General features: G+C 42.1%; 5 protein-coding genes across 6 annotated transcripts in view; 2 read left to right on the top strand and 3 right to left on the bottom strand.

Annotated features, from left to right (window-relative positions):
- Positions 1–10,536: 10,536 nt before the first annotated feature.
- LOC144704564 (thylakoid ADP,ATP carrier protein, chloroplastic-like) lies at positions 10,537–11,492 on the bottom strand. The gene is made up of 5 exons (XM_078577026.1): positions 11,441–11,492; positions 11,292–11,354; positions 11,114–11,181; positions 10,906–10,984; positions 10,537–10,789 (listed from the first exon to the last, which is right to left on the bottom strand). The coding sequence occupies exons 3-5, from the start codon at positions 11,160–11,162 to the stop codon at positions 10,687–10,689; spliced, it is 231 nt and encodes a 76-aa protein (XP_078433152.1). The 5' UTR covers positions 11,163–11,181; positions 11,292–11,354; positions 11,441–11,492; the 3' UTR covers positions 10,537–10,686.
- Positions 11,493–14,478: 2,986 nt separating this feature from the next.
- Positions 14,479–15,428, bottom strand: LOC144704408 (protein TIFY 3-like). The gene is made up of 5 exons (XM_078576825.1): positions 15,367–15,428; positions 15,173–15,272; positions 14,886–15,099; positions 14,733–14,790; positions 14,479–14,581 (listed from the first exon to the last, which is right to left on the bottom strand). Exons 1-5 carry the CDS (start codon positions 15,426–15,428, stop codon positions 14,479–14,481), a joined length of 537 nt encoding a protein of 178 aa, XP_078432951.1.
- A 167-nt stretch (positions 15,429–15,595) lies between these two features.
- LOC144704073 (LIMR family protein Os06g0128200-like) lies at positions 15,596–28,231 on the bottom strand. Its single transcript, XM_078576306.1, has 15 exons — positions 28,076–28,231; positions 27,612–27,983; positions 27,434–27,519; positions 26,501–26,616; positions 19,974–20,093; positions 19,700–19,798; positions 19,470–19,592; positions 18,310–18,372; positions 18,157–18,221; positions 17,126–17,235; positions 16,892–17,006; positions 16,726–16,791; positions 16,529–16,639; positions 16,361–16,427; positions 15,596–15,805 (listed from the first exon to the last, which is right to left on the bottom strand). The coding sequence occupies exons 2-15, from the start codon at positions 27,959–27,961 to the stop codon at positions 15,758–15,760; spliced, it is 1,539 nt and encodes a 512-aa protein (XP_078432432.1). The 5' UTR covers positions 27,962–27,983; positions 28,076–28,231; the 3' UTR covers positions 15,596–15,757.
- Positions 28,232–37,936: 9,705 nt separating this feature from the next.
- Positions 37,937–41,623, top strand: LOC144704348 (vacuolar cation/proton exchanger 2-like). The gene is made up of 12 exons (XM_078576751.1): positions 37,937–38,277; positions 38,693–38,922; positions 39,041–39,108; positions 39,219–39,247; positions 39,327–39,523; positions 39,606–39,818; positions 40,022–40,153; positions 40,467–40,583; positions 40,664–40,717; positions 40,844–40,960; positions 41,037–41,127; positions 41,208–41,623. The coding sequence occupies exons 2-12, from the start codon at positions 38,707–38,709 to the stop codon at positions 41,219–41,221; spliced, it is 1,248 nt and encodes a 415-aa protein (XP_078432877.1). The 5' UTR covers positions 37,937–38,277; positions 38,693–38,706; the 3' UTR covers positions 41,222–41,623.
- A 27,335-nt stretch (positions 41,624–68,958) lies between these two features.
- PUM23 (pumilio 23) overlaps positions 68,959–70,904 on the top strand; it is a 5,671-nt gene continuing 3,725 nt past the window's right edge. The window contains exons 1-4 of one of the 2 annotated variants that reach the window (XM_078576623.1): positions 68,959–69,171; positions 69,753–70,059; positions 70,136–70,499; positions 70,587–70,892. In XM_078576623.1, the coding sequence (XP_078432749.1) occupies positions 69,785–70,059; positions 70,136–70,499; positions 70,587–70,892 (945 nt within the window). In that variant the 5' untranslated portion in view covers positions 68,959–69,171; positions 69,753–69,784. Of the gene's footprint in view, positions 69,184–69,752; positions 70,060–70,135; positions 70,500–70,586; positions 70,893–70,904 lie in introns of both variants that reach the window. The other variant, XM_078576622.1, reaches the window with a different exon arrangement.

The raw sequence follows: 70,904 nt of genomic DNA, 5'->3' as shown, positions 1-70,904 counted from the left end.
TCTCTATCAAACTTCCTCTCCCTCGTATCTCTCTCTCATAATTCCTCTCTCTCGTATGCTCTCTCCCTCAAACTTCCTCTCTCTCGGATCTCTCTCTCTCTCAAACTTCCTCTCTCTCTTATGCTCTCTCTCTTCCTGTCTCGGATCTTTCTCTCTCTCAAACTTCCTCTCTCTCGGAGCTCTCTCTCACAAACTTCCTGTCTCGGATCTTTCTCTCTCTAAAACTTCCTCTCTCTCGGAGCTCTCTCTCTCTCAAACTTCCTCTCTCTCGTATGCTATCTCTCTCAAACTTCCTCTCTCTCGTATCTCTCTCTCACTCAAACTTCCTCTCTCGGATCTCTTCCTCTCTCAAACTTCCTCTCTTGTATGCTCTCTCTCAAACTTCCTCTATCTCAGATCTCTCTCTCTCTCAAACTTCCTCTCTCTCGTGAGCTCTCTCTCTAAAATTTCCTCTCTCTCAGATCGCTCTCTCTCTCTCAAACTTCCTCTCTCTCTCGTATGCGCTCTCTCTTAGGCTTTGACATTTTGGACTGGGCGCTAGTCGGACCGGACCGAATCGGGACCGCTGGTCCACCATTTTAGGGTGGGCCGATTTGTCGGGCCGGATCCGGTCCGATGGTCAAACCGGACCAGGACCAGATTAAAATATAAATAAATTGTAAACGAGTCATCCAATTCGGTGTATCTATCAGTCATCAATCCCAACAAATCAGCTTCAACTTAACTCTCAACCAATCCAAACTCAACACGTACCCTCCTGGATTATAACATCTTCCCGTCCATACTGGCTCTCATACGGGAAACCCTCAACAGCCAGGATTACTCTCTTAATCTAGCTGTTGTAACGGCTAGATATTTCTACGAATGTCATGATTGATAAATAGCTGTGATCACTGTAAACACCGTAGGTGAAAATACAATACAAATCCTCTTTTCTCTTTTCTCCTCTTCTTCTCCTCTTCTCTTCTTCTACTCCATTCTTGAGCTGGATCAACTTCTCTACATGGTATCAGAGCCATGACGGGAGCAACGTTCTCTGCTGCAACATCCTCTTCTACTATAACAGCGCCTCCCTCCAGTCTCAACACCAAAGTCTGCATGGCAAGTGTGGGACAAGTCCCAGCTGTGATTCCTACGAGATCTATGGTGTATACGAAGCTCACCAGTGAGAACTATCAAACATGAAAGAGTACAATGCTGCCTCTCCTCAACCGGTATGATTTAATGTCCTTCATAGAAGAATTTCCTCCCCCGATTTCTATTTCAGATAATCAAGGCAACACAAGTGCCAATCCGGAGTACAAGAAATGGTGGAAGACCAATCAGCAGATATTGGGATTTCTTCACCAAACTATCTCTAAATCTGTCATTACTCATATCAGTAAAACAAGATCCACATGTGAAGCGTGGGAAAAACTGGAGGGTGTTTTTGCTGGCTGGAATCAAATTTGCTTAATGGAGCTTTAAAAAATCACAATATGAAGAAAGGTTTCATGAGCGTTGAAGACTATGTGAAGCACTTCAAATAAATTACTAAAGGTTTGGCGCTCGTTGGACAACCCACAAACGAATCTTCTGATGCATTCACTTTCTTGCGCGGACTTGGCCTTGCCTACACTCAGTTCTCTGTAAGCCTCCATGCAAATTTTGGTCACATAACCTTCGACAAAATCGTCACCAATCTCAAAGCCCACGAAGCCTTTCTTACGTTTATACAAGAGGAAGAGACTCTCCCATTTCCTCTTGCTGCACATAATTTCCACGCCCCTCTGATGCTAGCACCATCTCGCCAGACACCGCTGCTCCATCAACTGCCCTCGACTCAATTTCCACGATAAGATTTCAGATATACTCGAGGTAGCCCTTTCCAATCTCAAGGACGAGGACGAGGAGGGGATCGAAATCAACGGTTCCAACCCCAATGCCAATTATGCTCGCAATTTGGGCATCGTGCACGAGAATGATCTGAACTACAGCAAGAGTATCCTGATTGGAGATCTCAACATCAAGATTCATCGTCTGCCCAATCGTACATTGCTGCCTCCTCCAAAAATGCGGCCTGGTGTCCTGATAGCGGTGCCACCCATCGCATTACTGCTGATCATTAGAATCCAGCACACGTGCATGAATATCACAGCAATGATCAACTTCACATCGGCAATGGTGCAGGTCTGAAAATGCTCTCGATAGGCTCCTCCACAATCTCCACCTCCAGTAAAACTCCTTATTTACAAGATATTCTTCATGTGTCACACATTACCAAAAATTTATTATCTATTTCCAAGTTTACTAATGACAACAATGTTTATGTCGAGTTTCACAATTCTTATTGTCTTGTGAAGGACAAGTTCACCCACCACATTGTTCTTCGAGGAACCATTGAGAATGGTTTATATCATTTGAAGTCACCATTCTTGGCCAAAGCTACGTTCCTCGGCGAGAAGACAACAACTAACATTTGGCACACCTGGCTTGGGCATCCTCAATTCCACACTTTGAAGTTTAGCCTGCTACTCATCTTCAACGCAAAACTTTATGTGATTCATGCAATATTTCAAAATCTCATAAGCTACCTTTCTCTCCCACGAGTCATCACTCTACCAAAATCCTAGAGATTGTTCACTCTGATCTTTGGGGCCCTTCACCAATTTTGTCCAATTCCGGTTTCTCCTATTATGTTATCTTCATTGATGATTTTATTAAATTTACTTGGCTTTATCCCTTTAAGCGAAAAAAGTGATCTGCTCACTACCTTCACCGCCTTCCAACATCAAGTTGAAAAACAATTTGATACTCGCATCAAATATTTTCAGTCCGATTGGGGTGAAGAGTATCAAGCTCTCCATGCCTATCTTAAGACGAACAACATTGTTCATCAAGTGTCTTGTCCTCATACTCCTGAACAAAATGGGACTGCCAAAGGCAAACATCGTCATTTAATTGAAACTGCTCTTTCTCTCCTTCACACTGCTCATATGCCTAAAAAGTTTTGTGATGGCACCTTTGCCATCGCTGCTTTTCTCAATAATCATCTGAGCATCTCCGTTCTTAATAATAAATCTCCTTTTGAATATTTATTCACTACCCCATCTGACTATTCCTTCTTACGAATGTTTGGATCCCTATGTTATCCCTACTTACGTTCTTATTCGCATCACAAACTGGATCCTCGGTCTGAGAAGTGCGTCCTTCTGGGCTACAGTTCTCTTCACCTTGGTTATCGATGCCTCTCACTTGTCTCAGGTAAGATTTTTATTTCTCGCCATGTTATTTTTTATGAATTTGTATTTCCTTTTTCCACCATGTATTCATCAGCTCCTGCTCCTTGTCTTCTTGGTTCGTCCCCCCACTCCTTTGTTTTCGTCTCTCTACCCATCACCTCTAATCCTTCTCCCTTCTCTCGACCTCCCTGTTTGAAGTCCGAGTTCCCCCTCCCTGACATCTCTCCTTCCTCACTCAGTTCACCTTCTTCCCCTTCCCCTCCCATCTCTGTTCTGCCATGTTCCACGCCCCTTCCCTCTTCACATTCTGATATTTTACCCACCCTTGAACACACTCCCATACCTAGCATTCCTCTTAAAATTAGATCTCTTCAAAGTCTCTACCATTCGCCTCCGCTCCCTTCTGAATCCAGTCCTAGCCCCTCCCTCCCTTTGGTCTCTCAACGCGTGGACTTCTCCTCTGTCAAACACTCTCTTCCTCATGCTTTTCTAGCTCAACTCCCTCATTCCCTTGAGCCCCCCTCTTTCGCAATTGCATCTAAAAATCCTCATTGGCTTGCTGCTATGTCCGCTGAGTATCATGCCTTGATGCTTAACAAAACATGGTCCCTTGTCCCTAGGAATCCCAATTTCCATGTAATTGGTTGAAAATGGGTGTATTGGCTGAAATATAATGCTACTGGTTCAATTGAAAAGTACAAAGCCCGCTTAGTTGCCAAAGGATACAGTCAGCAAGAGGGTTTCGACTTCACTAACACATTCAGTCCTGTCATCAAGCACACCACTACATGCCTGCTCCTCTCTATCGCCAATGTCCGTCCCTGGTGGAGTCACCAATTAAATGTTTCTAACGCCTTCATACACGGTGACTTACACGAAACCATTTTCATGGATCAACCTCAAGGTTTCCACAGTTCGAGTCATTCAACTCATGTATGTAAACTTCAAAATTCCCTCTACGGCCTTAAACAATCTCCCCGTGCTTGGTTTCAGAAACTCACCTCTTCGCTCTTGCACCTCGGCTTTCTCGATTCCAAGACGGATACTTCCTTGTTCCTTCTGCTTGAGCATGTGCCTATTTTCATTTTTATTTACGTCGATGATACCTTCTCTCTCCCAGCACATCTCCCATTGCCAAATCGGTCAATCAGCTCCACTTGCGTTCAGCACATCTCCCATTGCCAAATATATCTTCCGACGTCCAAAAGACCATTTGCGTGTGACCCTCTAGGCCCATGTATCAGTCTAGTTAACGACTCCAGCGGCCCAATAACCTTTATTGGTCTTCCAAATTAATTAACTATATCATCATATAGATTAATTAATGCCGGATTGATTTAACCCAATCGATAGGTCGAGTTTCCGACACGTGGGGTGCCAAGCTACACCTCGTGTCCTAGAAGATACAAAGGAGTGTGTATCAACTCACTCATGGAACATGTTCGTCATCAGTTACTGTGTATGTATCATCCCTCATCCACTTCACGCTCCTTGGATGACTTAGGGTTATGGTCAACTGTCAAACCCTAATCAATCATCCGAGTTAGTATTGATGCATTTCGGAAATCATCGAAGAACTCTTCTCTGATATTTCACTACCTTAGCCAAGGACTTTATCGCATCGTCTTCCTTGAGCTGTCACCTCTTATACCCAAGTGGATGATCCCATCTTGACCACTCAATCGCCTTTGTGAGCTTCTTGATGCACCCGAACTAAGACCGTTTAGAATCCCATGATTAGAGACTTGTTGGCCATAGCCAAAGTACAACCGTCCGTCCACAAGACGTCTTTGGTGTCTCAGGTCTAAGGACCACTTACACAAATGTGACGTGAATCAACCTGATTGACAGTTCGGTATAATAACATTCAAGGATTCGTACGGATCAATTCAATGAACTCTTTCTGCTAAAGAGCACCCATTTTCTATCCTTAGTTCCTCCACACTAATGGCTACGAGAACGGCCATACTCATCATATGAGTGAGGCTAGATAGTGCTATTCTATCCGGATACTTTGATGTCCTTCTCGCGTATCCTTCAAATAGGAATGTATAGAACACATGCTTCGAGACTAGTGATCTCCGCACGATCTCATCATAATTCACGAAGTCCGATCATGCATTCATAGACTTCATTATAAGCATCACACATGCACTATAATGAATATGTTCTATTAATTAACATGGAACGAGATGTGGAATGTGTGATTGGCTTGCTGGCCACATATATTTCCATCAAAGGGAAGCATCTCCTCCGGGTTAGTCCTTCACCAAAATTCTGATTTAACTATTAATGCCTTCAGCGATGCAGATTGGGCCGGTAACTCAGTTGACCATCATTCCACCGGTGCTTTCCTTGTCTATCTTGGGAACAATCTCATATGTTGGAGCTCTAAGAAGCAGCCTATATTAGCACGCTCTAGTAAAGAAGCTAAGTATAAAGCCATGGCGCATTGCACTGCCAAAGCGCTCTGGATCCAATGACTACTCAAGGAACTTCATCTTCTTCCACCGTCACAACCCATCCTTTGGTGTGACAATCTTGGAGCAACTTACATAGCAGCAAATCTATTTTTTATGCTCGCAGCAAGCATATTGAAATCGATTATCATTTTGTTTGTGAGCAAGTCTCCAGCAAGAATCTCTCCATTAAATTTGTGCCCAGTGATGATCAGCTGGTTGATGCACACACCAAGCCTCTTCTTAGAGCTCTCTTCACTTCACTGCTAACCAAGCTTAACGTCTCTGCTATGCCCCCACCGCTGCGCTTGCCGAGAGGTGTAAACGAATCATCCAACTCTGCATTTCCAACAGTCATCAATCCCGACCAATCAGCTTCAACTTAACTCTTAACCAGTTCGGACTCAACACATACCCTGCCGGATTATAACATCTTCCCGTTTAGACTGGCTCTCGTACGCGAAACCCTCAACGGCCAGGATTACTCTCTTAATCTATCAGTTGCAACGGCTAGATATTTCTACAAATTTCACGATTGATAAATAGTTGTGATCACTGTAAACACTGTAAGTGAAAATACAATACAAATCCTGTTTTTTCTTTTCTCCTCTTCTTCTCTTCTTCTCATCTTCTATTCTTCTACTCCATTCTTGAGCTGGATCAACTTTTCCACATAAATAATATAATATTTTTTATCCCCAGCTCCCCCTTCTCACTGACCGCATCGCCCCCCTTGCTCTCCCTTTGGCTCCCTTGCTTTCTCTCCTTGCCTCTCCTGCTTTCTCTCTCTAACTCTCTTTCTTGTTCTCTCTCTTGCACGCTCTCTTCTCTCTCTCTCTCTCTCTCTCTCTCTCTCTCTCTCTCTCTCTCTCTCTCTCTCTCTCTCTCTCTCTCTCTCTCTCTCTCGCGCGCGCGCACGCTTTCTTCTCTATCTCCAGTTCTCTCTCTATCTCGCATGCTTTCTTCTCTATCTCCCGTTCTCTCACTCTCAAATGCTCTCTCTTGTTGTGCGCTCTCTTCTCTCTCTCCCGTTCTTTCTCTCTCGCGTGCTCCCTCACTCCCGTTCTCGCTCTCTCGCATGCTCTCTGCTCTCTCTCCCGTTCTTTCTCTCTCGCGTGCTCCCTCACTCCTGTTCTCGCTCTCTCGCACACTCTCTTCTCTCTCTCACATTCTCTCACTTGCACGTTCCTTCTCTCTCTCCCGTTCTCTCTCTCTCTCTCACGTTCTCCTTCTCGCACGTTCCTTCTCTTTCTCTCACGTTCTCTCTCTCTCTCTCATTCTCTCTCTCTCTCTCGCACACTCCTCTCTCTCTCCCGTTCTCTCTCTCGCACGTTGCTTCTCTCTCTCCCGTTCTCTCTCTCTCGCACGTTCTCTCTCTCTCTCTCCTGTTCTTTGTCTCCCACTCTGTGAGTCTTCTCCTTTTCTTGTCTTCTTTAACCTTTTCTTCTTCGTTGCCTTTTTCCTACTATTTTCCTTCTTCCTGTTGAAGAATGAGGAAGAGAATAGATGATGATGAATATTGAAAACAGGAAGATACTAAAGAAACAGAAGCAATGGAAATATATTGATCTTCCGTGTGTTAAACAGGTTGTACACCACAATATTTATAGTGGTGCAAGTGTCTCAGTTTATACACTAGAGAAAATAAATTTGAATGAAGTCTGCCATCGTGATACGACGGTGGTTATCATGGCGGGAGATGGCGGTGATGCTTGATGGCAGGTGATGATGACAACTGCCTTGGCAGCTTAGGACCAGGTGACAACTACTGCTATGCTGGAGGTAGGTAACGCGAGTGTGGCGGTTGGTCTTGTTGGACTACATTGGAACTTGTATCATTAACACTCCCCCGCAAGCTCAAGCGTGGGTGAAGATTGAGCTTGGACCTGAGAAAGGAAAATTGCATCTCTGAAAGAGGTTTAGTGAGGAAGTCTGCAAGTTGGTCTCGTGTAGACAGAAAAGAAACCTGCATTAACCCTCGTGAGACATAATCACGAACAAAATGGAAATCGATTTCAATATGCTTCGTTCGAGCATGAAAAACTGGATTTTTGCTGAGATAGGTGGTGCCAATATTATCGCACAAGAGGATTGGAAGAGACGGAGTAGAAATGTGAAGTTCTTGAAGAAGAGATTTAATCAGATGAGTTCTGTCGTGGCATTGGCAACAGGTTTATACTCAGCTTCAGTACTGGAGCGAGCGATGGTAGTCTACTTTTTAGAGGCCCAGTTGATGAGATTTTACCTAAATAGATTAAGAAACCACTGGTGGACTTTCAATCCAGAGGATCGCCAGCCCAATCGGCATCATTGAGAACATGCAATGTATAGGGAGTGTTAGCATAAAACTGAAGAGAAAAATTGAAAGTACCCTTAAGGTATTTGAGTAGGTGTTTGAGAGAGACCCAATTACTGGGTTGAGGTTCATGCATCGATTATCATGCCTTATTGACCGCAAAGGCAATATCTGGGCGCGTAAAAGTTAAGTACTGAAGGCTGCCTACTATTTTTTGATATAATGTATCATCTTCTTTGAGATGTGATGAGCTACCCGATTGGGTTGAAATAGTGGTGGAGCAGGGGCGGTGACCGGTTTACAATCGGTCATGTTTGCTAGTTGCAAAATTTTGATTGCATATTGTTCTTGTGAAAGAGACAAACCTGCATTACTGCGAGTTAAGTGAATGCCAAGGAAGCTTTGGGCTTGGCTGAGGTCGCGAATGGTGAATGGGGTGTTTAAGCTATTGATAGTTTGAGAGATCAGTTATTGATTGGGACTAAGAAGTAGCATATCATCTAAATAAATGAGTGTATACAATGGTATTTTATTTGAAAATTTGAAAAATAGTGAAGGATCAATACGAGATCCAGTAAATTTGTGGTCAAGGAAGAAGGAACTTAGCTTTTCAAACCATGCTCGGGGAGCTTGTTTGAGTCTGTAGAGAGATTTCCGGAGTCGGCAGACATGATTAGGTTGTTGCTAAAATGTGAAACCCAGAGGTTGTCACATATAAATGGTTTCAGCTAAATCCCCAAAAAGAAATGTGTTAGAATATCAAGTTGATGAATGTGCTAGTGATGAATGGCTGCTAAATAAAGAAGTATCCATAGTGAGGTCATTTTTAAGATGAGACAATAAGTTTCATGGTAGTCCACTCGTAGGGGTTGACTAAAACCTTGTGCCACTAGGCGAGCCTTGCAACGATCAAGGGAACCATCAGAGCGAAGCTTGGTTCAAAAAATCCACTTACAGCCGACAAGCTTTACGTTCCTTGGTGGAGGTACAAGATCCCACGTGGAGTTGTTGATGAGAGCTGCGTATTCGTCAGACATGGCTTGGCGCGATATGGGATCACCAAGTGCGGTTGTCACACTAATTGGTTCTGATGGTAGTTTGGCATAAATGTAACAGGAGTGAATGGGATATTTGGTAGGGGATGAATATAATTCAGAGAGGTTTCTAAATTGTCTGGGCGGTGTGGAGGATGGCAGTACAGATGACGTGTTTGGAGACGTAGGGTTGGCTGGAATTTTGCTGACGGGTTCAGCAGTTAGAGTTTGAGGTTCTTCGACCGGTGCTGGTGAGCACGGCGGCGCGGGTGCGCAATGTCTTTTGGAGGGGCTGTGGTGTATGTTGATAGGGGTAGGTTGGATGGAGTCAGGGTGGACAGGTTGTGTGATATGAATGGATACATATTTTCATGAAAAATAACAATGTGAGAGATAACTATTTTATTGTATGAAGATTAAGACATCTGTACCCATGGTGGCGAGAGCTGTACCCGAAGAAGATGCACCTCTCTGACCGAGAGCTTAGTTTTGAAGGAGCATATGGCTTGAGATTTGGGTAGCACAAACATTCAAAATTCTTGAGAAGATTATAGTTAGGGGGTTGAGATTGTAGTACCTCATACGGAGATCGGAAGTCCAGTTGAGCCATAGGGGAACCAGTTGATGAGATAGGCGGCAGTAGCCGTTGCTTCATCCCAGTAGCGCTGCGGCATAGTTGCATGATGCATGAGCGAGAGGGCTGTCTCAATCACAAGCCTGTGTTTCCGTTATGCAACTTCATTTTGTTGATGAGCATGGGGGCAGGAAACTCGGCAGGCTAAGTACGGATTGAATTTTTTGTTTAACTTTGTTTACAGGCTTTGAAGTTTATTCAACGTAAAAGAATTAACATGTATTGATGAATCATGCAGGGATAACAGGGAGGTACAGAACCCCCACGTGTTGAAGTAGATGGCGCAAATGAACCAATGATTGACATCTATAGTCAAATTTTTGAAAAGGCACAAGAGAAACTTGGTCTTAGTTTTTAAAATGTGATGATCGTGACTATCCAACACGAAATGTAAATTTATGCCCTTAACCTTCTTCTAGTCCAAAAGTGGAGGCATCTCTTTCTCTTTTCTCTCTTCATATCGATTCCTCACATATAGTTATACCTTCATATAGATGGGGACAGTGACAAACATAAAGAAGAAAGCGAAAGATATAGAGAGAAAGAAGAGTTAAAAACATTTAGAGAGAGAAAAGATAAAGAAGAAAGAGAAATAGTTAGAGATGATACATGATAGAGAGGGATAGCGATAGATACAAAGATAGAGAGAGACAGAAGATCCTCCAAGCTAGCCTCATCCAACTGAATTCCAATCTTCTTCTCCAAATTGAAAACACAGAGGGAGTCTCTTATTTTTGGAAAATCTCTAATTTTTTCTCTTATTTTTGGAATGCATCTATAATAGCAAGAGTAGGCCCTCAACTGATGACATCAATGCTTGGGTCCCTGGGCTTCCCCTCTCTCTCTTCATCTGGCTCTTTGCCTCCCACGCTCTTTGGGAATTTCAATAATCTCATCCAACTTGGAGCACCACCAAAGAGGAGGAATCAAACGTTTACACAATTGGGCATAAACCCGACCCTAAAAATGAAAAATCTTGCAACACACGTTGGCAAAATGGACGGTGACTGATCACATCAGGCCCTCAAGTCGAGACACTTTCTCAGCTAAGCATTTTGGCTCGATTCTCCTCTATGATACTCTGGAGCTCCTTCTGATTCATCGCTATCAGCCCTTTTACTGTGTCGAAGATGGTCAGCTTAATACTGCAAGATACCACCCAACGAAAAAAACATCAAGATATTACTTTCTGCCTCCAAGATTCATATCCGCTAGTTTAATGAGGATAAACACATTCCCTATCGCATGAGTACCGGCGTACCGGCTGTTTGGCAAACTTTTGAGTGCCTTGGGCACAAACCCACTGTTCACTCCGAACACACCACCACACTCCACAATCCCTACACAGGCATAAGCAAACAAAGAAAGAAACAACTATCCTCAACTCTGGTAAGTGGATTCTGAGCGATAAACAGAGGCAATTCAATAGAGTTTCAAAGGCGAGACCAAGTAATGCAGAATTATTTTACCTGTGAAGGCCGCGAGAATGCTGTCATACGGAGAGCCTTTCATCTGCATCTCTCTCCTTACGGATCACCTGGACGAAAGAGAGACATTCTCGCAGTCACACAGAAGAACAGGGACGTTTTGACACCATGGGAAAATTTGTAAGGTAAAAACTAGTGGGTAATTCCCAAAGGAAGCTACCTGCGGAAGATTACCCTTCCCGTAACCCTTGACGCCTTCCTCCCTACTGATTAAAGAGAAAGCCTGCGACGCATTCAAGTCAGCAACAGACGAAAAATGAACCAGACAATAAACTTGCAAGAGAGTTAATTAAAAGAGACGAGGGGCACCTCAAAGAAGTTAATCCCCTTTGCGGTGCTTTGCCCAAAATTCCGGCCGCTGTGAGTCTGCAAAGTAGTAAGAACCCATAACAAGATAAAGGGCGTTCAAAATTCCATCAAGAGTACAAGGATGAATTGGCATGATAAACAGAAAGTGGGTGCTGGAAAGTGGGCGAAGCTCACCTGCATGAGGAGCTTGATGCAATCAAGCGGCACCGTCAATGTCTTCCCAGTGGCGCTGGCGGCAGCGGTAGTCATGAAGAGGGTGGCATCCTTGGGACTGCACCGAGGAGGGCCACACCTTGACGTCGTCCTCGAGCACAAGGGAAGTATCGTCATCATCAGCGCAAGGGGCGGTCAAAGCCTTTCTCCTTTGGCCCAAGACGAGGGAGGCAAAACCACCTCTACCGCCGGCCACCGAGGACCGCGAGCTCTTGGCGGAACCCCCCCCTCTCACTCTCTTTCTCTCTCTACAATATCACAACGATCGCTGATAACCTTCCCATCTGTCCATGTCTATGTCTCTGTTCAAGAACGCCTCACTCTCCCGCGCGATTCGATTCGGTCGGGTCTCTCTAGAGCGCCTCTCTCTCCCGTTCTCTCTCTATAGAATGCCTCTCTCTCTAGAAAACCTCTCTTTCTCTCTCTAGAACCTCTCTCTCTCCTTCTATCTCTCTCTCTAGCCCGCCTCCCTCTCTCCTTCTCTCTCTCTAGCCCGCCTCTCTCTCTCCTTCTCTCTCTAGAATGCCTCTCTCTCTCTTTAAGTTAAACCCTTGGCAGGTCGACATATCCCCTTATGACGTGGAATCCAGCGTGGCTGCCAAGTGGGTTCCGCCACGTCAAAATCTGGCCGGAGATCCACCAGGCATTCACCTTGGATTCCACGTCATCACCGGGATATATTACCGTCGACTTAGCGAGTTTGGGATATACCATGCCAAAAAAAAAAGCTAAGGTTAACTAGCAGATTTTGGACATGGTTTGGGATGTACCGTGCTATTTACCCAAAGATCTCCGTTCAGTCATCCGTCCAGCGCTCCGAACGATGACGGATGACTTTTTTGAACGGACGGATGACGAAACGTCATCCGTCCTCCAGCTCTAGACACATCATTTGCGCTGGTCGGAGTGGAGCACGTCGTGCGGGAGCAAAGACGCGAGGAGGCGATGCAGCCAATCTATCAGACGAAGGAGACGGCAGGGCGACCTCTCCGAGATTATGGTAATTGTTCACGTCGACGGGCCCTTTGCCAGAATTCCCGACAATCCTGCGGCTGTTGTCGCCCTTCTTGAAGCAGGAGATCATCGCCTCCATCTCTCCACCTCGAAGGATGATCGACCTCTATCGGTGATTTACGCTTCAAGAGAGAGGAGGAGACCTCAGAAATTGCGATTCTCTTCCGCTTTCTTCTGCCATCAATCGACGCCTTATTCATAAGAACTTGACGGCCCTACAGGATACGCGTGCTGACTTTCTTCAACCTTCTTGCTCTTGTGTGTTTTTTGTTGGTTGAGAATTTTGACTATCATTATGCATTCGACCGAGTTTTGACTCAGCTATCTTAGCCTTTGCATACACACTGTGTACAAGTTAAATCAAAGCATGAGTTTGATTATTTCTTGACTCCTATGGCTTCCCTTTCACCTCACTTCGGTATAAAAAGTTTCTGTTTTATTCTTTTCAACCCCTGGAACCAGCCGGAGTATAATACACGTATATATACTCAACAGTGATTAGGCCAATGACCTTATGAGTTTTGGTGAATTTTTTGGAAGCTAGTAGATGAGTCTGTCTTTGAAACTGATCATTGCATGCAACTTTGCGAGTATGATCATAATGGTCAACGAGTTTGACAACAATTATATGTTACGCAATGTGTCGTATAGTGATTTTGGACATTACCCCAGGGTGTTAGAGCATAGTGACTTTATCGAACATTCTATCTGGCATGTTGTATTAATAGTTAGTAATGTTCATGTTACTAATCAGTTAAATCATCTAAAGGCCAGGATACAAGAGTGTTAACAAGGGCAACCTTGAACCTGTTAGACTTATGAGGATTATAGTGACCCTATACTATCGAACGCCCAGATGAACAGTATGGTAGTAATTAGGAGCAACTTGAGGTGAATTTGGGAAAAGGTTAAACGTATGTATTTAAAATCACACCATTGAAGAAATATGGAGTGAAAAAGCACTCCATATTCCTCCTTAATCCTCCCCCCGCCCCCGCCCCCGATTCTATTGAATGAAACAATGGTTTTACTGATGAAAATTATCCATCTGATTTCTCAACCCAGAGAATAGGTCATTATCACAAAATAAGATGTCCCCTCACTTACCTGAAAGCTAACGGAAGTCTCATTTATGCGACATTATGAATAAACGAGTCCAGTAATGGGTCTCAATTCTAGATACCGAGGAGCTGCACTAATATATATAGATAGGATTCCTGAAGGCGCAGCAGAAACAAACTCCACCGGCTCCAAAAGGATAAACTCAAATTTCAAATCTCCCAAGTATGCAGAATAAGACAAGTCAAATTATTTCAAAGGATATCCCCTGTCAACAAAAAACTGAAAATCTCAGCGGGATCCTGAGGAGTCAAAATTATGCGAGAAACCTCATTCTATATGCTCTCAGGCGATTTTGACTATCAGTCTGAAACCCACGCGGGCTTTACCATGTTTCAACCTTATTTTATACATGTACACATATTTCTTAGGTTTCCAATCGTTTGGAATATAGCCACTACGTACACTTTCGATTTCGATTGAGATATCCATTCTTTGGTCGATTTCAGCGCAGAAAGTAACACGACGAGTTGGCCGACATGGAAAATCTTTAAAGCCTACTTGAAAACAAATCAGACGTTGAAACAAATCCACAGCTGAGATGGTTTTAGAGCCAATTATTCATAGCTACGGGAATAAAGAAGAAAAGGGACTCAACAATGATATACTAAGAATTTCAGAGTTTGCAAGTTAGGACTCATACACATACTAGAATGCATGCAGAAGGGCCACGCAGGAGAAAGAAGAACCATTCACGAAGAGGCTGATGGGGTGCTCGCGTGGCTTCCCGAGTCCTTCTTTGCGTCCTTCACCCAGGTCTTCGCGGGGCGGCGATATGGTGTTCGGTCAACCGCTCTACAACATGAAGAAAAGAGAGGCTAAATAGAAAAAAATCACAGCAAGTCATTCAACCGAGAGGGAATCATCCCTCTTTGAATCAGAGTGGGTGGGTCGGTGGGAATGCAACATAATTAGAAGAGGTAGTACAAGTATTCAAAGTTTTTACCTGCCGCGGCGCTTCTCTAAGAACTGCAGAAGAGAGCTTCTTCTTGCGAGGGGGAGTCCTGGGTATGAACCAATTTTTTGAAGAAACAAACGAAGAAACAAATCGACCCAAGTGCATCCAGAGAGGAAAATATTAGCAGTTTGGGGGGTTTACCCGATTGCAGATTGAGCTGGGAGCATCTCAGAGTGGGGATATCATCCATGGTTTGCGACGGCAAATTCCTGACATCCTCCGGGGAGCTTTGGAAAGAAGGAGATCTCGGCGATTCGAGGGAGGCAGCAACCGGAGAATCCGCCGCGTCGGCATCAGGAGAAGCGGAAGCCGCCCGAGCAGCGGTGGCAGCTGCGATCATCAGGAACGCTTGAACCTGTCGAGTTCGGAAACGGGACCAACGACGCGAGAATCAACCGATCCTGCGGGGAATCAAATCCCAAACAAACCAAGGACGGCAAAAGAGAAGCGCGCCTCACTTTTTCCGGTGAGACGTCATTCAAGACGCAAATTTGTCCATTGAAGAAAATCGTGAGCTGTCGGGGATTCCTGGGCGCCATGAAGATTGTTCACAGAGAACAGGGAGAACCGAATCAGCAAAGGAAATTTTCAACGCAAGGGCGAAAGAGAAAGGACAGCGCACCCCTCAGGGATCCATCCGGAATCGCGATCGGACTCGCACTCTCCGCCAAACCCCGCAGGCATCGCACAGATCCGTCGTCCTTCCAACTTCCCGGCGACGCTCGAAATTTCAGTTGAATTCACGGACGCGACAACCGATCGCCGTGTATACGCGACGATCGAAGACAGAATCTCGCCCGCGGAAGAAGGGATTCCGACAGGGATGGATAGATGAACGTGGATCGTAGGTAGGAAGCAAACGCGGCAATAAAATATATAAGCTCCCCGCGTACGGGCCAGTAGAAAAAAATACATGGGCTGAAGAAGGATAAAAGAAAAAGGAATGGGGAATAATACACAGGCTCGCATCCGCCAAGATTAAAAGCAAAACAGTCCGAATCCCGATCCGTCACTCAGGTGGAAATCTGGAATCTACCGCGCGGCTTCCTCTTTCTCCATCCCTATCATCACAACACAATACCCACACAATCAGAATGAGAAAGAGAGGTTAAGAGTTTTAAGTAGTTGAATAGAAGATAGATAGACTCTCGCAAATGCCAGATAGTAGACAAAAAGAGAGGTGAAGAGTTTAAAATAGTTGAATAGAGATAGATAGATAGATAAACTCTCGCAAATGCCAGATAGTAGACAAAAAGAGAGGTGAAGAGTTTAAAATAGATGAAGAGAGATAGATAGATAGATAGATAGATTGACTCACAAATGCCAGAGAGTAGACAAAGAGAGAGGTAAAGAGTTTAAAATAGTCGAAGAGAGAGTGATAGATTGACTCACAAATGCCAGATAGTAGAGAAAAAGAGAGGTGAAGAGTTTAAAATAGTCGAAGAGAGAATGATAGATTGACTCACAAGTGCCAGATAGTAGAGAAAAAGAGAGGTGAAGAGTTTAAAATAGTCGAAGAGAGAGTGATAGATTGACTCACAAGTGCCAGATAGTAGAGAAAAAGAGAGGTGAAGAGTTAAAAATAGTCGAAGAGAGATAGTTGCAGATAGACTCACAAATGCCAGATAGTAGACAAGAGTGAGCGCCGCAAAGATGACGAAGCCATACTGGAACACGTTGTACCTGCCGAGAGAAGGTTCAAATTAAAAATCCCCCCGAAAAATCTTCACAACTAGATACATAAATCTATAAGCAAATTTTTACTGCAAAGTGTATGGTCTCACTTGTAAAGATACTTGATTCCACGAAGGGACTGGAGGGTGTGGCCGAATATTTCTTGAGCCGCCGTCGCTCGTGCGTAGTAGCCAAACGCCGTGGAGCAAAATTGGATTACGCTGCGCAACGTAACAAAAGAAAGCATGTTGAATAATGATATCGGATTGTGCTGAATATAGGATGAGAGATGAGAGTCGGCCAAAACCTGATGGAGCACAAGAGAACGAGCGCCACGTTGAAGAGAAAGGAGTTCATCAGAGTTCCTCCCCACCTGAGAGGTCGTCAAGAGCGGACAAACCGAGAAGCGTCATGAAAAAAAGGAAAAGAAGAGAAAATCGACGTCGGAAACAAATAGAACGGATATCGCTTACTTCATCGGATGAATCGTCACAAAGACTATTTTCAGGCCGAGCATCATGGCCCCTGCGATCACGGCAAGGAGAAGATAGAGGCAGAAGAACGCAAACCCACCCGTCCCCAGAAGTCCTGTTAACAAGACGCACCGCTCAGTTTTCATAAGAACCCATCCGTGAGAGAATATATCCCAGAATCGTTCTGATAAATAAAAATATACGACTATTCTTCTTAAGAATCCAACAACGCACCCCACACATCATCCAGCTTGATGAACACTTGGTTAAGGAAAGCAGATACCGGAGGATCAATCAACAAGTAGATGATTATGTGCACAACCCAAGCCACGGACACAATCAACCTGCAAAACAGCAAGTACGCTTCTCGGGATTACACCAATAATGAAGTAAACCAAAGACATGACAACGGCTTAATTGACCAATAAATATCATGGCTTGTGGTACACTGAGGTATCGTAACTCAATGATTCGATCAAATCCAAGAAGAATATCCTTCAGTAGTCTGGTACTCCCAAACCAGAAGATAGATCCGTAGCGAGCAAACCTCGGGTTATGGAGAAATGAGAAGAAAGTAGAAATGAAGAAGAATAAGAAGTAGAGAAAGAAAGATGAAGATTGAGAGAGGACCTGGATCCTCTCCCCCTTTCTGGTCGCAGGATACTCCCGCTCGCAGCCCTCAGCCGAAGCTGCCCTCTGAATAACAGAATCTTGATAAAGGTCTGCCACCCCCCTTCTCTGCTTCAGTTATTTATTGGATCTCCATGGGCTGGCTTCCCACTTGTGAGATCCCGCACATGGCCCACTTATTGGGCTCTCTTATTGGTACGACGCCGATACGTCTTAGAGAAGAACGTATCAGCTTGCATCCCAAGAGACTGCTATATGAATTGAAGAAGTTTAGGGGCAACTACTGAATCCTATGTTCAGAGAATTCGCGTCTAAAAATGTGCGTAGTGGGGTCCCGAAATATAGTCACAAACTAAACTTATTACCCAACGGTCAACTAGTAACAATTTTGAAACACGATATATCGTCGTACAAGAAAATTATTGGAGTTCCTCTTTGTTATTTAGCAAAAGAAGAAGATCAAATGACACCTGGTTCAATCCTTCCAAAATCTCTGAAAGCTCTGGATGGGCGTGCATACACCACTCAAAAAGCGTACTTTTAATTTCTAAAATATATATATCATCCAAATTAAGTAATATTAACTTCTACTTTCTACATTTCATTAGAGGCACGGTTGGGAAGAGTGTGCTCACCCGATAACCCCAAGAACCAGCTTCCCCAAATACCCGAGGACAGTTAAAGCCCAGGATGTCTCGGCCTACGTACATGAGATCAGTCAAATATCTTTTAAAATAAATATGAGCATAGATCAAAGCCAGTAAACAAGTGACTTCCGAAATCATCACCTTTTCCCCCTGAGGGTACATCTCCTCCAAAGCCTTCATATCATCCTCTAGCAAAAGCAACTCCTGCACGATCACCAATATATATAAAACTGTACCTCTCGAAACAGATGGGTAATTTTTATATCAATCCAAAATTATCGATTCATTTTTTCCAATTATACACCTACAACGTTGATTGACTCTAAACAGAAAAAACAAGCAGAGGAAGGAAACAGATAGAGCAGTTTATTATTACTATCACAGCGTGACATACAAGTCATCCAATCCTCAGAGCAACTGGTGGACATCCTGACCAAAGGACTTCCAAGCGGCAACTTCCAAAGAATGTTCGCCAAGCTGGGCCTGCGGAGCATCTATGCACCAGCTTGAGGGGGGGCTGTCAGCAGAAGTTCCATTCTCTTTATCCCTTGTTTTATTTTACTTATTCCTATCTGATTATGTCATAAAAGGGGCCACATACTTAAGAGGCCCAATGTATGAAGTAAGAAAGTTTGTTTTTCGTCTTATTGTTCTTAGTGGCGGCTAGGTCAACTGCCGCTCGAAGAAGATGCTGACTAACATCCTCCCATAATCCATAGGAACCCTAGAGCTCCATGAGACCGAGCTCCAGGCCCATTACTGTAGGAGACAGAAACACGACAAAGCAGATATCTGTGATCGACCGTTATCCGATAGGTATCGTTTTCCTTTTTTCGACACAGAGATGACTATAGCAGATACCTAGTTCAGTGATAGTCGTTGGGCAATCTCAACCCATCACCCATCCTGCGTTAGGAGAGATGTTTGGAAGGTAAACCTGAAGCCCTCTATAGATTCTTTTAACCAACATATTACTTAATCTCCTAAGATCCTTGTGAAGTTATCTAAATAAATCTATCCAAGTTACCCGATTGCACTTAATAAACCATTATTTTCGCAGGGTAAAACTGTACACCAGACCTAGTTTCATGTCATGTGATCTGGGGTGCTATCGTTTAAGACAAAAATCATTTCAAGTAATTTTTATGTTTTTACACATGATAAACCTCCTTGATTTTTATGTATCCACATTAAAGGTAGAATGTTAATAGAACCAGACTTAATTGAAGATTTGCAGAAAACTCAAGATAAAATATGATTGTAGCAAATCAACAAAAATTCAACTGCGGAAAGAACTCCACCTTCTCAACAGCTTTAACATTTTTTCGCCAATTTTTTCCCTTGGTGCCACTTCGCTCTTCTTGGCGAAGCGTCTCTGCTGTCTTCTTCAATTCCTTGGCTCTCTTACCCAATTCAGTAGCTTCCTATTCAATTTTTTATAGAGGATCACAGAAAAAAATCGATTAAGAATACATTGCTTCAAGGATACGAAGAGCCAAAAGAAAACTCATTTCCAGTGCCATAAGGATACCTTTATATACTGTGAGCGAGTGATGACAGCTTTTGGGCGTCGGACAAATGAGAATATAAGCCCAAGAGGAAGGCAAAAGATGCCAACACCACCAAAAATCTATGGAAGTTTCCAATCAAATAGTGATCACACCATTAAATTTTGAGAAAAAACAAGGGAAAAAAATTTCCACAAATTTTTCGATAAACCATCATCCTCGCCAGAACCAGCAAGCGATATAGTTCATTCTATACAGCATGAAAATAGAAAAAATAAATAAAAGTAAAAAACATACTGTGAAGAGCACTGATCCAACGATTGTAGCCAAAGCAACAACGTATTCTGGAAAGGTGGACCTCATTGTCCACGTTGTTTCTGATGAAGCTGGAGCCGCGTATGCATCACACAATAGTCTCTGAAGAAAAAATTAATTAATTATAGAAAATAATTCAAGAAATGAATGTTAACATTCTCTCAAAACACGTATCACGTACTTAAGCGAATTTACATTCATCCATCAGATAATAGCCTACAGTGATCAGCACATATCTAATATGGATATTGGGGAACCTGGTCTAAAATTATCTCAACTGACCACATTAAAATACTCCGCTATTATTTTAGTCTAATATAGAGAGAATTCCTCTGGCCCTCGGACTGCAGGTGTCCACTCCAAGAAGTATAGTCGTGAAAAAACAAAAGCCTTCGTAAATTGAAAAAAAAACCTATTTAAACATGGTTTCAGAATGGCCCCACTTAGTGATGGGGGAATTTTTTTTTGAAAATTTTTTTAAGGCCGTCACCCGACAAAGCGGTAATCAATCAGAGTTGCATGTGAAGATAGCTAAAACTCTCCTCACTACCTGGCCAAGCCCTCCCTTATCTGATTACCCCTCTTGCAAACCATGATGCCATCAGGCCCTCAACCTCATGGGCGAGCCCATCTTTGGACACCTTACCCCCCTTAAATATTGCCCCATTGCGGTGTAGTCATATTGCCCAGAGCACTGTCATCACTCGACCCCCCTCCTCCCCCCTCCTAGGGCCCCCTTGTCTTAAGAACTCCCAAAAGACCCCCTCTGACGTCACATTTGCCGCTAGTTGTGCTTGGGTGGCCCAGATCGAACGGGCTAAAGGGCACGCAAAGAATAAGTGGTTGCAATCTTCGTCACCATCTTCGCATAAAGTGCATGCGGCGGAGGTATCAAGATACATCCTCAAACGGAAGATGGGTATCACCGGTCTCTTGTGCAGTAAGAGTCATCCAAAGATCTTAACCTCTAATGGAACCCTGAGGCGCCAAATGGCCAAACATGCCTGGATAGTTGGTTGATCCTCAATTCCCTGGCATATCCTCATGTAGGCCTTGTGAACCGAAAAGGGAGCGCCTGTCCAAACCCATCCATCTTGTTCGCCATGTCTTGGCCGGCACTGAATCAAAGCTTGTTGCATGCCTAAGAAGTCCGCCACCCACTGGTCTGACAGAGCATCGTCTACCCATGGATTCCATATGTTGACCCAACATTCCGCCACTATGTCATTGGGGCATCTGGCCAGCGCATAGAGCATAGGAAATGTCTCCCCCAAAGGGTCATCCAAAGACCACCGGTCTTCTCAAAAATGAAATAGGGAGCCATCGCCAAGTCGGGTACAGAAGAAGTTTCTAACTTGGGGGAAAATCTGTCTAAGGCCCTGCCAGAAGGGCGACATTCCTCTGCCTGGAATCACTTTCTCATCCCAGTTTGAACCCTGACCATAGCTGTCTCGCAGAATTTGGATGACTAGGTCCTCCCGAGGGTGCATGAGCTGTGTCACCCACTTCGTTAGTAATGTTGTGTTCATGCTTTGCTGGTGTTGAATGCCCAAGCCTCATTGTTTGGTAGGTCTGCAGACGATATCCCATGCCACCAGTGCCAGCCCTCTACCCTGGTAGAGCCTGACGCCTTTCCACAAGAAATGACGCGTCAGGCCTTCAAGTCTCTGATTGATTCCTATCGACATCTTGAACACTAAGAGGTGGAAGATGGGAATTGATGCCAGTACCGACCTCACTAGCACTAATAGAATTCCTCTGCACAGTACCTTGGCTTGCCATCTTTCTAGTCATCTCTCGACCTTCTTTACCACTGGCTGCCAATCTACCTAAGTTATCCTCCCTGTGGTCAATGGCAGGCCCAAGTATCTCATAGGTAGGCTTCGGAGTGGTGTACCAAGTGCCTCTGCACATTGTGTCACCTCCTCTTAAGAAAGGCAGCTACCCACAAATGCTAAATTAGACTAATTGTTTTGTTGGCCAGAGAATTCTGCAAATAAGACGAGTAAGATGGATAAGTTTTTCACCTCCTCCACCAAGCCTTCCATAAAAAAGTGGTGTCACAGCGGAATACCCTCAGGATGGCTTGCTGTCTGATATCCCCTCAAGAGACCGTGGGAGCCTGCTAGGTTGGTACACGTGGCGAGTGCATCTGCCGCTAGGACAAAAAGTAGGGGCGCAAACGGTCAACCTTGCCTTATCTCCCTTTGCGGTTGTATACGGCCACCTTCTGGCCTCCCATTCACCAACACTGAGAATCAGCACGATGTTATGCATCTCTTCAACCCTGCAATCCAATCCTTCAGGAAGCCCAGTCTCTTCATTGATGCCCACAGGAAGCTCTAATCTAGTGTGTCATAGGCCTTGGCGAATTCAACTTTCCACATGAACCCCTTGGTCCTGAGCCTTATCCATGAAGCTAAGATCTCTCCCGCCGCGTCTGTACTATCCACCAGTAAGCAGCCCAGTATAAATGCTGAATGGGAGGGTCCGACAAGCTCCCCAATCACTACTCTCAGCCTGATTGCCAAGACCTTAGCAATAATTAGATAGATGGAGTTGGATAGCGAGAATGGTCTGAAATCCTCGATTCTATCGGCGCCTTGTAGCTTTGGTATGAGAGACAGGTATGCCCGGTGGATTCTCTCCATACTGCCAGTCCCTTGGCGAAATTCTTCAAAGCGTGGCCATCATGTTCAGCCTCACCAATTTCCAAAACTCTTTATAAAAGAATACTGGCAGACCATTCGGGTCTGGCACCCCTTCGCCATTGAGTCCTTTAATTGGCTCCTTAACCTCTTCCTCTCAGATAGGGCGGATCAAACATCCATGCACCCTTACCGCACCACACCTGCCAGTTTTGTCATCTTTTTTTGTAAAAAGAGCGGAAGTGTTCTGCAGCAGCACAACCCACCAATTGTGGTCCGACATGTTTCTGGCCTCCCACCTTCAATTTTTGAATGTTGTTGATCCTTCGTCTCCCGATACCTGCCAGATGGAAGAATCTTGTGTTGGCATCCCCTGCCTTAGCCACAGTTGTCTAGACTTTTGTCTCCAGTCCACCTCTAGCTTCTTTTTTTCTTCTGCGACCACGTCCCTCCATTTTCTTCGCTCATGTGCTTCATCTTCTTCCAAAAACCGAGTATCCTCCAGGGCATACAAATCTTTGATCCTATGCAAGGCCTCTTTTCTGGATTGCCTTTTGTTCTCATGGATGCACTTGCAGACATCCACTAGGTGGTGTCTCAGCCCGTGAATTCTTGAGGCTAGTGTTTTTGTTTTGAATCTGAATTGGGTTAGCACTGACCACTTTCTCGCTACCTCGTCCTTGAAGCCAGCCTCCTGCAGCCACGACTTGTCTAGCTTGAAATATATGGGCCTTCTGCTTGCTTCATTTCCAACCCATACAATTGGATATGATCTGATAGTGGCCATGGGAGTGAACCCATACAATTGGGGTATGATCTGATTGAGTCCTTTAGTGATGGGGGAAATAAGTCAAGTACGAGTATACTTTGAGACACTGTCACATAAGGCCACAAGGACATGCAGTTTGGACAATGTTGAGGAGATACACTGTTTCTTTAAACCAACTTGCCCCCCCATTCTTCGCCTCTGCGAACATCTGAGGAACGGGTCTTGCTAGTGCCACTTTCCAAGAAAAGTTTTACTCGAATAGTGCCATTAGGGTGAATCCGCAAGAAAAAAATTAGGGTTTGTGTAGAGATCGGTGATTGATCAGAGAAGAAAAGATGATGGAGTGATAGGCCTTATCACCCGGCTCCCTCTGGAGTGAGGGATCTCCCAAAAGCACCAGCCCATTGCTACCTGAGAAACAGCCAATCCTAAAACCTCTCTAATCTGAATTCGAAATACCTTTCCTCCTGCCCTAGATCTTCCCACTCTGCGATCATCCAGAATCGGAACCATGCATCAGAGGCATAAGAGCTTCTTTCACAATTCTGTGACAACATAGGGCAACGGTTTTTTGCTAATTACCCAGTCCACTATGATTGGACAATACATTTTTTGAGGGATAGACTTCTTAGCATTGAGAAGATCAAGCTGGTTATCTCATTAAAATCCCCAAGAGACTTATCCCAGAAGCCAGAAACTCAAGCAATTGTCTCAGAACTTGCAAACATTAATGTTTTAAGATTGTTCTATAGAGTTATTTGATCGCACGTTCTGATCTGATCACTAGAGTTTCTGACTTGTGTTATAAGTCCCCATGGGGATATTATCAGATACCCAGGTGGATCTTCGCCATGATAAGAAGTCTATCCCTCAAAACACGTATTGTCCCATAATAGTTGCACTTGGTTATGAGCTAAATACCATTGCCCTACTTGTTATCGCAACAGAGTGAAAGAAGCTCTTATGCCTCCAAAATGCCATTCTAATTCTAGAGGATCAGAAAACGGGGGAAGATCCAGGGCAGGAGGAAAGGGATTTCGAGCCACATAGAAACGTGAAAATCATTCACTTGTATTGCTTAAGGCTAATCTCCCATATAAAGTACATAACAGGTTCAGATCTTAAGATCTGAATTCAATAATGTTACAATGGTCATAAAAGTAGATGTTACAACTCAGGGTTAAGAAATGGTGCAGAATCGTTTCAGACTCCTAGCACAGAATTATTGGGCCTTGAGATCAGATTTTTAGGTCATCTAGGAGGCCCTTACTCCAAATTGAACAAAGTCCCAGTCCCACTGGCCTGAACCCAGCGGCATCTGCACTTGGCCTCGATAAACATGCTGATTTTTGCTTCCTTTAAACAGTACACCTTGACCAGTAGTAGCCTTCAAATGGTCTAGTACCCTCCATGGAACTTGAGAATGAGGTTTCCAAGGCATATGCATAAGTAAATCTTTTTTTTTTGAAAAGTAAATCATCCCCACATGAAAAGTGATGTATGGCTGGGTATAATAAAGGAAACTAATGTCCCCACCTGACATTAATATAGCACTCTTGTTACAGAGCTAGATCTTACAGCAACACAATTTCACACCTGGATTTACTCGCGCACTGTCAGTTTGACTCCAAGTTTAATGCATATTTCTGTTGTGATATATGCATAGCCAGATCTAAGTATGCAATTTCCAAGCCAAAAGATCAAAGTATGCCCAGCGATATAATCTCTACCAGGATAGGGGATATTGACAGGTGTTATCTGATTCTTCATTGCTCTTTGATGCGACAATAAGAAAAAGGTACGGTACCCATTAGTTTTCTTGTATCCCAAGTTCTTTGTGGCCCAAGAGAATCTAAAAAGATATGCCCAAGTTGACGGCTTCAGCCCAAAAATGGGCATTTTAAGTTTGCATACTCACTTTTTTAGAGATATAAATAGTATACAGGAGAAGATTGATCACTGATTCCACGTGATCTTCCTTTCGTCACTTAAAAAGTTAGTATCCAGGAGGAAACAGATCATCCACCTCATACTAGATTTGTTGACTATATTGTACAATTTATGCTGTACTTGAAACGAATTTTATATAGCTGACCCCAAAGATCTTTGGATTTCGTGAAGCTCAGAAGAATTTTCATAAACCTTCGCCGCCAAAGGGCCAATGAGCCAGGCAAGGATGACTGCATCCGCATCATTTCATGCTTTATTTCACAATTGAAAGATCAATTGCATTCTCAGTCAGATTGCTTTCTAAACTGTCGACGATGATCTTCCCGGTCAAGCAAACTGAGCAAAAGTTTGACATAGAAAAGAAAAGAAGACTTTGATTTATTGAAAAAACAAGTTACAAAAAAGAAGGCGATATCTGTATTAGACGTGCAGAGAAGAAGCAGATTCAGGTTTATATAGACCTTATAAAATATGAGCATAAGCAGCAGTCATGTTACAGTGCAATAAGACTAGAAATTTGATGACAGATATGGTGGATACGATCACAGAACTTAAGATATCTCCAACATAATACTCTCCAACACGAAGGATTAGCTTTGCATATTGGCACCACTAAAGTAGAGTTACTCCATCATGCTTCAGCTTTCCTGGAATATTTTGGAGGACGAGAAACCAACTCCTCCCTCTCCAAGAGAATGAAGAGCGACAGAAGTAGCTCATGGATTGGCATCCAAGAAGGGTACCAGGACTCTGTCCAAGAAGGGTAGTCGCCAAAAAGAAAACCTTCAATCGTTGAAAGAATTGAAACTCTAATAAAGTGGGCTCACTAATAGCCACTGATAAGTACCAGAGGATTGAGAAGATCTTCCAGAACACAAGGTCTCATAAGGACATGAGTACAATACAAAATATGAAAGAATGAATTAAAAATAATTGAATGCAGCACAGAATAACATTCCATGACCAAAAATAACACTCAACCTAAAATCCTAACTGAACACCAAATGATGATACAGTAGCAGCTAATAAGCGTCCTATGCGATTGGGCCACAACAAAAGCAACAGGTTCAGCACGATTTCTTAAAGGGCCAGAACTCAGAAAAAGAACAAATCATTGACAGAGATGTAAAGTTAAGACACACCAATTTATCTGTAGAAACACAAGGATTAGCGCTGGTAAATCTATTCCAATCCGTTGGAAATTCTATGACTGATGAAGGGAGGCGCCTCACAGTGAAATCCAGTTTTCCCACTAACCCTGATAAGACCAAAATGAACCAATCACAGCTTTCAGAAATTATAAAAGAAAATATGATCTCAAGTAATAAAGGGCAAGTGGCATATTCATTCACCTTTCTGATTCAGTGTTAGAATGGCCACACAAAAGCATAAGTCAGCGAGACTTAAAGATCGATTTCACAGGATTATTTTTTGTCATTTAAATGGACTCGCATCTGAATCATGAATACAAATTTTCCAACATAACAAGGGAATGGGATATTGCAAGTTTAAGGGATCAAAACAATACTGGAAACCACTCATCCTTTTGAAGTCACCCGTACATGGAGAACAAGAATGACTTACTGCATTAGGAATAGCATTGAATACTAGAGGCTTTCAACCCATCAACTAGAAACAACGAGAAATAGTCCTCCGACGGAAAACTCAGGGGGAATAAAATGAAATCTAAAAAAATGAATGAATGCCCGAGAAAAATCAAGTAAAGACGCCGCACAAAAAAATTTTAAATCAACAAATGCATATGACTATTTATCTTTTCTTCACGACTCGAAAATTTCCTCTTGCCCTCTTTTTTGTGGAATCAACAGAAGGCTTATGAATGTTTCACGAAGTCCCTCTAACACCGTAATTGGGTCACTGATCAAATGCACGTTTCCTAGAGGCTACCATATTCAGTGAATCGCGCTCCCCGCCAACCGAGATAAACGGACATAAGAAGAACGATTAGAAAGAAATTTCCAGCCAATCGGAGAAAAGCTTTTTGGGAGCCACATCCCCACGAAACATTGTCTCGACAAGGAAAAGCGTAGAAAAGAGAAGAATAAGGAACAAACCATAAAGGATTCCCAGTACGAGGCCGCAGATCAGTGCCGAGAGGAAAACCCAGATCAAAGCACTCGTCAACCTCTTCCCCACGCTCCTGAAAACAGAAAGAATGGATGATGACCGCGTTCTCAAAACAGGCAGAATGGGCATTGACGGGTCGGAATGTCGCAGGAAAAAGAAACTAACTTGTCCTGGTCGCCCTCGTAATAAAACATCGCAAAGGGGATGATGAAGAAGACAAGAATGGCATCTATAATGTAGACAGCAAGCCAGAGATCCTTCATTGGAAGAGTAAGATCGCACGCCCCATTATATATTGCGCGGCGACAGGCCTGCCTGTTGGCAACGTCGGCGGGGAGCATAAGTATGGAGATGGCGGCAACGGATAGCCCGAAGACAACCACTGCCTTGGGGAAATAAGCCTGGTTTGCGTCGTCCGGATGCTGATAGTTGACGAGCAGGTAAACATTGAACAGGAAGACGAGAACGCAAACCACCACGGCTACGATCACCAGAGCCAAATTAAAGTCACCCATGTCGCACTCCCGCTTGAACCCTCTTCGGAGATCAGATCAAAGGACAGAAGAGAAGGGGGTTAACCGGATCTGATCACAAAATCTGGCGACCGATTGAAGGGGGGAGAGCGATACCCAGGAGGAGAGGAATTGAGGGTTGGGCTCCTCTCTGGAAATCCGGCGATTTGTTCTGGTTCTTTCCTTGTCCTTCGGTCCGTCGACTTCGATCGCGAATACCCACAAAGGGTGCGGCTCCGACTGGGGGGGGGGGGGCGGCGGTTCGCTAACAGTGGGCGATTACGACAGCTTGGTCCGGCCAGCCTGGCCTTATAGGGTAAGCCCATTTTCTATAAGACCCTTGACCCTTCCTCTTAAGCGCCATTTGAAGATGGTATATGCCTGCGTTAATTAAAAACAATACCATTATCAAGTCATTTTCTCAGTCAAGGACATGGTTTATGTGATAGCATATTCATGGATGTTTCACATTAAGTTTTGATCATCTTGGTGTCGTAATCTGTAATTAGGAAGGTAATTCTAGGGTGAAAAGTAAGATGGTATTGACATTCGTGTACAATAAGCATATCTAGTAAGGGTGTGACTTCTTGGTGTCATAGGTCCGAATGTCAATTCTCTGTAACCCATTTACAATTTGAACTTGAACAGAGTATTGGCTTGCCATCTGAATTTTTTGACTGGGTACCATGTAGGTAGATAGTATACAAAATAGTATACTAGGAAGTTAGTGTGATTATATTGAAATTGTAAACTTAGTGCTTGAATGTGTCTTGTGATTCTTTGATGAGCTACACTTGTCAGATTAAAATTCAACGCCTCTGTCTATGAACCTTTTTATGAAATGAGCTTGATGGAAAACATGAAATCAGTTTATTAAACTTATACTGTTTTGGAGAAAACTTGATCAAAATATTTAAAAGATTGCTATCACATTAAATTTTCAGGAGTTTTTTTTAATTTTACACGATCAGATATGTTAAATTAGTAAACAAATATATGTGATATACCAAAAGTATCGCAACTAAAAATAAATTAAATAACTTCAACTTTAGTTGAATGATTATATTGAGTTTTTGGTAGCTTCTAGAGAATATTCCAAAAGCCACTTCTATAAAGTTTTAAATATAGATTAACTTTTTTATGTGAGGTTGTGGCATTACTATAAATATATGTCAACAGCAAAACATGAAACAAAATTAGAAAAAATTAAGTATCATTTGGAGTTTATAATTGTATGGAACGAAAACCCTCTTTCGAGCATTATTGTAATTTTTGTCAACGCAATACAAAGACCACGAGATCAATTCCTATTGATTGAAGGTCAATTCCCATTTTCCCATTTCAAATTTAGATAACTACCAAGGATTATCATATTATAATTTTTTTCCCGTTTATCAATCCTAATAGTAATCCGTTGTGTGTCAAGGCTAGTAAAAATAGAGATATATGGAATCCATGTGACAATAGGAGTAAAATATATAATGAAGATCCTACAATGGTGAACATTGAGAGATCATATTCACACTAACATGTGAAAAAATATGTGTTTAATTTGACCTGTATCATATCCAAAGTTTCATCTTGAGATGCAAATTTTACTAGCAATTATTATTAAATGACCAGGTATTGACTTAAAAGGCCAAATCTAGGGTTTTAATGAATTTAAAGTTAATGTTGCATTCTCTAAACTCCTCAGAGGCCTGATCTTCCCTAATTTAATGAATTTTGACTTAGATAAACTCATGGTAAAATATGGGAAATTTGATAGAATCTTAGGGTCTGCAACCCAATTGTACATTCCATATATCGTTAAGAATCCATTACTTAAAGTCATATTTATTACTTTTCTATTGAAATATTTATAATAAAGTCCATAAAAATGTGGAATAGCGAGTGAACTATGACCATACCATAATACAGTGATTAACCATTTTAAACATGTGTCTGAAACATTCCAATTCATATAAAAGTCCGGGGGAACATGAAAAATAACCAGATTGAATTATGGCATCTACTAGTGTGATTAGTGATGGATATGTGGCAGCCAAGCCAATGGCATATTTTGTTCTTCGTTCAACATCCGTAGACGTGGTATACATTTAATATAATGCATTTTTTATTCTTGTAATGGAGCCCATTTATGTTGGGTTATATGGCCTTGAGTTGGATGAAACAAATGGAATTCATGTAGCAGAAAACTACGGATGGAATAAAAAATGTCATTCAAATATCATTGATCAAATCACTTGTGCATGACTCAGATCCATGATTTCTTGGATCCTCGAGTGAGATGTTTGAACCAAACTCAAGTTTGCAGCCTATAGACATATCCACTCGGGCCATGGCGCATTGAATCTCCTCTTTTACTTTGATAAGCTTCGTTCATGCTCCGTCGCCATCATTACGCCATCTCAATCTCATTTAGAATATAAAGGAATTGAGGGTAGAAGGCCCTTTTCCTTCTCCCCTCATTTTGATAAGCTTTGGGTGAATTTTGCCTATTTATACTGTGGCTTGAGTGAATTTTGATAAGGGCCCTTTGACTTTTTTATACCAAGTGTGTATTTTCATAAAAATATCTAAACTTTAAGTATGTATTTTGACGTCCAAAAGATCATTTACGTGTGAACCCCTAGGCCCATGTATAAGTCGAGTTAACAACTCAAGTAGTCCAATAAAATTTCTTAGCCATCCAAATATGTTAAGTATATCATCTTATTGATTAATTATTATCAAGTCTCCCCTCTATGGGGTGCCAAGCTATACTCCGTACTCCACAAGATACAAAGTATTATATTGATTCACTCATGAAATGTCCATCATTGATTACTATCAATGTATATTCCCTCAACTGTTTGATGATCCTAGGATAACTTTTGGGTTTTTCCAAAATTTTAACCTCTAATTTTTTAAATCAGTCATCTGAGTGAGTACTAGCATTCAAAAATTAGTGTGATACCAAAGACATATTCCAATGCCTTTGAGAAAGACTTCATTGCATTGTCTTCCTTGAGCTTACTCCTCTTATGTCATGGCCAGATGATTCAATATTTATCACTCAATTGTCTGCGTGAACTTCTTGATGCACTTGAACTAAGACTATTCAGAATTCCATGATTAGTAACATATAGGTCATAGTTATAGTACAATCGTCCATCCACAATTTGTCTTTGGTATCACAGGTCTAAGGGCCACCTACACAACCACAATGTGAATCATTCTAATTGACAGTTTGGTATAATACCACTCATGGATGCATATGAAATGATTCGATGAATTATTTTTTCTTAAGAACATCCACCATATATCTTTAGTTTCTCTACACTAGTGGCTCTAGGATTTTCCATATCATATGAGCGAGACTAGATAGTGTTATTCAATATGGATATTTAAATGTCTTTCTCAAGTATCATTTCATTAAGAAATATTTAGAACACGTGCTTAAAGACTATTGGTCTCCGTATTATGATCTCATCATAATTCATCAACTTAGATCATGTATACATGAACTTCATTATAAGTATCGCATGAATATATTATATTAATGAAAAATGAACGAGATGTGGAAATTGTAATTGACTTGTCAACCACATATATTCAATAAATTAATGAATAATGATGTCGTCATTATACATAGATCATAATCATTTTAACATCTCTCTGAATATTCATGTTCATAGGATACTTGAGAAAAGTAATAAAATATCAAGATGGAATATCACAATATAGTCCCACTCGCATGATGAGTGTTGCCTATATTATAGCCATTTGTGTGGAAATATAAATGACAGATATTGGTTTCTTTGTAAGAGAAAGACTTAAGTGAATTAATTTGTATGATCCCTAAATTGTATTAGGCCAATATGCCACTCAACTTTATTCTAGTAGCATTGAAGTATGTGGTACACAGAACCTATTGGAAATATATGTGGTATGCAAGCCAATCGCACATTCCACGCCTCATCAAATGTTCCTTGATACTATATATACATATTCATTGTAATGCACTTGTGATGCATATAGTTGAAGTTCATGAATACACGCAATGACTAAGTGAATTATGTTGAGATTGTAGTATGGAGATCGAGTTAAATGTGTTATAAATATTCTTATTCAAATGACACTAAAAAATGGCATTGAATTATCCGGAAAGAATAGCATTGTCTAGTTTCACTCATATGATATGGTTGATAATGTAGCCGTCAGTGTGGAGACATTAATGACATATAATGAGTGCTCCAAAAAGAGTTCACTGAATTGATATGTGTGAATCCCTAAATGGTATTATACCTATAGTCAATCAGGTTGATTCATGTTGTGATTGTGCAAGTGGTCCTTAGACGTGATACACCAAAGATGGCTAGAGGATGGACGATTGTGTTTTGACTATGAACTACGAGTTTCTAATAAGAGGATTCCAAACCGTCCTAGCTTGGATGCATCAACAAGTCCATAAAAGGTGATTTTATGGTCAACATGGGATCGCCTGCCCTTGGTATTATAAGAAGTTTACTCAAGGAAGATGGTGTTGTCAAATCCCTAGTAGGGGTTGTGGAAATATCAAAAAAGTTGTTTTGTGATAATTATCCATGCGTCAATACTAACTAGAATGACTAATTAGGGTTTGACGATATAAAGTACCTTAAGTCATTTGGGAGTCTCGTGTGGATGAGAGATTATACATAGAGAGTAACTGATGAGGGTAAAGGTTCAATGATAAAATTAAAATACTCCTTTATATATTCTAAGGTACAAGGTACTGCTTGGCACCCCATACGGTGACAACTTAATGAAACAATTGGGTCAAATAATTCTATCATTAATGAATAGATATGTGTTATAGTTAATAAATGAGGTCAGCTTAATAAATAGTTATTGGCCATTAAAATTATTAACTAGACTGATACATGGGCCTAAAGGGTCACGTGCACAATGTTTTTGGATGTTGGTGGACATACTCCAAGTTCGGGGCTTATATTAATTGTTCCCAAGGACAATGACTTTTATACGATTTTCCCCATACAATATAAATAGAGGGGGCCACACTCATTTTGATACCCATGTGACTCAATTTGATTGCCCCCTCTTTCTTCTCTTCTATTTTCCCAAGTGATGCTTCTACTAAGGACTGGATGGAGATGAAATAGGATTTCCAATATCATAGTTTATGGAAATAAATGGATATGTCTGGAGGCTTGACATCGGAACTGCTTAAGGATGATCACTTGAGTAACCAAGATTTCTATGTTTTAGTTTTTGTTTTTAGTTTTCTATGCTCTTTGTTTTCATATTAGTTTTTTATTTGATATTTTGCTGCACAATCGATTTCTAACTTTGTTGCTTAAACCCCAAGATTTTCCAATATAACTGAGAAACCAAATATGTCTTGTGGATGGAAAGTTGGGCCTTGAATATGATTTACAAGTTCTAATTCATGGAATTCAGATGTTGGAAGAAATTAACAAAGATGATTGAGTGATTAATATCAAATCGTTTGCTCTCATGGTAGGAGTGGAGTTAAAGAAGGTGATGTGACAAAGTCCTTGGCACATGCAATGGAAATCTATGTGTCCGATGAGCCAATCACACATTCCATATCTAGTTCATTGTTCATTAATATAATATATCCATTGTAATGAATATGTGATGCTTATAATGAAGCATGTGGATACATGATATGCCCTAGTGAACATTGATGCGATCACTAGTCTTTTATAATGCGCTCTAAATATTTGTATCTGAAGAATGATTAATTAGGACATCAAAACATCTGAATATAATATTACTATCTAATCTCACTCATATGATGAGCACTATCAGTTCTGTAGCCATTATTGTGATGACACTGAGGATAGATGGTTGGTGTTATTTAGCAAAATTAGTTCACTAAATTGATTCATACAAATCCCGTAATTATATTATACCAAAATTTCAATCATATTAATTCACACCACGCTTTTTATAAGTGGTTTCTTACACCAAAGACGTCTTCTAGATGAATGGTTGACTATGACTTATGAACGCCTAATCATGAAATTCTAAACAATACTAGTTTGAGTGCAGAAAGAGGTTCACGAAGCTAATTGAGTGATCAAGGTGGGATAATCCACTAACGGTATAAGAGGAAAGATCTCGAAGAAGATGTTTTGATGAAGTCCTTGTCCAATAAGTGAAATATCATAGAAGAGTTATGCGATGATTTCCAAACACATTAGTACATAGGGTTTGATAGTTGACAATACCCTAAGTCATCGTAAGAGCATCAAATTAATAAGGGACTATACATACTTGACAACTAATGATAGACATATTCCGCATGAGTCAATACGCACTCCATTTATATAATCTAACATGCGAGGTATAGTTTGGCACCCCACATGTTAGAGACTTGACCTACCGACAGGGTTAAATTTATATGACATTATCATTCTATATGACAATATTATCAATTAACTCAAATGGACAACAATGGTTATTGAACTATTAGAGTCGTTAGCAAAACTAATATATGAGCCTCGAGGGTCAGATGCGGATGGTCTTTTAGGTGTTGAAAGATCTACCTAAAGTTAGGAGGTTTTATGAAAATTTATTACTTAATAGAAATAAGGGAAATCCCTTAAATAAATTTACGCAGGCCAGAAATTTTCAAGGCCCTTACCCTTCTTCTCATTTGTCCCTTTGGCTCCTTTTCATTCTTGATGTGATATGGACAATGTAACAGCGATGATGGAGCATGAGCGGGGCTCACCAAGGTAAAGGATGAGCTGGGGATTGCATGGATATGTCTAGAGGTTGAAAACTTCAAGAGTTCAACACATATCACTCAAGGATCCAAAAATTATTAGGTGTCATATGTGCCGAGGTGATTTGATCAAACTTTTGTAGATGTCATTTTGATTCCTTCCAAAATTTTCCCGATGCAGGATCCCTTGTGTTTCATCCAAATCATGGCCATAGAAGACAACAACATGTATTGTAGTACAAACATGATGTCTAATTAGGGTTTGTTAATTTGTAGTACCTTATGTCATCATAAGTGCGTCATGCAAGGGAGGGCTGATTGATGGAAATATATGTGGTCGGCAAGCCAATCACATGTTCCACATCTCATTCAATGTTCAATAATAGAACATATCCATGTTCATTAAAAGTGCACGTGTGATGGTTATAATGAAGTCCATGAATACATGATCTTACTTAGTGAATTATGATGAGATCATAATACAGACATCACTAGTCTTTAAGCATGTGTTCTAAACATTCCTATTCAAAGGATACGCGAGAAGTACATCGAAGTATCCAGATAGTATGTCACTGCCTAGCCTCACTCATATGATGAGCGTGACCAGTCAGGTTGCCATTAGTGTGGAGACACTAAGGATAGATAGCAGGTGCTCTTTAGTGGAAAGGGTCCACTGAATTGATTCGTACGAATCCCTGAATGAGATTATACCAAACTGTCAATCAAGTTGATTCACCTCATGGTTGTATAAGTGGTCCTTAGACTCGAGACACCAAAGACGTCTTGTGGACGTACAGTTGCACTTTGACTATGACCTATGTGTCCCTAATCATTGGATTATATATAGTCTTAGTTCGGGTACATCAAGAAGTTCACGAAGATGATTGAGTGGTCGAGATGGGATCGTCCACCCTATGTATAAGAGGTGACAGCTCGAGGAAGACAATGCGATGAAGTCCTTGGCCAAGGCAATGAAATATTAGAGAAGAGTTCTCCGATGATTTTTGAATGCATCAGTACTAACTCAGATGACCGATTATGGTTTGATAGTTGACCATACCTTAAGTCGCTCTTTGAGCACCAAGTGGATGAGGGATTATAAGTACACGGTAACCAATGACGAATTGGTTCCTTGAGTGAGTTGATACACACCCCTTTGTATCTTCCAGAGCACGAGGTGTAGCTTGGCCCCCCGCATGTTGGAGACTGAACCTATCAATTGGGTTAAATCGATCCAACATTAATTAGTCTATATGATGATATAGTTAATTAATTTGGAAGGCCAATAAAGGTTAGTGGCCACTAGAGTCGTTAACTAGACTGATACATGGGTCTAGAGGATCACACACAAATGGTCTTTTGGACGTCAGAAGATATACTAAAGTTTTGTGGGTTTTTATGAAAAATACCCATGTAGTATAAATAGGGGAAGGCCTTCAACGAAATTCACCGAGGCCAGAATTTTTCAGGAGCCTTTCCTCTTCTTATCCCTTCTCTCCACAACTCCTCTCCACTCTCGATGCGATCGAGACGACGATGATGGAGATTGAATGGGGCTCGTCAACTAGAAAAAGGAGATCCAACACACTGAGGACCACGTGGATACGTCTAGAGGCTTCAAACTTGTACAGCTCGACTCACGTTCTGGGTTTTAAGGAATCACGAATGAGATCCGTGCACAGGTACTTTGTTTTATGATTTTATCGATGCTGAGCGATTTCACAGAAGTCTTCTGCTACGTATCGTTATGAATTCTTCATCTAGATCTAAGTCACTAGAACCCAACACTGATGATTGCACACCAACCAATGATTGTAAGGCACTTCAAGAATGTCATTATTCTCATTTGGGTCATCTAGGGCACGAGGTGTAGCTTTGCTCCCTTAGATATGGAGACATGACCTATCCGTTGAGTTAAATTGATCATTGATTAATTAACCAATATCTTAATATAGATAATTAGTACGGATAGCCAGTTAAGTTTATTGTGTCTTTTGAGTTACTAACTATATTTGTACATGGGTCTATAGGGTCACACATATACGATATTTTAGATGTCTAAATACATACTTAAATTTTATGGGTTTTGTAAAAATATATTTATTAATTTTAAAAAGTAGAAAGCCTTAAATAAAATCAACCCAAACTAGAATTTTAAAGTGCCCATCCTTATTCTCCCTTATCACCTTGGCTGCATTTGCCTCCCAAAGCAAACAAAATGGTGACTCGATGATTGTGGGTCAATAATGTGCCTCATTAAGGAGGAGATTCGATCTGTCAATGATCACATGGATACATACAAAGCATGAACAAACGAATAGCTCAACACATCTCCTTAAAGAAATCAAGTAATGAAGGATTCAATTTTTGCAAAGGTGATTCAATCATCATATGTTAATTGTTTTAAGGTTATTTATAATTATGGTATAGTTATCAATGCATGAATCATAAGAGTCTCATATTGATCACGATCTAAAACCAATACATTCCTCCCCAAGGGCAAAGTTCTAATTCATGCCATCTCTCACATCTCCTTACACACTTTCCCCCTTCAATACATTGACCATTACCATCTACTGGCCATGTTATATTCGATGGTCTTTCATTCACTTAGTACACTAAACTACATCAGACTATTCATTTTCGTATGTTTATAACTAGAAAAGCCCATCTTTCATCATTAATCTCTTTCCTACCTTTCTCTAAACTCACTCCTTCAATTCCCTTGGCCATCCATTTTAATATCTCCCCCCACAATTATTTTGTCCTTTTCCTTAAACACGTTCAATTCATCCTCCTTTCTCATACGCCACACCTCTCTCTCTCTCTCTCTTATCTCACCCTTACATTGTCTCTCTCTCTCATTAACTGATGGTAGTGAATTCCAAATGGATTTACTTTGATCGTCAATTTTTTTTATACACTTTTGGCACTACTGTACTTCCAAACTGTTTCCTTAACTGTGTTTTTGACTTTGACGTAACTTTGACTCAGGCAATATCCTCGCAAAGGTTGTGACATTATTTTCCTTCGGCTCACTATTTATCTTTGCGTTCAAACTCTAGAACAATTCGGAATTAACAATTGGGACGATCGTGCATAACTTGGTATGGAGATGGCGGACTTGTGTATATTCTACTGACAGGTTCACGTCAGCGAGCGGCCGCTGATTCCTCTCAATAATTAATGGACGGAGGTGAAGGAATTGACTGTCGGTGATGGTCTGTCCAGAAAACAAGTTTAGCGGAGAGAGGCGGGGGCCCAATTTCTCTCCTTCCCCGAAGCTTCCTTATTTTTGTGCGGGAAACCACCGCCTTCCAACGACTACGGCGATCCAAGAGCAGACCCAGATTCCTTGCAGCGAGTGGTGCCGGCGACGGCGCAAGCAAGGAGAGAACGAGCAGGCGATTGGAGGGATTGTTGCGCGCGAAGGAATCTTCTGCCTTTCATCTTGGCGAGGAGACGGGGTAATTCGCTTCACCAATGTGCAACAAGAGGGGTTGACGATCGAGCGTTGGCCCTGAACACGAACAGGAGGTCAGGCAAAAGAAGGGGGAGTCTGGCTGCGGAACTCGGGGTATGTCTTTTTTCCCCATGTCTTATGCCCTTGTTCATGACCGAGCTTCAGATCTTCAAAGATATCATCTTGCGGTCTCATCTGTTGACCCGATTTCCTTCCCTGGATCTTATCCCTCTCATCACCGCGTATTGTTCTCTGTCCGATTCTTCGCGTCCTCGTTTTAGATTTTCTTTTGTTCGTGTTCATGTTGAGGCTACTCTGGAAACCTGGGGGAAAATAATTGTGACTGAAATCGTCTCCCTAGATCGAATTGAATTAAGGGTTACATCCTCCATCGTATTCGAACGAACGGATCTTCTTCGGGCCGAAAATTTCCGTATGATTCAGAAATCCAAACCCATAGATCCCAATATTGATTTCGGTCGCCCAGTGCTTCCTAGGTTGACTGTTTCTCTGATTTTTAATGGCGCAGACGGTCGGCGAGACATGGAAAAGGATCGAGATGAGGAGAAGACCCTCGTTGGTCGATCTTTATCGCCGAGGAATATGCAGGCGTTTGAAGTATTTCAGCCGCCCATTTCCAAGGGATCTTTGAACGGATTTCTTTGTAGCATTCATACTGTTCTGTTCAAGGCTAAGATCAATCTCTTGTTGCCGTTCGGGCCGATGGCGATCTTGCTCCATTACCTCACACGGAAGCATGTAAAACCACTCACTACTTGTTTTGCTCAGATTACACTGTCGCATCCGACAGAGATGGAGGGAGGAAGATTGATGCATAATTTTTCTCCATAAATAAAAAAATTTGCCTCAATTTCAGGGCTGGGTGTTTGTTTGCAGTTTGATTGGGATAACTCCTCTTGCTGAACGACTAGGCTACGCTACTGAGTGAGTCTTTTCTCAAAACATTTGACGTAAAATCTCTTCTTTTTCATGGAATTTTTAACCGATTGAAAATGGGAGATCTAACAACGAATGCTGCTGTCTCTGTGGCGCAGACAACTCTCACACTTCACCGGCCCCACAGGTTCACCTCTGACTTCCGCTCCCAGAAACTCTCTTGCCCAAGTTTAAGCCGCCTTATCCAAGTCAATTTTCTCTGCCAGTCGGAGGACTTTTGAATGCCACGTTCGGAAATGCCACGGAGATGATAATCTCCCTCTACGCGCTAAAGAATGGGATGATCCGGGTCGTTCAGCAATCGCTGCTGGGGTCCATCCTTTCTAACATGCTCCTGGTTTTGGGTTGCGCTTTCTTTGCAGGAGGAATCGTTCATCACCGAAAGGTTCAGGTCTTTGACAAGGTACTGCCTAGAATTTTCCTCATGTTCTTAAATTAGGGCCATGATCAAAAGTCAACTCTTTCTCCTTCTTTGATTTATCCAGGCTGCAGCCGTGGTCAACTCAGGCCTGCTGCTGATGGCTGTGATGGGCCTCATGTTCCCGGCCGTGCTCCATTTTACGCGGTCCGAGGTCCAATACGGAAAATCGGAGATAGCTCTCTCCAGATTCAGCAGCTGTGTCATGCTGATCGCTTATGCCAGCTACCTCTTTTTCCAACTGAGGAGTCAGCGCAGTCTCTACACATCCGTTGATGGAGTGAGTCCCTCGCGAAACCATGCCTCTGGATTAGTAGATATTGTTGAGAAAGCATTAAATGTTTCTTGTCACTATGCGTATTTATTTTCTGGACTTGAATATGTTGGCCCAGAGTACGGTGATGCACAGTTTATTCTGGTTTTGTTCTCTCTCTTCCTCTCCTGTTTAAGTACTGAATCTGGATTCTCCCTGGATTGGGGTAGGAAGGGCTTAACGAGAGTGAATCTGAGGAAGATGAGGCGCCAGAGATATCCCAGTGGGAAGCAATTATCTGGCTGGCGGTTTTGACGACATGGATATCCATACTTTCTGGATACCTCGTAGATGCCATACAGGTATATTAGGTGCTAGCTTTTCTCAGTTTTGATATTTATTATGGCTTCGGCCGACATATGTTGAATGACTGCCGTGATGATTCTGGGTAAGTTGATAAATGTTTCTGGGTTTCCTAGACCCCTTCCCAGTTATCCTGTTTTTTTGAAAAAAATAAAAGCATGTAATGCATTGCCTTCAGTGCATCTAGGCTGCTTTCCATGTGAGGAGCGTAGCATCCAGTGAATTATAAAATAAATCTCAGATCATTTTTTACTTTGCATCATTTAGGGCATTCTCTGAGGATTGATGAAAGATGGATGACCTTTTTCACAGGGTGCGTCTGAATCTATGAACCTACCAGTGGCTTTTATCAGCGTTATTTTGCTTCCCATCGTTGGAAACGCTGCTGAACATGCTAGTGCAATCATGTTTGCCATGAAGGATAAGCTTGTAAGTGCTCAGAATATTGAACATCATCTTTCAATCTACAGCGTTAAAATTTGTTCCGTTTATTGTTTGATTTATCTTAGGACATCTCTTTGGGAGTTGCGATTGGATCATGTACTCAGATATCAATGTTTGTGGTGAGTGACCTCATTTTTTTATTTATTTCACTTTTCGAACAGTGTCATCTTGATCGTCACATAGAAGAGGGGGGTTGGAAGTTCGGGTATCTTTTCCCTGATCTGTAGCTCTTTACCTGATTGCAGATCCCTTTCTGTGTTGTTGTCGGGTGGATCATGGGAAAGCAGATGGACTTAAATTTTCAACTTTTCGAGACAGCTACACTTTTTATAACGGTGTTGGTGGTGGCATTTATGCTACAGGTCTCCATTCTTCTGGAATTTCTTTGAATGTTTAATCGTCGTAGTTGAGTGCATTGTTGACTTTTATTCTGTGCAGGAAGGGACCTCCAATTACTTCAAAGGGCTGATGCTTATCCTTTGTTATCTCATCGTTGCTGCGAGCTTCTTTGTGCACATGGATCCCACGAGTAAGCTTCTTCCCTTGCCAGTTTTCGTCGTCATATTTAATTATGCTACCCTTTCTTGATACAGTTTGGTTTCTATGCAGATGACGATAATTGAGCAAGCTCTTTCACTGGAGCAATCCAGACTTATATGCTCGCAAGAACCACTGCAGTAGAGGGCTTCTTGGCATATTAGTGTGCGCGGGAATGGGATTGGAAGAAGCTGGGTTAATCATATGTAGGAAAGCCCTCTTTCTCATGTAGATCTATCTCTGAAGGAGCAGAACTGGCTGGAGACTCTGCTCGGGGGGAGGTAAACTATCGGTGTATCTCTTTTTATGGGCCCCAAGGTTGAGGAGGAGAGGCAGGCCAGCTAGTATGTCTGGCTTGGTTTTTTGTAAGCTCATCTCAGATATTAACCTTTGGCTTCCTCTGAGGACGTCAAATGATATCTTGAGAGTCTGATTGATCACGTTCTAGAGAAAGTAACAAGGCAAGCTGAGACTTTGAAGAAATAGAACACGAGGGCTCTTAAATATTCACTTAAAAAGTAAGTCAATGGCCCAAACTCATCCAATCAAGGCAAGTATGATGGTTCCTGTTAATGTTTTGGTTTACTATAGGATGCATGGTTTGATGATTGTGGTTTGTTTCTATTCAATTCAACATGGAATCGGTCACTATGGTATAAGATGGAAGATCACAAGCAAGGTTAAGAGAATAACACAGATGAATTAAGAAAATGAATGAAAGCAGAAACTAATCCGAGACGGCTCCTGAAAGACATTGATGCATTATTTTTTCCCACCTCCAAAACACTATTTTCTCACCACACTTTAAGAAACATCGCTACCATTTTTAACGTACGCACGTTGTAATCAGGGCCGAAACGTAACTCCCCCTTATTTATCCCCACGTGGCCCCCGAGACCGAAGCCGGAAAATTGTTGCAGAATGATCTTATCTTGTTACTAAAATGACATACAAATTTCTATATTCTTCCATGTTATTAAAACATCAGGGCTTGAATACGAGGAAATCAAATGCTCGGGATATTATTGAGTTCTTCGAATTCACGAAACAGGCAAAACTTGCTTCTGCTATTAAAAAAAATGAAGAAAATCTTTATAATCATTTGATACACGTGATGTAATGTGAATCTTTGAATTGGAATTTTAGTTTACTTCTGTTTAAAATATAGTTTTCACACGTATATAATGATGTGTGATGAGTTGACGCGGTTCTATTAAGAAATGTGTAATGAGTCAACAGAAAGTTCTCTAATTCAGGTCAATATAGGAAATCACTAGAATCCCATCTTATGAAAAAGATAAAGACGTCCATTACTTCAAACTATATAGACCTGCATTTTAATGATATGTTTGAATAAAATTTTAAAAATAATTGAATATTGATTCATTTTAAAACTATAATATGATGTATGATGTTTAAAACTGGTTGTCAGATGCAATAAATGAAATTTTAATAATATATTTTAAATGAAGATTTTACAAACAGAATATAGTAATATAACTTTGAAAATTGATGCAATTTAAAATTATAATATGAGCTTTGATGAGTTTAAGTGGTGAATATAAGGGTTTTAGTGCTATTGAGTGGATGAATGTTCAAAGTGGATTATGCCACACCGACCCTCACTCAGTGGGTTGGACATCAGATTCAGAATCACACATATGCAGATGAGAACTTCATGTAGTTCAAATTATGCAATGATACATGCATTGAATGACTACCTTCATGTATATGAAGGCACGTGACATTTGACCATCTGGTCAATGGGCTAGTTAGGACTTGAGATTTGTATGACATTTGATAGCAAGGTTTTTGTCGTTGGTCAAATATTCCTGTTTTTCAAGCATCATTTGACCAGTCAAACATAATGATCAATATGGAATTATCAGGCTATCTTAGATATTTATTTCTGAATTCATGGATTGTTTTTATTACTTCAATATATTTAATAAATTTAAATCTTGTTAAAATTTTGAAGAATATATCAAATATAAACCATAAATTTTCAAGAAAATTTGAAGTTACATCAGTGGAGGAACTACGATGATTGGTTTTCGTTTTATGGTTTATGAAACAGGAGAAAAATCAATAATTATGCTAGTTCAAGATTAAAGTAGTTACCCCGACTTATTTTCTATCTCATGTCAAATAAATTTGACCATTTTCTTTGTGAAAATTATAGACTTTTATCTTTCAGTTTTGCTAGTATAGACAGATTATTCATAATTTCATATTACATCTTCTCTGTAAGGAAAACTGTACTGCAAAAAGAACAAGCAAGAGATCTCACCTTATGAAGAAATTTTCTGGATGATTTTTTATTAAACTTTCAACAAAAAATTGTTTACAACATCATCCCTGATCCATAGGATGTTTTGGTGAATTTTTGAAGAAAATACAATGAGGAAAATATTTCTACTTAGAATTCAATGCCATCCACGACCTAGGCCTAAAAATCATCACTCAGAGATTTTTTTTCTCGCATTGTTCGACTTTTTATTGAACGTAAAAGTTATTTCTAATACCTATAAACATTCATAGCATCTAAATTCGTGCCTTTTGATGCATATGTTAAATAAGGCCTAGTTGGGCCTATGTAAGTGGGCTTTAGCCCACATCCCTCTCTCTCTCTCACTCTCTCTCTCTTTTGTCCCTCTCTCTATTTCTATTCTTGATGGAGGACCATCTCGAGGACGACGCCACGATGACGAAGAACCATCTCGAGGATGACGAGACGGGATGTCGTCAGCCACGCCGAGCAGCTCGCGCCGACGCTCGCCACCCGGGGTTTAAGTACCCCGCGTAAGAACTTTTATCTTTTTACTTATGCTCATTTTCATGTGTGTTTGTATTTTTGGATTCGTGGACTGGGCCAATGTTGTTGGGCCCCGTCCTCGTCATTTTTACTTTTTATGTTTGTATTTTGAATTTGTAAGGGAGGCCGAACCACGCCCCGCGACGGTTCGCCCTCCCCCACGTTCACGTCGCACCCATCCTCACTATATAAGGGGATGGCATGCCCAAGGAACACCTTGGAGTCATTGTTGAAAAGTTTATTCACAATTGCCTCCCCTATCGTGAGAGTAGTGTAGGGGTTTGGCTAGCCCCACCCCACGCCGAGATCACTCCGCGGTAGAGCCCACGTCTCTCCGTCGAGATCACTCCGAGGAGACGTGTTAAAGCGCGCCGTCAAGATCACTCCGTGCGAGGAAAGAGTTTCAAGAAGCCGCCATCAAGAATCAAAGAGGCCTTCGTCGAGATTACTCGGGGTCTTGGGAGATTCAAGAAGCCGCCGACACGCCATCAACCGGGAAATCTGCTCCTTCGAGGAGCACACCCAGATCCGTCAAGAACTCCTCTTTCTTGGAGGGTTCTTGGTTGTTACAGTTCAAGAAAGCCATTTCTTGGTACCTTTTTCCACCCTTCCACCATTTCTTGATCGCCCACCCCCCTTTCCCCATCGTTTCTTGTTTCCCAACCCCCTCCTCTTGCCTTTCTTGTTCGCCCCCCCTCCTTTCCCCACCGTTTCTTTATTCCCCCCCCCCTCGTCTTGCCTTTCTTGATCGCCCACCCCCCTTTCTCCCATCGTTTCTTGATTCCCAACCGCCTCGTCTTGCCTTTCTTGATCGCCCACCCTCCTTTCCCCATCGTTTCTTGATTCCCAACCGCCTCGTCTTGCCTTTCTTGATCGCCCACCCTCCTTTCCCCATCGTTTCTTGATTCCCAACCGCATCCTCTTGTCTTTCTTGATCGCCCACTTTCTTTCCCCTTGATTTCTTGATTTCTTGATTTCTTGAATTCTTGATTTCATGATTTCTTGATTTCTTGATCTCACCATATCTCCTTGATTCCCCTTCGTTTCTCCTTCGCCTCATCTTTCTTGATTTCTTGATTCCCACCCTCTACGCCATAACCGATTACTTGGTTTTCTGCCCCACCCCCACAACTATTCCCACGATACTTGGTTTGCTGTCTTGCCCGCCCACACGACTACGCCGTGCGCCAGCCAAGCGCGCGCCTTGTGCGCCCTCTGCTCCGACTTTTGTTGCACGCCACCCGTGGACTCAGCTCTCTGCTGGTAGTTACGACCGCACCGTCTGCACCCGGTTTTGTCCTCGTCAACGACACTCGTCCGCACGACCCGACACTAAGCATCCGCTCGACGACTTGGACGCCTTGGACTAAGCGATACAAAGGTCAGTCTCGTCTCCCCTCTATAAACTCCAGTATTATTATCTTCGACAGTCTCGTCTTCCCCTATCGCGTCCGCTACCGTGATATTCTCGAACATCATCGGATAGGACTAGCCACCTTGTCGAGCATAGGGATTCTTGTGGTAGACGGACTGTCATCCGACTTGGACGCCGAACGCTCCAGGGCTGTTAGATGCCCCTCACTTAGTAGACGTCTAGTAGGTCCAGCAGGTCATTGGGAGTTTGATCTTAGGATCACTCGTCTCTCATTGATCGGTACGGCCGACGTCGTTATCCGTCAAGTCCTTATCTGCTCATTCGTATTTTCTCATCATTCGGCTTACATCCCATACATTCGCATCATAACCCTGTGACGTGAAACGCACCGATCGATCCCGGCCGTCGTCGTTTCACATCAATTCTCCTCTCAACGAAACATAGTCACATCAAGAAACCTAAAATCTACATGATATCAGATCGGTAGAACCCCAATTCTGCCTCCTCTCCGATGGCTCCGGCAGACCTCCGATGAACCTCCGAGCGTCGTCCAGCACTGCCGTCGCCCTCGCCCAGGCGCCCTCACCCTGGCTTTGATCATCCTCGTCTAGGCATTGCCCTTGACCAGGTGCCGCTCTTGCTCTCTCTCAGGCACCGCTATCGCCCTTGCCCAGGCATTTTCTTGCCCATGCGCTAACTCGCCCATGCGCCCTCGCCCTAGGCATCGTCTGCGCCTAGGCACCTTCGCCCAGGCGACGTCCTCGCCCAGGCGTTGCCCTCGCCTATGCGCCGCTCTTGCTCTCTCCCAGGCCTCACTCAAGCGTCCTCGAACCTTTGCCCAAGCACCCTCCCCCACGCGCTGCCCTTGCCCTCATCGAGGCATCCTCGCTTGGCTACGCCCCACCTCGGTTCTGCCCTCCCTCGAAGTTGCTCTCGCCCTAGGCACCGTCCGCCGAGTGCCATCCAATGCTGCACAAAGGACAATCTCCTCGACATCATTCTCTCCTTGATGCCACCCTCTCCTCGGTGTCGTTCTCTCCTCGACGCCGCCCTATCCTTGGGCCACCCTCCTTGGTGCTGCCCAGCGATCGCCTTCTCGGCGTTGCCATCCCTTGGCGTCGTTCTAGGGCTGCCTGTCCAGTTGTCCGGCCCATCCAACTCATCCGCTCTCTGTCTTGAAGTATGGACAACTTGAACGACTCCATTCCCTTGGCAAGGATTATTTCTCCACTTGGACAAGCTGCTCCGAGACATCCCATCAACGGTAACAACTGCGGGTCAGGGGCGTGAAGATTCGAGCACTTCCTGACATCTCACAACTTGAGTCCCCACCTGACGATGGAGCCTCCCAGCCCGACATCACTAGAATATGCATCCTGGAATCACCTGGATTCAACTATCTTATCATGGATGCTCCAGAGTATTGAGCAGCCAATCGTTGAACCCCTCGCTCGAATTCACCCTACCAAATGACTCTGGGCAGTACTGGAGAGTACATACGCAAATCGGAGTAACTTTGATTGTATAGTTGAGATCTTCGAAGCATTCATATCGTGCTAGCAGGGCAATTCGTTGCTCCAAAACCACTTCGGACGCATTCAGGCGATAATCCAAGAATTGGCTATATATCAGCCAATCACGATAGACACATACGCTGGAGCGTTATCGCCAGAAGTTGATTGCAGCTGCATATCTTGGCGGGCTAAATCCATCCATCTCCTCACAGATCAGGGGAACTATTCTTTCCGGAGAGCGCATCCCCTATATCACTCAGATCTTCTCGGCTGCACTTCGAGTGTCTACCGGAGCATCACAGGCCTCGCTGGGAATTTCTCCTGCTCTATCTGCGCTGTCCGTGTCTACACTACCTGCTCCACGGGCGGATGGCGAGCGACCATCTCGTGGAAAGGGACACAACTCCTTTCTACAATGTTCCTATTGCGGCAAACAAAATAATCCTTCTAACAAATGTTGGAAGCAATTTGGGAGACCTCAATCCACCCAAGCAGTAGTGGAGGCTCTAGCCGCTCTAATCACATCTCCACCATCAAGCCTCCCCTCACCTGCCTTTCAGGTAACACTCACACCAGGCGAGATGGATGCAGTACGACATTATCGAGAACGTCTGTCACGTCCACTTCAGGTTCACACGCCTTTCTTGTGTCTTCATCTTCGTCGTGGATTATTGACTCAGGGGCCTCACAACATATGACCGGTACATCTTCTAACCTCTCCTCCTATACTCCTACCTCTCTCTCCTCCTCTGTCACCATTGCCAACGGTCGGACATGTCCGATTAAAGGTCACAGGGATACCATGTCCTCATCAAGCCTACCCCTCACCCACGTACTTCATGTTCCCAGTTTTCCAACCAATCTCCTCTCTGTTAGCACCATCACCTGTGCTCTCCAATGCGTCATCACATTTTATCCCACCTATTGTACTTTGTAGGATCTACATACCGGGTGGAGGATTGGCTTGGGGCGTGAGAACGGACGGGGGATGTACGAGCTCGACACCGATGACCTCCACTCTAACCCTTGGGATTTCTGTCTACCCCTTCTTCGAAGTTATCTTCTCTTTTGTGGCATCAACATTTGAGAAATTACAGAAAATATTTCCTTCTCTCACTAAATTCTTGTGCGAGTCATGCCAACTAGGGAAACATCATCGTTTCTCCTATCCATGCTGTGACGGACCACCTACCTACTCTCCATTTGATCTCTTCCAGTGTGATGTGTGGGCCTTCTCGCACTCCATCTAATGTTGGGCACTGATACTACATCATCATTATTGATTACCACACTCAAGTCAGTTGAACCTACCTTCTCCACGATCGCACCGAAGTCTCAACTACAATAACTCAGTTTTTTGATGAAGTACAAACACAATACTCCACTACCCCGAAAGTCTTCCACAGTGATAATGCCTTGGAGTTAGTTCAATCCTCAATTCAAAGGTTCTTTGCTGATCATGATACCATTCATCAAATCATCCTATCCTCACACCTCGCAACACAATGACAAAGCTAAAAGAAAACACCGTTCTCTTCTTGATATCGCTCGCACACTCCTCATTGACATCCTCACTGCCACATATCTTCAAAATCGTCTTCCCTTTTCAGCACTCAATGGAGACATCCCACTGCCACTCTTTTCCCTTTACCTCCACGAGTGTTTGGATGTGTTACCTTTGTCCAAGATCACTCGCCCTCTCTCTTTAAACTCGCCCCTCGTGCAAAAAAGAGGATCTTCATCGGCTACTCCTAGACGCAAAAAGGGTATCGGGTTCTCTTCCCAAACACTCAGACTTCCGTTATTTCAGCTGATGTGACATTCCATGAGGAGTCTCCCTTATTTTCTCCAGAAATGGCTCCTCCTCTTGTTCCGTAAGATCTCCACGGGCTTCTATCCTTTGTTTGATGTTACGGATACCCCTCCTCTTCACATCTGTCTAGATTCTACCTCATCGACTCCCTCTCGTTCATCCTCGGCTCAACCCTCTTCATTGACGCCAAATGCAGATCCTCCAACCTCCGATGGTGACTCGACCACGACCTCTCCAGCCCTAGTGTCTGCCTCTTTAGCCTCAGATATATATCCTCCCGCTGATGACCTTCACCTCCCCATTGCCCTGGGCAAAAGTGCGCCTACGTGCACTCATCACCGCATCTCTAATTTCCTTGCATATGATTGCCTTTCCCCCTCCTTTTGCACATTTGCCCTAGTCGTGGCCTCTGAGTCACTGCCTTGGACGTATGATGAAGCCACACCTGTACCTAAGTGAACATCTGCCATGGATCTTGAAGTTCATGCACTTGTCTCTCGGGGCACATTGACTTTAGTCCCTCATCCTCGAGATGCCAATATTTTCACTTTCAAGTGGGTGTTCACGGTGAAACACAATCACGACTGGTCCATTGCCAAACACAAAGCTCGGTTGGTCGCCCGCGGCTTCATATAGGTCTATGGGATTGAATACACAGAGACTTTCTTTCTGGTCGCATGTCTGAATTCCATTCGTGTGATCCTCTCTTTGGCAGTCAATCAGGCATGGAGTATGCATCAGATGGATGTATCTAATGCTTTCCTATATGGTGACTTGGAGGAACATGTGTTCATGGAGCAACCCCCAAGGTATGTTGCTCTAGGGGAGTCATCCAAGGTGTGTCATCTTTGGAAAGCTATTTATGGTCTCAAGAAGAGTCCTCGGGCATGGTTTTTTGTTCTCTAGATTGTAAACTTTGAAAACTCTTTACTAATGATGCCATGATCAGATGAGAAGAACCACTTTGAGATTGCAGTAGTTGTCGATGTTGCGAGGAATCCTTTGCAATCCTCGCGAACCTTGTATGCAAATGAGCTCATGTCATCTTCCACTAGTATAAATAATCAATTGTTTGATGGGAGTTGAGTTTATACACAGATGTAGCTCTTGCCCCAGATCAAAGATGTAGAATTTCTCGACCTCGCACAACAATCTGTCTAGTGCTTCACTAAAAAAAGACTTGAGACACCTAAGGAAGATGTCATTCAACCTCCCTTCATGTTCTGATGATCTCAATCATTGATCCCATCAATATCATTGTCATTAATAATGATATACTCTAATGGTGCCTCTGCCCAAATTGGATTACAAGGTTGATGGCATGCACGATATAAAACACGTCTTCTTGCACTGATATGTGGGTTCATCATCTTCAATTATTCTTAAAAAACACACATCATTTTCTTGTTATTTGACATACTATTCATTGTCATTATGCATACCTATAGTAAAAGGCAACACAATTTGGTTAGAGATTGAGACTAAACAAACATGGTGTTACAACGACTCAACTGACACGTACCTTAGACTTCAACTCAAAATTATCTCATATGTAAAGGATGGTTCTTCTCATGTTATCGGGGGGGGGGGGGGGGTCAAGGGGCCTATTGGAGTACATCTCGTATAATTTCCCTTGCACATAAATCCAATAAACAATCACCCCCAAGAATGTAATTTTATTTCATGGAATTCTTCTATGATCAAAGTTGAAAAGGAAATTCTTCTATGATCTTCTTCATCTAGCTACAGAGCTACTTTACTTTTGCCTTGATTGCTCTCACTAATGGGGCACATATTTCCTCTTGAAAAATATAACACTTCATAATGATGTTCCATGAAGAATCAAATAGACATATGAAGTGCATATGGTCTTCTTTTGTCCGTTCTAGTTTGAGGCATACATAATACTTATCCTTAAAGTCTGTGTTGTCAAATATGTCATTGATAAACCAGAATTTGGGTTACATAGGTCATTTAAGGTTCTGATTTATGTAACAATATTTATAAATTTTCCTTACTTAGAATAGGGTAAGTAAGAGTCAAATCCTCAAGGAGCAAATAATAAGAGAGTAAATTGTAATTCAAATATATATTGGAATAACTTTCTTTGGTAATTTTATATATTTTTAGATTTTTAACTATTTTGTAAAGAGAAAATCAACAAAATGATAGAAAACTAGTCAAAAATATTCTAAATAAATAAAATAAGTATTTATGTTTTTTATATAATTTCTAATAATTTATTATGATTTTTAAATTTTTTTCTAGGGCAAGAAATATTTAAAGATAAATAGAACCTTAGGCTGCATTTTCGCTGTGAAATTGCATCAGAAATGAGTAGTGGACGAAAATCGCTGTAACTTTTGCTACATGAGGAATTTTTTAGTGTTGTTTGATGATTTGGAAAGATTTAAGTCTAGGCTTTCCTTTGGATATTTACCTAGATAAAATGGTAAGAAAATTAAAATCAAAACTTCAGGAGATCACACAAACCTTGTTGTCATGTCCCTTAAGGGCCAAGTGGTGCTTTTTCTCGAAGGATCTTGATCACCCTAGGAAACGCTCTCTCCCACACTCTTGTAGAACAATAATGGATGAAATAAATCTGATGCAGTAGGCCTCCAAAAACAAGTTGGGAGCAGAAATCCAAGATAAGATACAAAGAGATGGGATAAGATAATAAATAGAAGTGGCCTAACTCTTCCAGCCATTGGATTTAATTCCAAGATATTGGAGGGCTAGGATTTCTTGATTTCCAGCGTGGACCCATGTGCCCTCATTCTAAGATTTGAAAACAGACCATTCAAATTCAAATTGTAGGTTAGTTCCACAATTCTAGCATTTAGTTGATCAGATCTTTAAGGAGGTTTGAATGAACTTCTAGAATGGGCTTCTCGTGTATTGGGCCTCCTCTCATCATCCATTTTATTTCTAATTTCCTCCAATTTGTATCTAAAATTCACCATTATATTTACCTAAGTCATTTTAATCAAATAAAACTCCAAGAAGATGTGAGAAATCCATTTGACTCTAAAGAGTCAAGTGGGGTTAGTCTCAAAAATCAATCAAATATACAAAAATAGAACATAGGTGAATAAATCATAAATCTATCATTTTATCCTTAAATGGTGAACAATGCTACTGAAATCTAAAAATATTTGGTAAAAATTCAGTATAAAACATAATTTTACTAATGTAATTTGATGTTATCAGTCGTCTACCAACTGTTGGTAGTCTCTTGATTTCCCTTGCCCTTCAGGTCATTGTACCCTTTACATTGGAACTTTTTAGGATTCCTCCAACATAACATGTTGCTAAATGTGGTGATGGTTGCTTGGAAAATTTTACAAGTGAATTTTTGCATTTGATGGTTGCTTGGAAAATGTTACAGGTGAAGTTCTTCCACAAAGTGGATATTAAGTAGCTTAACATACTAAATGTGTCGAATAATATTTTTTCACTATTTTTCCTGTTTTCATTTGACTCAAAATTTTGAGACATTTTATAGAGTTTTCTCTTTGGTACTAATCACCTTTTTCCACCACATTCATTTAAAAACATTTCACCCCTTTTTTAAAATCTAAGGTTAAGTAATGGCACAAAAATAATTACATCAGAAGGTCTTATCATCGTGTATTCAGGGAAAAATAATGGCACCTAAAAAAAGTGTAAGGGCCCATCCACTGTTATATTTATTTAAAATTATGCAGGAAAGTGGAAGACAAAATAACAAGATTAAGGGGATATGAAGCAAAAAATTCGCAGAAAAGATATATATATATATATCCATTGTTTCATTGAAATAAATTAAGACAAAGAACAAGAAGGAGAGGAAGAAAAAAACACATGAACGTGTAGAAGAAAAATAAATAAGAAGGAGATGGAGAAGAATAAAAAAGATAGGAAAAAGAAGAAATAAACAAAAGCAAGAACAAGAGCAATAATATGACAAACAAGAATGATAATAAAAGAAGAAGAAGAGAAAAAATGGGAAGAATCAGAGAACTTGTGTAAACTAACATTTTAACAACTGTAATAAATATCATTCATCAATTCCATTGGACTATAAAACTCATTCAGTTCTGATAACATCACTCCACAAAGATAACCAAGAAGAAAAAGAGTACGAAGAGGAGAAAATGAGAAAATGAGAAAAAAAACAAGAAGAACAAGAGGAGGAAGAAGAAGATAAATAAAAAAGGAACAGCACGCAGAACACGAGTAGGAAAAAGTTCAATAAAAAATGGACAAATAGATTAAAAAAAGGTGGAAGAAGAAGATAAAAAAGGGAACAAGAAGAACAAGATGAGGAAAAAAAAAGGAAAAAGAGATAAAGAAATAGATGAACAATATGAGGAACAGAAGGAAGAACAACGATAGAAATAATAAGAGAAAACATAAGATCAAAAAATGAAGAAAATTATAAAATGGTGTCGATTCAAAAATACAAAAAGAATAAATGATCTCCATTGATCCAGAATAATAAGAATAAAGGAGAAAATATAACAACAAGAATAAGAATAAGAAGAGGGAGAGGAAGGAGAAAAAGAAAATGAAGAAGAGGAATAAGAGGAATAACATTAAGAGGGAGAGGATGAAGAAGATGAGGCAGAAGAAGGCAAATAAGAACATGAAGAAAATAACAAGAAATAGGATCATCAAAATGCTGTGAACTAAAAATAATAAAAATATCCATTGATAGTTCTATCAGATTATAAAATTCAGTCCACTCCGATAACAATTTTCCACAAAGAAGAAGAGGAAGAGGAAGAACGAAGAATAAGATGAGATATAAGAAAAGAAGATTACTTCGAAGAAAAGGATGACAATGAAGATCAAGATGAGGAAGAGGAAGAAAACCAAAAGAGGAGGTAGAAAATAATGAGAAAAAAGAGGAAGAATCCGATGAAAAAGAAAAAAATCGTGTTTATTTTAAAAATTGATTAAATGATCCATCGATCAAGAAGAAGAAGAAGAGTACAATAATAAAAATAAGAATAGTATTATAATAATAATATGAAGAAGAAGCAGAAGATGAAAAAGAAGAGGAAGTAGGAAGAAGAGTATAAGACAAAATAAAGAAGAAGATCAATAGAAGAAGAAGAAGAAGATGATGATGATGATGATGATAATGATCAAGATGAGGACGAGGAAGAAAAATCAAAAGAGGATGAATAAAATGATGTGAAAGAAGGGCAAGAATTTAATGAAGATGATTAAACATTTAATATTTTATAAAATAAATTAAAATATCCATCGGTAAAGAATAATAAGAGTATAAGAAGAAGAAGGAGCAAAAGACGAAGCACAAGATGAAAAAGAAGAAGAGGAAGTAGGAAGTGTTGGGTTCTGTGCCATGGTTCATCCATGGAAAACATGATTCCATGGATGCTGAAGCGTGTTAATTAATTCGTAATCGATCTTTAAAACATACATCAAATGTACCTTGTGGGGAACTTGTTCCATCCTTGACATTGCCGCTCTAAGATTGTTCTGAAGCCATTCATGTGTCCGGCCTCTAGAAGTATCCATGCGATCACTTGCCTCTTGGATCTCCACCTTGTCTTCTTCAACTCTTCTTGAAAATCTTGAAGATCTTCTCACCATGAAGACACTCTCCTTAGTTGAGTGGATAAGAGAGTGGAGAAAGGGGGCACTCTCAAATTTGGCTGGCATGGGTGCTTGAAATGAGTGTCCCTTCCCTATTTATATTTTACTTAAGTTTTTTCTCAAAAACCCTACAAAGTAAAATATATCCACCAATGCCCTTATGGCCTTGTGCGTGTGACCCTCTAGGTCCATGTATCATTCTAGTTAATAACTTAGTGGCCCAATAACAATTATTGGCTAGCCTTAATAATTAACTGTATCAGCATATAGATTAATTAACTAATGATCAATTTAACCCAATCGATAGGTTAAGTTTCCAACCGTGAAGTGCCAAGCTACACCTCGTGCTCTAGAAGATATCGAGTAGTGTTTGAACTCTCTAATGGAACCTTTACCATCATAAGTTACCGTGTATGTATAATCCATAATCCTCGTGAGACTCTCAAAAAACTTAGGGTATGGTTGATCGTAAAACCTTAATACATCATTCGATTAGTACCAACGCACGGGGATCATTGGAGAACTCCTTCTCCAATATCCTCACTACCCTGGCCAGGGATTTGATGCATCATCTTCCTTGAGTCAATCACCTCTTATACCAAGAGCGGATGATCCCGTCTTGACCACTCAATCGTCTCCGTGAGCTTCTTACTACATCCGATCAGTGACTTGTTTGAATCCCATGATTAGAGGCTCATAAATCGTAGTCAAAATGTAGTTGTCCATTCACGAGATGTCTTTGGTGTCTCAGGTTAGTGGATCACTTATATAGTCATGATATGAATCAACCTGATTGACATTTAGATATAATACCATTCAGGGATTCATACGGATCAATTCAATGAACTCTTTATCCAAAGAGCACCCACTATATGTCCTTAGTGTCGCCACACTAACAACCACATGATCAGCTATACTTATCGAATAAGTAGGATCAGTTAGTGCCATTATATTCAGATAATTCGATGACCATCTCGATTATCCATTGAATAGGAATATTTAGAATACATGTTTAAAGATTAGTGATCACTGTATCATGATCTCATCGTAGTTCACTAGATCATTGCACGTATTCATGGACTTCATTATACCTGATAACATACCTGATATTCGATTTGAAATTGTTGGCGCCTTTGCGGACGACAAACGGTGTGGCGGTCGGCAAGCGGCGGATGGCGGGCAGCGGCAGCGACGAATGGCAGCAACGGTGGCATCGGCGGACGACACACGACGATCAATTCTTCTTCCCGTTCTTCCCCATTCCCCAATCCCCATATTCCCCTTGTTCTTTCCGTTCTTCACACGCTTCCCTTTCTTCCCCTTCTTCTTCTTCTTCTTCTTCTTCTTCTTCTTCTTCTTCTCCTCCTGATTCTCATCTTATTCTTCTTTCGCCAGTTCTCATCTTCTTCTTGTTCTGCTAATCTTTATCTTCTTCTACTTCTTATTCTTTGTTTTAATTCACATGGGTTCATTTTATTAAAATGTTGAAACCTCCATCCTGATTGCAAGTATTTCAAGAATTTAATTTCAAATATAGTATCTGTAACGATAATTTAGTTTTATTCTTCAATCCATTTAGCTTTTATGTTTTAGTGTTTCAAGTCAATTTTTTTTTAAGTTTGAACTTTTTCTCGCATCATAAATTTACTTTTCTGTTGATTATTTATGTAATGTTGTTCAATTCAATTGGGAATTGTTAAATTTCTATACCTCGTCCTCTTCTCTTCCCTTCTTCCTGTTTCTTCTTCTCTTCCCTTCTTAGTTTTTCATCTTCTCTTGTCTTCTTACTTTTGCTTCTTATCTTCTCTTCTTACTTTTGCTTCTGCTATTATTTTCATCATTCTTTTTCTTCTTCTCTTCTCCTATTTCTTTTCTTCTTATCCTCTTTTATTTTTCCCTGCTCTATTCTTGTCTTCCTGTCTCCTCTTTTGTTCTCTCAATTTTCTTTTTTTTCTCTCCTCCTCTACTCTTTTTCCCTCTTCTCCACACCTCATTTTTTTTACTCTTCTCTTGCCTTATTCGTATTCCTTCTTCTCATCTATTTTTAAGTTTTCTTCTTCATTGCTCATTCAAAATTTTCCTCTGCTGCTTTTTTCCTTTCTTTCTTTTCTTCTCCTCCTCTCTTCTTTTTCCCTGCTCTCCTCTCCTGATGCTTCTATTTTCCTCTCCTCTCCTCTTCCTGGTTCTTATTCTTTTCTCTCCAATTTCTTTTTATTCTCCTCTTTGACTCTTCTGCTCTCTACTCCACTCAGTTTTTTAGTCTTCTCTTCCCTTCTTCCTATTCCTTCTTCTCATCTTTTCTTAATTTTTTTCTTCACTGCTCATTAAAAATTTTCCTCTACTGCATTTTTCCTCTCTTTTTTCCCTGCTTTCCCATCCTCATGCTTCTATCTTCCTCTCCTCTCCTCTCCCTAGTTCTTATTCTCTTCTCTCCTATTTATTTTTGTTCCCCTCTTCGACTCCTCTGCCCTCTTCTCCACTCCTCATTTTCTTACTCTTCTCTTCCCTTCTTCCTATTCCTTGGCCTCATCTTTTCTTAATTTTTCTTCTTCACTGCTCATTCAAAAATTTACTCTACTGCTTTTTTTCTCTCTTCCTGTCTTCTTCTCCTCTCCTTTTATTGTCTCATGTTCTCTTCTCTCCTATTTCTTCTTGTTCCCCTCTTCGACTCTTCTACCCTCTTCTCCACTCCTCATTTTTTTACTCTTCTCTTCCCTTCTTCCTATTCCTTGTTCTCATCTTTTTGTTAATTTTTCTTCTTCACTGCTCATTCAAAATTTTCCTCTGCTACTTTTTTTCTCTCTTCCTATCTTCTTATCCTCTCCTCTTACAGTCTCTTGTTCTCTTCTCTCCTATTTATTTTTGTTCCCCTCTTCGACTCTTCTGCCCTCTTCTCCACTCCATTTTTTTTTACTCTTCTCTTCTCTTCTTCCAATTCCTTGTTCTCATCTTTTCATAGTTTTTCTTCTACACTGCTCAGTCAAAATTTTCCTCTGCTACTTTTTTTCTCTCTTCCTATCTTCTTCTTCTCTCCTCTTGCTCTCTCTTGTTCTCTTCTCTCCTATTTCTTTTTCTTCCCCTTTTCGACTCTTCTGCCCTCTTCTCCACTATAAATGTTTTTTGACTCTTCTCTTCCCATCTTCCAATTCCTTGTTCTCATATTTTCATAATTTTTGTTCTTCACTGCTAATTCAAAATTTTCCTCTGCTGTTTTTTTTCTCTCTTCCTATCTTCTTCTCCTCTCCTCTTATTGTCTCTTTTTCTCTTCTCTCCTATTTATTTTTCTTCCCCTCTTCGACTCTTCGACTCTTCTCCACTCCTCATTTTTTTAACTCTTCTCTTTCCTCATTCCAATTTCTTGTTCTCATCTTTTCTGAATTTTTCTTCTTCACTGCTCATTCAAAAATTTCCTCTGCTGCTTTTTCTCTCTCTTCTTATCTTGTTCTCCTCTCCTCTACTGTCTCTTGTTCTCTTCTTTCCTATTTCTTTTTCTTTCCCTCATCAACTCTTCTGCTCTCTTCTCCACTCCCTATTTTTTGACTCTTCTCTTCCTTTCTTCCTGTTCCTTGTTCACATCTTTTCTTAATTTTTCTTCTTTACTGCTCATTCAAAATTTTCCTCTGCTGCTTTTTTGCTCTCTTCCTATCTTCTTCTCCTCTGCTCTACTATCTCTTGTTCTCTTCTCTCCTATTTCTTTTTCTTTCCCTCTTCTAATCTTTTGCGCTCTTCTCTGCACCTCATTTTTTTTTGTCTTCTCTTCCCTTCTTCCTATTCCTTGGTCTCATCTTTTCTAATTTTTTCTTCTACACTGCTCATTCAAAATTTTACTCTGCTGCCTTTTTTCTCTCTTCCTATCTTCTTCTCCTCTCCTCTTACAGTCTCTTGTTCTCTTCTCTCCTATTTCTTTTTCTTCCCCTCTTCTCCACTCCAATTTTTTTTTACTATTCTCTTCTAATAAGTTCTACTATCAGAAATACCAGAGAAAGAAGAAGAGGGTACCTGGTCAATGCATCGTTGACCAGGCGATCTAATTCAAGCTCCTTCAGAGCGACCTATAAATAAAGGATCGATTAACAGGTACGGGGGATATCTCATTTTTCTTGAAGTAACTACCAATTTCCACATCGGGTGGCCAAAGCGGAGGATCATGCCGACGCTGCCCTGGAGGGAGGAGCTTTTCCAGATCTGGAGGAGATGCCCGAGCTCGAGAAGGAACTCCAGAGAGGAGTCGTCTCGATCAACTACATTGGGATTAAAAGTGTACCTTGTTGCATTTACAATTTTTGGAACACAAGTACTATTGTTTTGCATATATCGTTGTTGGTTTTTTCGGTACTGATAGATAGATTCAGACTTGAAACTATCATCTTCCCTTCTTCCAATTCCTTGTTCTCATCTTTTCATAATTTTTCTTCTTCACTGCTCATTCAAAATTTTACTCTGCTGCTTTTTTTCTCTCTTCCTATCTTCTTCTCCTATCCTTTTAGTGTCTGTTGTTCTCTTCTCTCCTATTTCTTTTTGTTCCTCTCTTAGACTCTTCTGCCCTCTTCTCCACTCCAATTTTTTTTGACTCTTCTCTTCCCTTATTCCAATTCCTTGTTCTCATCTTTTCATAATTGTTCTTCTTCACTGCTCATTCAAAATTTTCCTTTGCTGCTTTTTTTTCTCTTCCTATCTTCTTCTCCTCTCCTCTACTGTCTTTTGTTCTCTTCTCTCCTATTTCTTTTTCTTCCCCTCTTCGACTCTTCTGCCCTTGATGCGGTCAATGACTCCGAACGTGAGAGAGAGTAACCGTAGGACGTATGACTGGATGAGGAGGGGAAAGGAGGTAGAACGGCTGTAGCGGCGATGTAGTACCTCGCCACACCTTCTCGATGAGCCCGACTCTAGCACCCGCCGCTAGACGACTGGTGAGCCTTCACGACTGGAGTCCATTACCTCAGGTTTCTCACCAACAAGATAACTAAGAAGGAATAACTTTCAAAATAGGAAAATGCTCGATGACCTCCCAAACTATGGAAGGTCGCTACTTATCCCATCTGCCGAGGGGATCAGGAGAACTCTCTAGAAGTAGCAGTATTCCGATGGTCGGGCCGTTGGCTTCACAGAGCGCCGCTGTCGCTCCGCCTGTTCCCCAGCCTTGGGCGGGACAAACTTCTCAGGTCCCGTACGTTCGCCGCCTGTTGCTCCTGATTCCGGTTTTGACCCTGTCGGGTCCCTCGATTCAGCGACCGAATCTGGGTCGTTGGCCGTTGGTCCCCATGTGAGTGCGTAGGTTCCGTCATCTCTTCTCCACTCCAATTTTTTGTGGACTCTTCTCTTCCTTTCTTCTTGTTCCTTGTTCTCATCTTTTCTGAATTTTTCTTCTTCACTGCTCATTCAAAATTTTCCTCTGCTGCTTTTTTTCTCTGTTCCTATCTTCTTCGTCTCTCCTCTTACTGTCTCTTGTTCTATTCTCTTCTATTTCTTTTTCTTTCCCTCTTCGACTCTTCTGCTCTCTTCTCCACTCCTCTTTTTTTTCCTCTTCTCTTCCTTTCTTCTTGTTCCTTGTTCTCATCTTTTCTTAATTTTTCTTCTTTACTGCTCATTCAAAATTTTCCTCTACTACTTTTTTTCTCTCTTCCTATCTTCTTCTCCTCTCCTCTTACAGTCTCTTGTTCTCTTCTCTCCTATTTATTTTTGTTCCCCTCTTCGACTCCTCTGCCCTCTTCTCCACTCCATTTTTTTTTTACTCTTCTCTTCTCTTCTTCCAATTCCTTGTTCTCATCTTTTCATAGTTTTTCTTCTACACTGCTCATTCAAAAATTTACTCTGCTGCTTTTTTTCTCTCTTCCTATCTTCTTCTCCTCTCCTCTTGCTGTCTCTTGTTCTCTTCTCTCCTATTTCTTTTTCTTCCCCTCTTCGACTCTTCTGCTCTCTTCTCCACTCCTCATTTTTTAACTCTTCTCTTCTTTTCTTCCTATTCCTTGTTCTCATCTTTTCTTACTTTTTTCTTCTTCACTGCTCATTCAATATTTTCGTCTGCTGCTTTTTTCTCTCTTCCTATGTTCTTCTCTGCTCCTTTTACTGTCTTTTGTTCTCTTCTCTCCTCTTTCTTTTTGTTCCCCTCTTCGACTCTTCTGCCCTCTTCTCCACTCCAATTTTTTTTGAGTCTTCTCTTCTCTTTTTCCTTGTTCTCATCTTTTTCTTATTCTTTCTTCTTCACTACTCATTCAAAATTTTACTTTGCTGCTTTTTCCCCCTCTTCTTATCCTCTCCTCCTCTCCTTTTACTGTCTCTTGTTCTTTTCTCTTCTATTTCTTTTTGTTCCCCTCTTCGACTCTTTTGCCCTCTTCTCCACTCCTCATTTTTAAAATATTTTCCTCCCTCATTCCAATTTCTTGTTCTCATCTTTTCTGAATTTGTCTTTTTCACTGCTCATTCATAATTTTCCTCTGCTTATTTTTTTCTTTCTTCCTAGCTTCTTCTCCTTTCCAATTACTGTCTCTTGTTCTCTTCTCTCCTATTTCCTTTTCTTCCCCTCTTGGAGTCTGCTACACTCTTCTCCACTCCTCATTTTTTTTACTCTTCTCTTCCCTTATTGCACTGTATTGTTCTATTCTTTTCTTAATTTTTCTTCTTCACTGCTCATTCAAAATTTTACTCTGCTGCTTTTTTTCTCTCTTCCTATCTTCTTCTCCTCTCCTTTTATTGCTTTTTGTTCTCTTCTCTCCTATTTCTTTTTCTTTCCCTCTTCAGCTCTTCTGCCCTCTTCTCCACTCCTCTCTTTTTTTTAATCTTGTCTTCCCTTATTCCAATTTCTTCCTCTCATCTTTTTTTAATTCTTCTTTTAGTCCTCCTTTTTCTTATTGTCTTATCTTCTTTGGTTTTCATATTTTATGCGTATGAAGTTGCAAATTTGTATACCTTCTCTAGAGCTTTAAGCATAGTGAATCGACATGTGTGAATGTAATCTAGAAGAACCAATTATTGATAACTGGATTATGCTTCTCAGAACCATGAACCCACCTAGAGGTAGTTCCCGCCCTGAGATTGCTCAAGGGTAGGAGGCTACTATCATGAAGACACCTACGTGGGGACATCTCGTGCCGCACAAAGTTTGTCGGCAAGCATGATGGGGACACCATGGTGTCCATTGTTCTCCAAGTCCTTGAAGAATCTTGCCTACGACCAAAGGTCATCATTGAGCATTAAACTTATCTTTGTAATTGAGCATCAAATTTAAAGATGACTTGTGTTTATGCAGGTTTACGATGTGACTACTGACAAAGCCTCTGCGAATAAGAAGATGTTGTTAGCGATTGCGAAGAAGATAAAGAGCATCAATCCGATGTTTACCGCCAAAAGACACATCCCATGTGTTGCACACATATCGAACATTTGTCATCCAAGCGGCAATTAAAAGCTTCGGCATTCCTTCAATCCAAGTAGTAGAGCCTGATGAAGGCGATGTGAGCAGGACAGTAGAACAATATGATAGTGATGTGGACAAAATGCATTGAGATATATCCTCGATGTTTAAAGACAATGACAGAGCACGTCATTTGTTATATTTGGGTGATGTAGTGGCGAAGGTGCATACACTATTACGCAGTATTCGGAGCTCTGCTCAACGAAGAGAGAAGTATGCGAAGGCATGTGAAGATGACCCCAAAGTTGAAGATTCTAACATGGTCATGTTGGACTGTCCGACCCACTGGAACAATACTTATGCTATGTTACCTGCTGGTGTGATTGATGAAGTGTCGAAGAATTTTGGTAGAAAGGGGAAGTCGACGAAGATGTCAAAGGATGAGTGGGAGTTGGTGAAAGATTTTTGTCGCATCCTTAGGCGGTTCTCTATATCTATCGATCATGTTTGCCGGATAGAGACGCCAGCTATATGTGAAATGTTATTTCTCATCGACAGTCTCATGCGTCACATGGAGGAGGTTGTCCAGAAAATTGAAGAATGAACTTTCTTCACCTGTGTACGGCAGTTGTATGAAGGAGATCGTAATGACATGGCGCAAGCATGCAAGGCGATGCAACGCAAGCTAGCGCAATACGCAGAACTCATGTGGGCTAATGATGCAATCACTCGCGCGGCATTAATGGACCCATTCCACAAGGGGTCCATGCTCCGTGAGGGCGTCAGAGAGGCAACCATTGCATATGTACGATCTCTGTTACCATGTGACTCACCGAAACATGCAACGACTGGGTACTTTGGAACTGAGCACCCAAAAGGCAGAGAGTTGGACTCTTGGCTACAGAGCATTGCGTGAAAAGTCCAACATGCACCTGTGTTAGCATTATCACCTCTGGACGAGTTCAACCAATATCTGATAGAGTTCGTGCCTAATAAGGGAGTGTTCACCCCACTATCTTGGTGGTCCAGCATAGGGGCAAAATGCTTCCCCATACTTGCCTCCATTACAATGGAGCTATTGTTTGTATGTGCAACAAGTGCTCCTATTGAACGCATGTTCTCTGTGGGCAACACTATTGTCACGTACGAGAGAGCACTTTTGTCATCGATAAACATTTAAACACTCATCACTGTGAAGTGTTGGCTGCACGCGCACAACAAGCTATGGTACAATGATGTGGAGCTGGGTTCGGATGGTGAGGATGGCCAAGATGGGGTAATTGCATCTGCTCGAGGTACACATCCCTTACATTGATGATCGTATAATACATATTTTACATAAGCATTGTGTTTTATTTGTTCTCTTTTGCTATGTAAGTGATGACCAAGTAAGTACAAACCGTTGATGGAAGCATGGGGAAATTCTAAGATGAAGGGCGTATTTTGATAGTCAAATATTACAAAAGTGGCCTATTTTGTTGCACAAATTTGCATTAAAAATTTTCCCAAAAATTTCTTGATTTTTTCAAGATTAAAAATTTTCAATTACCGAATGTAGATCATGCACAAATACTAATATAAATATTTAAAACATGCACTTAATTTACTAATGTGATGTGCAAAGGGATATTACCTATATTGTGTGTATGTATGTATTTGAAGCTTACATCGGATCAGTGCCCAACCATCGCGAGGAAACTTGGGATGGATCATGCTTACTGCCATCCATCAAATAAACACTGGCTTCTTTGGAAGCGAGATTATTTGATCGCACTCTTGGCCGAAGGAACACAATACGTCACTTTTGACGTGCTGTGCTCCCCAAAGCCTTATCTACTTACCATTGTGTATGCTCCGCATAGACAAACTGAGCAGGAGGCCCTCTGGAAAGAACTCGCCCACCATATTCACTCTCACTCGCAGCTAGTTGAAGTCCCTTGGTTTATAGCTGGAGATTTCAACTGCATACGGGACATTAGCGAGCGCAAAGGGGGCCGCCCACCTCGGCTACGCTCTATGCAAGCCTTCAATGATTTTATTCACATCACTTCGTTAGTGGAACCACCTACCACCGGTGAGAAGTGGACTTGGTGCAATGAACGCCAAGCGAATGCGCGTATATACGAACGGCTTGACCGTTGTTTCACGAATAGCTTTGCATTGATGCAGTGCACTCTCACGGTAGAGCTTCTTCTGAGACTTTACTCGGACCACACACTGATTCTCCTCCTCCCGGATTCGAGCCATCGGATCCGCCGCCCCCCATTCCGCTTCCAAACCATGTGGTTGGAGCATAGTGATTTCCATAGATATGTACGTAGTCATTGGCACGGTTCCATTTCTACGTCACCTATGGAAAACTTTAGTTACCGTCTGCGCAACCTCAAGTTCCACCTCAAATGGTGGAACCGCCATGTCTTTGGAGACGTCCATTCCCCGGTAGAGGAGCTTAAACGGAAATTGGTTGATGTCGACCGTCACCTACTGGAGTGTTGGACAGATGACATGGGGGAACGACAGCTACGACTTAGAGAGCAGCTGGAGGATGCTATGCGACGACAGGAGATTTTTTATCTCCAAAAATCGCGTATCCAATGGCTGCGAGAGGGTGATAGGAACACACATTTCTTTCACGCCTCGATCCGTCACAGAGCCCACTCGAACTATACGACCCTCCTCGAGACGCATGGACAGGACCCTATCCAGTTAGCAGGTGCAGGCGTGGAGTACTATCACTCCCTCCTCTCCTCGCAGCCCACTGTTATGAGCGAGGATATTCTCACCTCCATCCCCCCCTTAGTGACCAACCAGGAAAATTCACTTTTGCTAGCTACCCCGACGCACGCGGAGATCAAAGAGGTAGTGTTCTCCTTAGGCCGTAACAAAGCCCCAGGACCCGATGGCTTCACTGTCGAATTCTACACGGCGTGCTGGGATGTGGTAGGCACCGACTTGGTCCTAGCTATCAAGGAAGCGCTCCAACGTAAAGTCTTTGCAAAGAGTTGGTAATCCACTTTTTTGGCGCTTATTCCGAAAGTGGACACCCCCACTTCCTTCCGTGACTTTCGTCCGATCAGTCTTTGTAATGTATGCTATAAAGTTGCATAAAAAATCATTACAAACCAACTTGGACGCTTCCTTGATAGACTTATCTCGCCAGAACAGTGTGGCTTTGTCAAGGGTCGACAGATCCATGACAGCATCACACTAGTACACGAGCTAGCTCAGTCGATAGACACTCATATTCCAGGCTCTAACGTCATCATCAAGCTTGATATGGAGAAAGCCTTTGATCGAGTTGAGTGGAACTTCCTCTTCGAAGTGTTGCGCCACTTCGGATTCACAGATGTGTTCATCGCACTCGTCGATGCTTGCATTAAGGAGAATCACTTCTCCCTCTTGATGGATGGAAATTCCACCGGCTTTTTCACGGCTACGCGGGGACTCAGGCAGGGTGACCCTATCTCACCCACCCTCTTTATATTGATGGAGGAGGTCTTTAGCCGATCGCTCACACGGGCGATCAACCAAGGCCTCATCCAACCGTACTTTACGAAGAAGGATTGCCCGATCATCTCTCACTCCTTATTTGCTGATGATGCCATCATGTTCCTTAATGGATCTAAAAAATCCATCAAGGAATTTATGAATGTCCTTACAGCGTACGAGCAAGCCTCTGGCCAACTCATCAACGCTTCGAAGAGCAGCTTTATTGTGAGCCTGTCTACCACTTTGAGGCGCTCTGGGATCATTCAGCACTCCACACGATACTCACGAGGACAGCTTCCATTCGACTACCTTAGATGCCCTATCTTCCTTGGCCCTGCTCGGCATCATTATTTTGATGCCGTGCTAGGCAAGCTAAGGAAGAAACTGGAGGGATGGAAACTACGTTTCCTCTCCCCTAGAGGCCGCATCCAACTAATTCGACATGTCCTCATGAGTATCCCGCTACACACTTTGGCGGTCCACTCACTATCACTTACGGTTCTCCGCTCTGTCGAACGCCTATGTGCACGCTTCCTATGGTCTGGTCATTTTGAGGGGGAGCGACGTCACCATTGGGTTTCTTGGGAGAAAGTATGTCGGCCGACGCCCGAAGGGGGTCTAGGGATCAGACGCCTATCGGATGTCCAAGACATGCTTAAAAAGAAACTGGTATGGCGTATGCGTACCACCCACTCCCCATTGGGGAGTTTCATCTTAGCTAAATACAAAGAATGGGCCCGACGCGAGCTTGATATTCAGGGCACCAAGCGATGGCGTACATGGTAGTGCCACTGGCTTGAGATGAGTCACGTGACCCGTTGGCACATCGGCCGAGGCGACATTAGCGCTTGGTACGACACCTGGCATGCTGATGCGGCGCTCGCTTCTCATCCTCAGTTCGTGCCACACCGTGCGCCTCACACGGCCCGATTGCTTAGAAGCAACACACCACACCTATGGGAGCAACATGGCCTTCCCTTGGCCACTTTATCCGAGGTCCAGACTACCCCTCTTGACCTTAGTCCTGATTGTGCCATCTGGACACTCACACTCCATGGAGCATACACGTGTCGTTCCTCGTGGGAGCATTTCCGTGTGAAATCTCCCCCACAGCACTGGGGTCAGCGCATTTGGCATCCGACGATCCATACACGTGTCTCCTCTTTCCTTTGGAGACTCCTCCACCGAGGCCTCCCGACTGACGACCAAGTGGCTCGGATAGGCTGTTCTCTTAGTTCGCGCTGCCACTGTTGCCCCACTCTCCCGCACACAGAGACGATAGATCATCTTTTCTTCCATAGCGAGACGGTAGTGGACTGTTGGTGTCTCAACACCGACTGTCTTCGTCCTTTGACACCGTCTGAGTGTTTCGGCAAGTTTATCCTCACGCCGACTCGCTCTGCACGGAGCCCCATCCTCCCCATCACCATAGCTTATCTTCTATGGGAGATTTGGAAAGGGCGAAATTCGTCTCGTTTTGCAGGTACACCTATGCGAGCTGTGGACATCAGGCGTCGAGTTCAGCTGTGGCTTCGACGCATTCAGCCTCTCCTCACACCGTGAGACAGCCAATCACCACTTGCATGCGACCTCCTCCGCTCTATTGGCATCCCGGTGACCCCCCCCCGCCACCCGCATCCAGTATCGAGTAGTTTATTGGCTCCCACCGCTAGTAGGCTTTCTCAAATTGAATGTGGATGATGCGGCGAAAGGGAACCCAGGGCCAGCAGGGGGCGGAGGCGTCCTACGCGATCACACAGGGAGCCTCCTTCTTGCCTTATCTTCTTTTATGGCGTACAAACTAATACAATAGCCGAGGCTATGGCGATACGTGATGGTCTCCTCCTCTGTGACGAACGAAACCTTCATAATATCATCGTGGAATCGGACTCACAGATATTAGTTGATATGTTTCGTACATGCACATGCTCCCAGTGGCGACTACGTCGAGCGTGGAACGACATCATGCAGTGCCGCTCGCGTATCGCGTGCTTTTGTCATCAGCTGAGAGAGGAAACCAGACAGCTGATGCCCTCGCCAACCATGCGGTACACGCTCTCACCCACTCCACTCTTTTCTATTCTTGGCAGGAGCTTCCGCCCATGGCCCTAGGATGTCATCGGCTCGATCGTCCTGGCTTGCCCTCCCTCCTCACACGCCGCCTCCTCGTGATGCCAGGCCCGCGGGATTGGAGGATCACCTGGAGCGCTGGCGTACGAGGCGTGGACCGCGCCCGCCTCGACTAGAGTGTCACTCCGCCCACTCCGAGCACACATGACGACGACGAAGAACCACCCCGACTAGAGTGCCACCAAGCGCTACAATGACCTCGTGGAATCGCTCTGGAGAACCGATGACGAACACACTTCCTCGAGCGTCCGCGAGGTATCACTCATGTATCTTTTCTTTTCCCTAACCATGGGCGTGGACGAGTGGGATCCGAGTGTAATTGGGATATATATACTCGATCCACACCCACAAACATTGAAAAACACTACACTTTATAAATAAAAACCCCCTGCGTGGCATCCAGGGCACGGCTGGATCGGACTACGGGCACAACCCTAGGGTTGGACGTACCCGGCACCGTGATTTTTGCCAAAAAAAAAATGTATGTATTTGAATCATGTATAAGATCAATATAGGGTGGGCATTAATTACAGAATTTTCAACCTTTCCCTAAAAATTTCTTGATTTTTTCAAGATTACAAAATTTCAATTACCACATGTAGATCATGCACAAATACATATATAAATATTTAAAATATGCACTTAATTTACTAATGTGATGTGCAAAGTGATATTAGCTGTATTGTGTTTATGTATGTATTTAAATCATGTATAAGGTCAATATAATGTGGGCATTAATTACTGAATTTTCAACATTTCCCTAAAAATTCTGGACTTCTTTGGGGATTTATTTGTGGATAAGGAAACATCTTCACTACATGCATGATATAACTTTAATAAATATTTTACATGATATAACTTTAATAAAATTAAATTAAACTAAGAGCATTTTTTAATAAAAAATAAGCTTTTAGTTTAATTTCTAATTTTGAGGAAAATGTTTTAACTTTTCCTTAGAAATAGACCCCTAAAAAACTCTATGTTACACGTTGTGGGAGTATGAATCCAAATAAATTATTTATAGGGGCCTTAAATAATTAATTTTGATTTTCGTATAGTTTTCCTAGTCAAAATTAGAGAATATAGAGTCAGCGGGGTATTTCTCTAATAATGTCACATGCAGCATCCGTTTGCGCGCACAACGTAACGGAGCGGTTTAAATGAAAAACGGGTGGTCAAGATTCATACTTTACAAAATCTTAGAATTCTTCCATATGGGATTACAGCGGCTTGGGAAAAAATAACCGGAAACCGCATATCGATATCCGTATATCGATAACCAATATCCGGTATCCGAGATCCGTCTCGTCCTTAGCCAACTGATATCCGTCTTCGATATCCGTCGACATCCAAAAGATGGTTATCGTCCGATATCTGATATCGGGCACCGTCCCGGTTTTTTTGCGGATATCACCTATCGGATATCGGACGGATATCAGTTGGACAATCACTAGTGCATTAGCATAGCCGCTTTTGCCATAAGCCCCGCCCGTGAGGGACACTGTAGGACTGTGCCAAGATGGGTCTTGCGGCCATCTGCAATGCTGCCAAGGTGTGCGCCAACAGGCGCCCTCGGCCCTTGTGTGGCAGCCGCACTGCTGGCCCCTGTGTGCTAATAATGTCAGATGCAGTGGAAACCCAAGCAGATTAGGGGGACTCAGACTATGTTGCTGCATAAAGAATGCCACTTAGAAATTGGAATATATTCTTCATTTTCCGGAATCCGAAAGTTTTATTTTCTGAGTTAGAAGAGTGTCTGATACGTTGCCGTGCCCAGCTTCCACCGCTAACCCTCGCCCTCCCAGGCCCCGAAGAGGGTTTATGGGGTGAAAAGCTGCGGAGAAGGCGAACGCTTGAAAATCTTCCCCGTCGAAGTGATCAATCCAGACGTCTGCTTCCTTTCCTTTGGGGATTTGGCCTCCTTTTGCACTACGTCCAGGTAGCCTAAGAGGTGAGGCAGCTCTCTCCCTCTCCCTCTGAGCTGCAACTACTTTCCATCCCGTTCTGCTTTCTCTCCAGACTCGTTTCGATGTAGGGTTTCCTCCGAATCTTGTGTTGATGGTCTGGGTGCTGCCCAACCGTGAAGCTTAGAAAGACATTATAAAGAAATCAGACGATTCCCGTCTGGGTCGGCTCAGTCTCTAAAGAACAGAAAAGGGTGAAGATAGCTTGTATGCAGTCCTATTGGTCGGGGTGTTTGGTTAACAATTGAGACCTTGGGCATCTCAATTCGATTTTTTCATCCCCTCCGGAAAAACCAACAGAGCGTAGTGGATCTTCTCAATTAGATTGTTCGGGGGCCTGGCGTCCCCTCTTCTTCTCCTGTTGTGAATTTTTTTTCTCTCCCTGTGTGAATTCTCTTTCAGTCCTGACGTAGGCCTGCTAGAAAGTGGATATGCTGTGGGGATGATATTCGGCCGCTATTTCTTACGCATGAATCACACTTTTTGTAAATAATTTTAACTTTTGGAGTAACGGACGTGCCTTCTTGTATGTTGATATTTTGATTTTCTTCTTCAGAAGTGTATGGGATACACCTGACAATCCACAATATGGGAAAAAGCAGTCGGAAGTCGAAGGCTTACGACTTATCGGAAGTCGGTACGAAGAAAAACAAAAAAAGGAAAACAAAGGCGCTGGATGAAAACAATGATAGTTCATCTCGCGAACATAAGAGTAAGAAAAAGAAGAATGCGCATCCAGGGCCCCCCACCATGACGCAGGAAAATCATTCAACAAAATCACATGTAATATCCCGCACAGAAGAACGATCTGAACAACCAGTGAATGATCAAGCCGATCTAGCTTCCGCACCATCCATCCTCAGGTCGGTTCTTAAATTGCGCATTCGAGCTGATTTTATATAACTGATTTTTATGCTTGGGTGGTTTGATCTCGTGCAGGAAAAAAGTCAAGCCTGAGCTAGCCAACTATTTTTATCAGATTGCCAACCTTTTCGAAAGTAACAGCATAGACCTGGAGGAAAAACCTTTGGTCTGCGGTAGTTCCTTGGAAGAAACCAGGGGAGAAGAGCTGGCTCTAGCAACTGACGTCGTTCTAAGTCGCACCCTGCAGGTTCTTCTGGAGGGTTGTGGTTTTGGCGCCCTCTGTGGTTTTCTGGTCAGTAGTATCAGTGTGTTCTCTCATATAGCTACTGACAAGTGCGGATCTCACGTAGCTGAGACTGCTCTCAAGTCTTTAATTGCTCATCTCGATGATCCAGACAATCTCTCAGAAATTGAGAATATCCTAAAGAAGATTAGTGAGGTATTCTATCAATCGTTGACATTTATACTCTGTTTCCCTTCTGAATTCCGTCCTCCTTATCGCCATCTGTTTTTTTCTTTGTGTCAGGCGATTGTTCTCAATTCTGCCCGTGTGATGTCAAGCCCTTACGGTTCGCATGTGCTTCGTAGCCTTGTCTCTATTTGTAAGGGAGTCACTGTCGATTCCTTGGAGGACTATCATGTCACGAACCGATCCTTGGTGTTAGCTGAACGATTGAATTTTAAGCACTCCAAATCAAAGGGCAGGAGTGCAGATCCAAGTCAACATGGTTTTCCTGATGTCTTCAGATTCCTTGTGTTTGAAATGTTAAGACAGGCAAAGGATGAAATTTCTGTTTTACGTGTCAACAAATACAGCAGTTTTGTTTTGCAGGTCGTGTGTTAT

This window comes from Wolffia australiana, chromosome 6 (assembly GCF_029677425.1).
Source record: "Wolffia australiana isolate 7733 chromosome 6, ASM2967742v1".
Taxonomy (NCBI): Eukaryota; Viridiplantae; Streptophyta; class Magnoliopsida; order Alismatales; family Araceae; genus Wolffia; species Wolffia australiana.
The sequence above is the reverse complement of the archived record's forward strand: the minus strand, read 5'-3'. Positions and strand labels throughout refer to the sequence as shown.

Bases quoted from the DNA above. Each gene is read 5' to 3' on its own strand.
- LOC144704073 (XM_078576306.1), bottom strand. From the start codon at position 27,961: ATGGGTGACTTTAATTTGGCTCTGGTGATCGTAGCCGTGGTGGTTTGC. The intron at 19,593-19,699 runs GTATCCTTATGG...AAAATTGAATAG, and splicing joins CTCGCTCACAGTATATAAAG to GAAGCTACTGAATTGGGTAA. The intron at 18,373-19,469 runs GTGGAGTTCTTT...GTGATCGTGCAG, and splicing joins ATGTTAAAGCTGTTGAGAAG to GAGTTGCTTTTGCTAGAGGA.
- LOC144704348 (XM_078576751.1), top strand. From the start codon at position 38,707: ATGGAAAAGGATCGAGATGAGGAGAAGACCCTCGTTGGTCGATCTTTA. The intron at 38,923-39,040 runs GTAAAACCACTC...CCTCAATTTCAG, and splicing joins ATTACCTCACACGGAAGCAT to GGCTGGGTGTTTGTTTGCAG. The intron at 39,819-40,021 runs GTGAGTCCCTCG...GGATTGGGGTAG, and splicing joins TCTACACATCCGTTGATGGA to GAAGGGCTTAACGAGAGTGA.
- LOC144704408 (XM_078576825.1), bottom strand. From the start codon at position 15,428: ATGCCTGCGGGGTTTGGCGGAGAGTGCGAGTCCGATCGCGATTCCGGA. The intron at 15,273-15,366 runs GTGCGCTGTCCT...CATGGCGCCCAG, and splicing joins TCCGGATGGATCCCTGAGGG to GAATCCCCGACAGCTCACGA. The intron at 14,582-14,732 runs GTAAAAACTTTG...TTCATGTTGTAG, and splicing joins TTAGAGAAGCGCCGCGGCAG to AGCGGTTGACCGAACACCAT.
- LOC144704564 (XM_078577026.1), bottom strand. From the start codon at position 11,162: ATGCAGATGAAAGGCTCTCCGTATGACAGCATTCTCGCGGCCTTCACA. The intron at 10,985-11,113 runs GTAAAATAATTC...ATGCCTGTGTAG, and splicing joins CATTCTCGCGGCCTTCACAG to GGATTGTGGAGTGTGGTGGT. The intron at 10,790-10,905 runs GTACGCCGGTAC...GGTATCTTGCAG, and splicing joins AAAAGTTTGCCAAACAGCCG to TATTAAGCTGACCATCTTCG.